The sequence below is a fragment of the Azolla caroliniana genome, unplaced genomic scaffold (genome assembly GCF_043228905.1).
Source record: "Azolla caroliniana isolate FFs.n. ecotype wild unplaced genomic scaffold, voAzoCaro1.0.p SCAF_1, whole genome shotgun sequence".
In the NCBI taxonomy this organism is placed as follows: Eukaryota; Viridiplantae; Streptophyta; class Polypodiopsida; order Salviniales; family Salviniaceae; genus Azolla; species Azolla caroliniana.
The window spans coordinates 32,809,185-32,880,620 of record NW_028230436.1 but is presented as its reverse complement, the minus strand read 5'-3'; the positions used below and the strand labels follow the sequence as shown (position 1 = coordinate 32,880,620).

General features: G+C 41.2%; 7 protein-coding genes across 16 annotated transcripts in view; 2 read left to right on the top strand and 5 right to left on the bottom strand.

Moving 5' to 3' along the window:
* LOC147869865 (transcription initiation factor TFIID subunit 9-like) overlaps positions 1-10,955 on the bottom strand; it is a 12,310-nt gene extending 1,355 nt beyond the window's left edge. The window contains exons 1-2 of the mRNA XM_087334118.1: positions 10,903-10,955; positions 63-368 (exon numbers count right to left, since the gene is read on the bottom strand). Of these exons, the coding sequence (XP_087190244.1) occupies positions 63-359 (297 nt within the window). The 5' untranslated portion in view covers positions 360-368; positions 10,903-10,955. The remainder of the gene's footprint in view (positions 1-62; positions 369-10,902) is intronic.
* Positions 2,099-6,510, bottom strand: LOC147869866 (pentatricopeptide repeat-containing protein At3g09040, mitochondrial-like). The gene has a single exon (XM_087334104.1). The coding sequence runs from the start codon at positions 5,240-5,242 to the stop codon at positions 2,336-2,338; it is 2,907 nt and encodes a 968-aa protein (XP_087190230.1). The 5' UTR covers positions 5,243-6,510; the 3' UTR covers positions 2,099-2,335.
* A 160-nt stretch (positions 10,956-11,115) lies between the features above and the next one.
* On the top strand, positions 11,116-13,368 carry LOC147869864 (uncharacterized). Its single transcript, XM_087334130.1, has 2 exons — positions 11,116-12,174; positions 12,774-13,368. Exons 1-2 carry the CDS (start codon positions 11,795-11,797, stop codon positions 12,841-12,843), a joined length of 450 nt encoding a protein of 149 aa, XP_087190256.1. The 5' UTR covers positions 11,116-11,794; the 3' UTR covers positions 12,844-13,368.
* A 5,591-nt stretch (positions 13,369-18,959) lies between these two features.
* LOC147869863 (casein kinase 1-like protein HD16) lies at positions 18,960-29,339 on the bottom strand. Its single transcript, XM_087334093.1, has 17 exons — positions 29,054-29,339; positions 28,402-28,914; positions 27,672-27,797; positions 26,922-26,995; positions 26,756-26,825; positions 26,603-26,658; positions 26,441-26,512; positions 26,273-26,367; positions 26,118-26,184; positions 25,879-26,008; positions 25,562-25,780; positions 25,354-25,484; positions 20,443-20,617; positions 20,258-20,348; positions 19,807-19,964; positions 19,526-19,714; positions 18,960-19,416 (listed from the first exon to the last, which is right to left on the bottom strand). Exons 2-17 carry the CDS (start codon positions 28,501-28,503, stop codon positions 19,357-19,359), a joined length of 1,815 nt encoding a protein of 604 aa, XP_087190219.1. The 5' UTR covers positions 28,504-28,914; positions 29,054-29,339; the 3' UTR covers positions 18,960-19,356.
* A 14,678-nt stretch (positions 29,340-44,017) lies between these two features.
* LOC147869862 (uncharacterized) lies at positions 44,018-50,091 on the bottom strand. 4 transcript variants are annotated; one of them, XM_087334074.1, is made up of 3 exons: positions 49,220-50,091; positions 44,611-45,129; positions 44,194-44,254 (listed from the first exon to the last, which is right to left on the bottom strand). In XM_087334074.1, exons 1-3 carry the CDS (start codon positions 49,836-49,838, stop codon positions 44,244-44,246), a joined length of 1,149 nt encoding a protein of 382 aa, XP_087190200.1. In that variant the 5' UTR covers positions 49,839-50,091; the 3' UTR covers positions 44,194-44,243. The 4 variants fall into 4 exon arrangements, with proteins under 4 accessions (XP_087190183.1, XP_087190193.1, XP_087190200.1 ...); XM_087334083.1 differs by having other exon boundaries at positions 44,197-44,254; positions 44,938-45,129; XM_087334057.1 differs by having other exon boundaries at positions 44,018-45,129.
* Positions 50,092-59,077: 8,986 nt separating this feature from the next.
* LOC147869861 (uncharacterized) lies at positions 59,078-65,151 on the bottom strand. 4 transcript variants are annotated; one of them, XM_087334040.1, is made up of 3 exons: positions 64,280-65,151; positions 59,671-60,189; positions 59,254-59,314 (listed from the first exon to the last, which is right to left on the bottom strand). In XM_087334040.1, exons 1-3 carry the CDS (start codon positions 64,896-64,898, stop codon positions 59,304-59,306), a joined length of 1,149 nt encoding a protein of 382 aa, XP_087190166.1. In that variant the 5' UTR covers positions 64,899-65,151; the 3' UTR covers positions 59,254-59,303. The 4 variants fall into 4 exon arrangements, with proteins under 4 accessions (XP_087190150.1, XP_087190158.1, XP_087190166.1 ...); XM_087334047.1 differs by having other exon boundaries at positions 59,257-59,314; positions 59,998-60,189; XM_087334024.1 differs by having other exon boundaries at positions 59,078-60,189.
* Positions 65,152-67,662: 2,511 nt separating this feature from the next.
* The window catches only part of LOC147869860 (serine/threonine protein phosphatase 2A 55 kDa regulatory subunit B beta isoform-like), an 11,535-nt gene continuing 7,761 nt past the window's right edge, over positions 67,663-71,436 (top strand). For 2 of the 4 annotated variants that reach the window (XM_087334005.1, XM_087333988.1), the window contains exons 1-4: positions 67,663-67,779; positions 68,409-68,892; positions 70,414-70,517; positions 70,628-70,723. In XM_087334005.1, coding sequence (XP_087190131.1) covers positions 68,781-68,892; positions 70,414-70,517; positions 70,628-70,723 — 312 coding nt within the window. In that variant the 5' untranslated portion in view covers positions 67,663-67,779; positions 68,409-68,780. Of the gene's footprint in view, positions 67,780-68,408; positions 68,893-70,413; positions 70,518-70,627; positions 70,724-70,786; positions 71,070-71,436 lie in introns of those variants that run through there. The other 2 variants (XM_087333996.1, XM_087334014.1) reach the window with 2 other exon arrangements.

Genomic DNA, 71,436 nt, shown 5'->3' with positions numbered 1-71,436 from the left:
CTATCTATCTCTCCGTCGAAACAAAAACAGGGAAAGGGGAACAGCGATGAAGTGTAAAATACCTCTCTGGGCGGTGGCTGGGAGAAGGAGGAGCCACCAGAGGTCCGAGCTTGAATGGCGAGCTTCAGATCGTCAGAATCAATGGACGGCTTACCGGCGTGCTCCGAGTAGAGCTGGGCATCCCCTAGGACCTCCACGACATAGCGATACCAGAAGTCGAGGAATTGATGAACGACACGAGGCTCATGTTGCTTCACGCCCATCGACCTCAGAATGCTCTTCACAAGCTTCGCATCCTTTGGAAGATCCGTCTCCACCTCTTCTTCGTCCCCGTCTTCACCTTCCTCGGAACCCCCCATGGCCTCCTCCTCCTCTCTGTCTCCTCTCTCAACTCTGTTTCTTCTTCTTCCTCCTCCTCTTCTTCTTCTTCTTCTTCCAGTTGGGGAGGCTCTGTTCTGTTCCAAAGGTTCAGGAGTTGTGGGTTCAAATCCTGATTATGCACTCAGCAGCTGCTATATCTATGTACTATTATTTACTACTAGACATACAATACACTACTACATAAGAATAACTTCATCATCTACATACTCTACCAATGTAATATGAATGTTGTATATATATATGTTTATATATCCTTCTCTATCTAGGCTTCCCTCGGAAGCACTTTTGGCCTCTTTTTGTTGTTCACAGTGCACACACTTGACTCTTTGTCCGGATGTTGCTCCGTGTTGTTACCTCTTCATCGCCGATTTGATTGTAAAGGACCATCTGACTTCTTCATATCAATGCCATACGTCCGCACCGACACTTGCGGTGTGTGAAACCATTGGTGGTCGTGTGGATATGAGGAAAGGCAAAGGACTTCTTCACCTTCCTTAATTGATTCACCACAGCCATCAAATATTTTATAGACCGTGTCCAAGTCCTCGCATTGGATATATAAGAACTCCCGTCTCGTCTAGGTTTTATTCAATCCTTGCATGAATTTCTTTCACGGTCATAGTGTGCGCTCTTGATTTGCAACATTCATTAGTAGAGTTCTTGATCATCCAAGCTACTCACTTTCACATGCATTATGTGAATTTTTGTCTCATAGGTCATATTTAACCTTGAACGCGATAATCAAATTCTCTCTCTCTCTCTCTCTCTCTCTCTCTCTCTCTCTCAATGTTTTTGCACCATGATGCATTTGGATTTGCGTCCACATGCTCAATCTTAAGTACACCTAGGGATAGTGGGGCAAATGATTTCGTTCATGAAGGTTTGGTTTACACGAATATCTATTTTGTGTTAACAAATTCTTGTTCTCTCTACTTATGTCTTGGAGTTCAGTAGCCTAAAAATACATCATGATTGATATCCCCCCCAATTGATGAAATACAAAACCCATATCGTAGCAATGTTTTTCCTTTCTTTGGTCATCTTCATATTGGAGAGACCTGACTCAACAAAAGTTTGTGTTGATGCTCATCGAGTTAGTAAGAGGTTAACATTGTGGATTCAACCATTCATTGTTTAGTTTGAGATTGAGACACACAAAAATATTGTTCCAAAAAAAAGATCTCACAACATTGACATTGATTTTTTTTTACAATAAAAATAATAGCATTTTTTGGGGTCACAAACCATGATTCGGGAGCCCCAAGCAAGGTTTTTGGGTCCCAATATGTGGTTCGGGGCCTCAAGCAACTCACAAACCATGATTTAATTATGAAACATGATTTAGAGACCCCCAACGGGGTTTTTGGGTCACAAAACGTGATTCAAGAACCCCAAGCAAGGCGTTTGTTACAGAACATGATTAGGGAACCCAAGCAGGGTGTTTGGGTCACAAAATGGGATTCACAGACCCCAAGTAGAGTTTTCAGGTCATATAACGTGATTCAGGGACTCCAACTGGGGTTTTTGGATCACTAACCGTGATTCGGTCACTGTTTGTGAACCCTAAACCGGTTGTCTTAGGTGAGCCATGGTTTGAGCTTATGGAGATAAAATACAATTAGAATAGTAGCATCGTCAAAGGGATGCAAGAATATTCCTTACAATACGACATGATGTAAATTGGGGTAGTGTTGCTCCAGATTTAGGTAGGCCAATCTGACGTAAATGGGGCTAGAGCTTCTTTCCTTAAACCAAAGACCAGGCTCACATAAACCATATTTTCACCATCAATTATATCCAATCCAAGACCGAAGAACATGCAGCTTCCTTTAGAAACATGTCTCACATGCCTTGTAAATTCTTCTTGCTCCTGGAGAACAACAAACTGATCATCAAAATGTTAAATATGTGTGAAATCAATCATCATTACTAAGTAAATCATCAATAGTTGGCCTTACGATTGAAACTCTTGCAATTCAACGCCAGAACAGATATGAGACATAAAGACATAGGCTATAGCATCCCTTTCATCCAAACCTACAGCTTCATCAAAGGCCTCTTTCCCACGCTTGAAATTTCCACACTTTTGACAGGCAGTTAATATTGTTTGCCAAATTACAACATTCGGAAGACCCGGCATCTTCCTTATCATTTCTATTGCCTTATCGACTTGGCCAATACGACCAAGGAGGTCAACCATACAAGCACGGTGCTGAAGCATTGGAGGTACACCATATTCTTTGCTCATTGATTCAAAGAACCTTTCACTTTCATGTGACAGACCAACACGACTACATGCAGCTAGAATAACAATAAAAGTAACTGAATCTGGCTTTATACCCTCCTCTAGCATTGTATCAAATATAGACACTACTTTTTCACATTCACCAATCTGGGCATATCCCACCATAAGAATGGTTCTTGACACTACGTTCCGCAACGGAAGTTTGTCAAATACTTTTTGTGCTAAGTCAAGCCAGCCACATTTGGAGTATAAACTAACCAATGAGTTGCCAAGAATAAGATCCCTTTCTAGCAATCCTTGTCTTTCAATTTCAGTATGTATTTCACCAGCTTTGTCCAGAGCTCCAACTTTTCCACAAGCATTTAACCCACAAACAAGTGTGGCGGGACTCAAGGAAACACCCTCAATTTGCATTTGTTCAAGACATGAGAGAGCTTCCTCGGCGTATTCATGTTCAGCATATCCAGCAATTAATGCATTCCATGAGACTACATCTCGAACTTGAAGCTCCTCAAAAATATTAAGTGCTTTATCGAGCTGACCACATTTTGCATACATGTTCACTAGAGTGTTGCCAATTACAATGTCCTTTTCTAACCATCCCTGTTTTTCTATTTCAGCATATATTTCTTCACCTTTGCTGAGATTTTGAATGGAGCTACATGCATTCAAACAAGAGATGAAAGTAACAATATCTGGCTGAGCATTTTCAACCCTCATTTTCTGAAAATACTCAAGTGCTTTCTCATTGTGCCCACATTCAATATACCCTGAAATTAATGCATTCCATGAAATTGTGTTCCTAACAGGAAGCATATGAAACAGATGTTGTGCTTCAAAATGTGACCCAAATGTGGCATACATCGAGACTAATGTATTACCGACAGCAATGTCTGTTTCAACTAGGCCTCGCATTTCAATTTCTGCATGTATTTCTTGCCCTTTCCCTAATCCTATTCTACTACAACAAGCTCTTAAACTGCAGAGAAATGAGACAGAATCTGGAGACACACCTTCAATTTCCATGTGTTCATAACAGCTGATTGCTTCTTCACTGAACTCGTGTTCCATGTATCCTGATATGAGTACATTCCATGAGACCACATCTCGAATAGGAAGTGCCTCAAGCAATTCATGCGCAGCCGTAAGAAAACAACATTTAGCATACATATTAATCAAAGCATTACCAACGATAAGCTCTCTTTCCAATAATCCATTTCTTTCAACCTCAGCATGAATTTCTTGGCCCCTTTCTATAGCTTGAATGTTGCCACACGCTTTCAACGTGCAAATGTAAGTGACTGCTTCAGCAGGAACACCCTGACATTGCATTTGCTCAAAGCACTGGAGCGCTTCTTCATCTTGACCATGTTCAGTATATCCTGTAATTAATGCATTCCATGCAGCCACATTTTGGACTGGTAGTCCATCAAACACTTCTTGTGCTTTTATAAGCAAACCAAATTTGACATACATATCCACCAAAACGCTGCCAAGTATAACATTTTTTCTGAGCAGTCCCTGTCTTTCAATCTTATCATGTATTTCTTGGCCTTTCATTGTGGCTCCAATAGTGCTACAAAGTTTCAACATACAAACAAAGGTGTGAGCATCTGGAATGACACCATCACTTTGCATCTTTTCAAAATATCTAAGAGCTTGCTGAGTATCCCCATTTTCAGCATGGCCTGAGATAAGAGATGTCCACGAGACTGCATCTTGAGCTGAAAGCATGTCAAATACTGTTTTTGCAACACCAATATATCCACATTTAGCATACATATCTATCAATGCATTGCCAACAACAACATCATTGATTGATAACCCTTGGCTTATGATTTCAACATGTATCTTCTGCCCATTCACAATATCTCTCATGCTAGTACAAGCTTTCAAGCTGCAAATATATGTAACAGTATTAGGAAAAACACCCTCAAGCTTCATTTGTTCTAGACATGTAAGTGCTTCCTCACAATCCCCATGTTCAACATATCCTGTAACTAATGAAGTCCAAGCAACAACATGTTGCACTGGAAGACAATAAAATACTTCTTTTGCCATTGCCAGTGAGCCACATTTCGAATATAAGGCAACCACCGCACTGCCAACAAAGATATTGCTAGCGAAAAAACCTCTTCTGGCAACTTCTATGTGTATTTGCAAACCTAATTGAAGATCCTTCAGCTTTGTACAAGCCTTCAACAATCCCACAAATACATGTGCAGAAGGATGTACAGAATCTATTTGCATCTGTTGATACAGTGCCAGAGCAAGTTCTGGATTTCCAGAATTGATGTAGCCTCTCATAAGAGAATTCCAGGACCATTCACTTCTATGACTGAGTCCATCAAATACCTTTTGAGCCTCATCCATGATTCCGAAATCTGCCAACAAAGAAACCATATAATTTCCCAACAATTTATCGGATTGAAGTCCATTTTTTTTCATGTAAGAATGCATCCGTAAGGCACCATCTCGGTTCCTTAAATTGCTGCATTTATGCAAAAGGCAGGATAAGTCTTGAATGGATGGCTTAGGCAACAAGTTTCCTTCCAATGAAACCAGGGCCTCGTTTAAGCTAATGATCTTCCAGTTACCAAAAGCACCCTTCTTCATTTCTTTTCTTTCTTAGGAAAAAGAAAGATAATTTCTCATTCCCATCCATTTCTAGGAATGATTTCTTCTTTCCACTGACTCTGGATATGTCCAGCAGCAGAACTCAAATCGATGATCAGGAACTGTTAGGATCTTCCAGTTCATTTCTTTACTTCCTTGGGATGGAAAAACTAAATAAATGCAGAGTTGCATCCCTTTCTAGTCCGTTTTGTTGAATCTGTATCCTTCAGTGCATTTACATTCAAATTCTACACAAAGGAAAGATCTCGCTTTCTTAGGATGAAAATACAAAAAAGTGTTAATTCCCATCCTTTTCTATGGTAAAGAAAACTGTAAAGCTCTTTCGGGCACCAAAGGTAATCGTATCCTTCATTTCCTTTCTTGGGATGAAAAGAGAAATAATTTCTCAATTTCCGTCCTTTCTAGAGTAATGACGCTTTTTTCTTAGATGTGCATAAACAATCAAATGCAACAAAAAGGAAAGGACTTGGCATGAAAAAGAAATGGAGGGATCTTCAATTTATCAGCAGTGCCATTCTTCGTTTTGTTTTACTTTCTTATTATGGATAGAAAATTAATTTCTCATTCTCATTCTCGTCGATTTCTTAATAAACAAGTATTTTTCACTGAAACCCTCCAAAAATAAAATTCGCTAAAAATGCCGGGTCTTACAGGAAAAGATGCAAACAGCAAATATCAGTACAGTTCCACAAAAAAGAAAATATCCTAGCCGAAATTTTTCATCTTTTCTCCTCTATAAAAGATGATTATCATCCTTGTCTTATAAATAAATTCTTCTTTTCAATGTGACTATATCCTTCAAAAATCAAATTAAAACAGGAAAAGGATAAAAGGAACGATCTTACCTTAAATTTGAGCTTAGATGATGTCTGAAAGAGAAAAAAGAAATACCATTGTGCCTTGGATAAGAGAATAGGTGTTTATGGATAAATCTCTATGTCTTACATGACCCATTCGCTGCATATTTTTCTGCATCATGAGCATTTCATAAAAGTTCCTAACAGAGAAAAGGAGAGAGAGAGAAGGAAAATAGCAAGATAAGCTAAACGAAGAGGAAAGGCCAAACCCTAAAACAACATACAGAGGTGTATAATGTTGAGAAGGTCTTTTTACGTTTCTTTTTTATTGAGATGAAGAGGATTGACATCGTCGTGGATGGCTCTGTGTGTCATCAGAGACTGAAGAAAAGCCAGAAGCTTATTTTCTTGCGTTCCATGGAACGCTAAGATTGCACCGCACCACCACTGACCGACGACTGCCTGAGTCCTGACTAGTCGACTGCTCCGCAAAGCTCCTCACAATGTCGAGAATTCTACCCCTCCTGGTTTTACGAAATTCGCAGGGTACCCCCCCCAAATCTTTCGAAGCTCCCAAATTACATGCAACATACATACATACATACATACCAATTATGTGTAGCATACATATATTATTATATATATATATACATGCCAATCAAATGCATACCATATACCCCTTTCTTTGCAACCAACACACACACACATACATACATACATGCATGCAATGTTACTGCATCACGAACGAATATGCATTATGTAGATCGTACACTTCACACAATCGACTAGGCAAATGTAATCAACTTTTACAAGAAAACAAATGAATGACCGCACCCACACAATACATTGGAAGAGTTTTAAATTGTGATTTTACGCTGGAACGAGATTCCGTAATCCTCTCATGGCCAACATTTTGATGTGTTTACCATTTGCACTTTGCAATAACCTTTTAAACTTATGTAAGTTCTTGTGAGCCATTCAAAACACATAAAAAAGGTAGTTGTAGTAGCAACAACATAAGTAATAGTGGTAGATATATAACAAGAGCGAAAAACAAATACTAGCTTTTGGTACATGATTGTCATAGGCCATGTATGTTTGAGGAGACTGTTATCTTTATATGTAGATACAAATAGATGAATATTAAGACAAGTGTCATTTGGCACCATGACTTTAAGTGCGGGAAGACTGATGAGACTGTCTTGACGTTGAGATGCACCTTTCACATAAAGCAAATGAAAAAGGTTATTGTCACACTCTTTGACATGTTAAAAAGGCTATCGATCAATTAATTTGATTAAAGATGAGCCAATGATAATTAGATATGTTATTGTTTACTTGCACAAGTAAACCGTTTGGCCTATCTTTAATCAATTAATGATTAAAACAAATCATCATCAATAACATGGATGCTAATTCGTGTGCTATTCTTCAAATTTACAAATTGAATTTAAATGCAAACATTAAGTTTTGTGTGTTTTAAGACAAACATAAAAGTTTGGATGTGATGAGTTTTTGTTGCGAGATATGCATGGTGCATGCTGAAGATAATTAATCACAAGTAAAAATGGAAATCTTATGCCTAACAAAATGTGTTGTAGGGTTGGGGCCCATTTTGTAGCTCTAGAATAAACATATGGATGAGGTTCAAAACTTGGCATATCAGGACTAGAGACCTATACCCTCGAGCTATAACTAAGATGGTTCTTTTGTTGTGAGTGGCATGTTATTATATATCGGCATTCACGATACAGGACAAACTAGTACTTAGACAAATGGCCAAGCGTGGTACTGAGACAAACGACTAAGCGAAGATAATTAATCATAAGTAAGAATGAGATTCTTATGCCTAAACATTTCATCATCATATAAAACATTAACGAAATGTGTTGTAGGGCCCATTTTGTAGCTCTAGAATAAACATATGGATGAGGTTCAAAAATTGGCACGTCAAGACCAGAGACTTATAGCCCTCGAGATATAATTAAGATGGTTCTTTTGTTGTAAGTGGCACATTATTATATATCGGCACTCGCGATACAAGACAAACTAGTACTTAGACAAATGACCAAGCGTGGTGCATAGTTCCAAAAATATACGTGTAATCATGTAATTGCTCAACTCTTTATTTTATTAATTTTGGACTTCTATCTACCTATCATTTTCATGTACACTACTTGTTGTGTGTGAATGAGGTTGAATGTCCATTCTATAAAGAGCATAATGAATCATGTATATGACAAAAAGAGCTCAATTTTCGATGAAAGCCTATATATAAAGTTTATTAGAACTTTGGGATTCTATATCAATACGAGTAGATTTTTAACCCAATTTAAAGTAAAGTAACTCGAAGATGTGTGTATTTAAGAGAGACGAAAACATGCATGGTTAAAGATTCTCGTGAATGACAACTATGTGAGAAGATACGTCCAAAGAAGAGAGGAAATAGTACCCATTGAAATCATGATGGGTTGTTAGTATTAGGAAAGGAATGAGCATCACTACACTACATATAAGCCTAATGGGACCATGTGCCATGGATGATGATGATGGTACATACGAGTCCAAGTATGCACAACAAAACAAAGACGTACTTGTATAAGAATCATGATCCGAACTTTGACGGGACATGAGATGATAGAGCAACAGATGAATGACCCATATGAATTTACGAGGGCTCTAGAGTCTATAGACATGGTATGCCCATGTAACCATATCCATGAATTAAATGCATGCATGAAGTTTACAATTGTTTCTTTCTAGACCACCATCGATGTATCATTGCTGCAAGGGCATACAAATTAAAAATAAGTGTTAAGAATTGATATGAGGTCTTACATATGACATGGGTGTCCATTCATTTTCTTTTCGTAACCATTGGTTATGAAGATGATGACATTTTATCCTAAATTGGTACGCATGCCTAAATAAGTAAAGTAATTTATATGCATATAGAGGCCCAAAAATATTGATACATGTTGACAAAACGCGCCCCAACTTGAGGTAGACATCAATGATGAAATCAAATAGGAAAAATCAAGGTGAGGTTGGATACACACGTACATATGGGACATGTGTGCCAATTAATATTTTTGCACATGAGCTCATAGAGGAAGACATAAAAAATAGCTTTTTCACGATCATAACCGGATATTAAAAGATGCTTGGATTTTTTTATTTTTGAACCAAGTATTAATTAAGGTGAACAAATTGTACAGATATTGAATATTGTGTGCATGTTAGATCTGTGGGTTACATACATAATGCAAGCGTTTATATCTTACTTAGCCCACGCTTCACGATTGTTTATTGTTAGGCTCAATGCAATGAGCAATTGCATTAACCATTGGAGTATATGTACATACAAGAATGGGGTTATGATGTGATTGGACCCATCATACCCTTGGTGTGTTGATTGTGCATGTGAACTCATCATTTTTAGCACTTTGCTTTGCATCACACACACACAAAAAAGCTCTTAAGTGGGTATATAAAGCTTTGAGTGTTGGCTATGAGGGTGAGTTTTCGTATAAACAGAAAGAGAGACGAGCTAAACTTCATTAGACTCAAATAACTAGTACTTCCTTTCATTTTTGAATATGTGTGTGCACACACTAGTGTGGGTGCATGTTTGCTTATTGATAGAGTAGATGGCCATCATGTCTAAGTGATCACTTTGGGTATAGCTTGTAAATATACAAATACAATGAACTTAGTCAACTTGATGATAGAAAAAGTTCTAGACTAAAAAAATCCCTTGGTTACAACTAGATGAGGTCCAAATGGAAGAAGACCAACCACTATAATCATTGAACTTCATACACAAGCTAGTTAGAGGGTCATCATCTCCCCCCTCTTTTTAATTTGGGAGGGTTGGGATCACCTATTTTAAGCATGTATCATGCAAATACATCGAACCTAGTCAACAACCCTTGATAAACTAAGGTCCCAAGGTTACAACCAAATGAAGGTTTATGATATAAAACCCATCACCCATCAACGTTTCCAATTGACAATCTCACATTGGCACTCCGTGCCTCTTTCCCGCTCCCGCTCCCTCGCATCAATCCAACAAACTGGGAAATGAGAACTAAAAAATTCGCACGAAACAGGGAAAACAATGACACTCATGTGTTTATTCGTGACTGTGTAAAAAAGCACGGTGTGATTAGTGCACGCGTTAGAATTGAAAACTAATTGAAAGCGTTCATGTTAGTTTGTTCTAAGAGTGGGGGATCGGGGTGGGGAAGGGTAGGTTCGAGTAAACACAACAATGCATACATATCAAACCAACCCCTACACCCACAATTTATTATCGACAACATATGCAAAATATTTGATAATATTTGCGATCCGAGTAAAGGTAGAAGTAACGAGATCCAAATGGAAGTGGAGACGGGCACAACAAGACCACATGGCTCATATATAGATAGATAGATAGATACATACACATACATATACATACATATACATATACATACATACATACATATATACACATACATACATACATACATACATACATACATACATACATACATACATACATACATACATACACATACATACACATACACACACACATACATACATACACATACACACATACATACATACATACATACATACATACATTCTTACACATTGCGTGTATAAGAAAGAAAGAAAAATGCATGGTTGTAACAATAACAGGACATGCATGCATGCATGGTCTTTGCATCCATACATGGATCTATCCGTCCATTAAGGATTTACCTTCTTCACGTATGGTATGCCTCCTCCGTCTGAAGAGACGGACGTCTGGAACTTGACGGCATATAACTTAACCATGGTTAAGGTGACCTGGTCTTCCGCTTCTCTCTTCTTCTTCTTCTTCTTCTTCTTCTTCTTCTTCTTCTTCTGTGCATATTTAAATCTGAGAGAGGGGCCATGTCTCTCGTAGCTAGCTGCCTACCCTACCTTCTTCATCTCTTCCTTTTCTTTTCTTCATACCATTCCGCCATAGCCAAGCATTCTTACCTCACGCAAGGTCCCCCCACGCCTTTCAAAACCTCCCATCCCTTTCTTTCTCTCTGTCTCAGCAACATTTTGCCATTCCGACCCTCTAATCCGGATCACCTTCTGACCTTTCCTGATCTGCTACACGCACCATCACCATCACCATAGCCATCGCCTAAATCTGAGATCTGCATTCTCTCACTCCCTCGCATTCTCGACAATTCATCAATATACTCACATATTTATTACTCAGCCTAAATTTGCCCTATTTCTTCAACCTCCTTCATCTCTGGAGTCTGTTATATTTTCTCACACAGATCCTAGCTGCTTCTCCGTCTTCTTTTCTCTCACTTTTGTTTCTGATCAGATCTTCACCACGGCTTCCGTTATACTCTCTCGTCATCTCCATAGCTCTTCTCAACTCCTGCACAGAACAAGCAGCCAAACTCAGCTGAACATACCGGTCTTCAGCTATGGGAATCAAAGAGACACCGCCAAAGGAAAAGGAGAAGAAGAAAAAGGTGAAAAAGAAGTATTTGGCGAAGACGAAGACAGAGCTTGCATTGAAGTTCCTTCTTTTCCACTCCCTCCTCCATCACATCCTGTAGTCTTCGGCTTCGAACTCCACAATCATGTTATCAACAGCAACAGCAGTAATAGCAGTTACACAGAAAAGAAGAACACTAGAATACCTAATTCTCCATGCGAGAGCCCTAGGTCTGTGCTAGACACGACGATGGATCATCCTGCACCGAAGTATTACTCTTCGGTGAGGCCGTCTACTAGTCCGTGTTCTCTTTTAACTAAACTGCTGATCAGTTCTTCTGAAGAATTAGAGGTATCGACTGAAGGTCATTCAGAACTCGAAGCAGCTGAAGAAGATGTAGTAGCTGGAGAAGAAGAAAGAAACGAAGACAATGGTGATAACGGTAGTGAAGAAGAAGAGTGCGAGGATGACGACGACGACGACGACGCTGTTGTGGAGAACTCTATATTTTCTGCTTCTTTTTCATTTTCTTCTGTTTCCAGCTATGGCGGATTGAAGAAGAATTTTCTGAGTTCCTGCTGTTTTTGCAATGGGCCTATTTCCCAAGGAAGAGATATCTACATGTACAGGTAAAACATAAAAAAAAACAGGAGAAATAAATAAAACTAGCAGAATGACCGTACTGTCTAGTTGCGATCACATAGATTTCTGCACACATTTTGTGTCGCCATGGCATGTCATAATGCGTTGCATTATTCTCCTTTCTCAAACTGATAAATTGGTGCTGCTCTCTAGCATGTAAACACAAATCTCCCACTCCCACGCCTACTATTACTCCTACCACAAACTATCACAATGCGCCTCCTGTCTAGCAGCGATTGCATAGATTCCTGCACACACTTTCGATCGTCATTACATAGATTGTCATAATGCATCGCATTATTCTCCTTTTAAACTGATACAATGGTGCTGTTTTGTAGTATATAAATACAAATTCTACCACTTCTACAACTACTACCACTAGAACTCCTACTACAATCTTCTTCTTCTTCTACTACTCCTACTACTACTACTACTACTACTACTACTACTACTACTACTACTCTTCTTCCTCCTACTAAGACTACTGCTAGTACTGCTGGCTGATTTGATACTATTCAACGATTGATCTGTCTGTATACTTTCCATCCTAATCCACTTGTTTTCTAATTGTTTTGTCTCATGACAGAGGTGACCAGGCCTTTTGTTCCGCGGAGTGCAGACACCAACGCATCACACTCGATGGCGATCGGATTTGAAGGAAAAGAAACAAAAAGGCATACAAACAAATAAACAAACATACAAACAAACAACCAAACAAACAGCATTGCAATCTCTGGCTTAACCGCGGAACTACTAGCATTCAGTCAAGTTGGTCATGGTCATGGTTGTGGTCATGGCCCCATTGGGGTCCCAGTGGGCAACCTGAGGTGTGGACATAATGTTTCAGCCCAAAGTTTTTTGTACATACTTATCTTTATGATCGCAACCACGGGAAATACTAAAATAAAGGTTGCGGGAGTGTGCACTAGGTGCAATTGTCTCTCGGGTCTAACGTTATATATATAGATTTAGATGCGGGGGTGCCCAACGACATGGCTACTCTTGTTATGTTCTAGAGAGGCATGTCTTTGCCAAGTTGGTTTTTGAATATAGATAGATATAGCCTATGTCCAACATTGATGTAAAAATAATAAGATCCTACCTACATCTATTTGTATGACCCTCTTTTGTAGAGCTAAGTGGACAAGAGATCACTTGTAAGTGCTCTAGCCCATTTGTTATGCCACTTCCTGTTGATGGAAAGAAAAAGGGGCAACATACATACATGCATATATGTATATGTTTAAAAGGAGTGTAGGTTCAGTTATTTCAAATGATTTGAGCTCATTTTATTCCTTTTATTATACATTGCAAATGGTGCTAAAGCCTATTCATTAACTAGGACATTGTGCCAATCAGACGTATTAATACAAGGATTAGAATTCAGTGGCAAATGTGGGGTTACATTACTTGCCCTTTTCCTCCAATTGTTTCTTTATACATTATACAGCTTCCCTCAATACAATGTTTTCAACTATCAATATATTTATGATCATTGAAAGTAAATTTATCTTGGCTCATCACCTTTTGTGATTAACAGATCTCTAATTTGTGTAAATAAGAACATGTCAAAATTTTTGAGGTAGTGCTTTATTTTGGCATTAAAAGCATATCTATTTAGAAAACACGATTGCTTTTACAAAGGAAGATGTGTGGCTGCAACATGTTTTGCCCGATCTTGACGTTACATCATAAGAAGGAAAACCAAATGATTCTACCATTGGATATTGCATGTTTTGTTGCAAGGTTGTCATATACTACAATCTTGCATAGAAGTATCGCCAACATATGATAGAGGCAAGTTTGGAGACAACAAAGACACAAGGATGGTTGCCAAGAAAACAAATTAATTTTATATATGGCTACTTAAGATGGCGGGAGAAGGAAATTATTGAGAAATCCTTCGATTGGTTAGAAAATTGTATCAAACAAGTTTCTTGAGTCCCATTTCACTCACACTAGTGCTACTAGGAGAAGAATAAAAGACGTGTAGGAAAATGAATGAATATAAATGGCTTTACTTCCACTCTCCTATTTCATTTCTCACCAGGTGGTCCTCCCCCCAAGATGTTTGGTTAAAATATTGTAAAGCATATAGATGTCATGTTTCTGTGTGTAGTATAGATATGTGTCTAACATATACACGCAAAACCTTATCAAATAGAAATATGGTATATGATCTAGCTTCAAACTCAAGTTAACTCTCTAGATAGTAGAGTGTTCACAATAGAAGTTTGAAAAGCAAAAGTTAAAAATTCTTGGAAATCTAGTCACCTTAAGATAACTTGGTGACAAACTACACGTGCTTTCTTAGCACTTCCTCTCTAAAATGGTTGCTAATTCTTTTGGGAATCCTAGTTTGAAAGTTTGTGTGAGGTGTCAACTCAAGTTGAAGAAATAGCTATATTGTTTTTCTAAAATTCCTTGTTCTCGAGGCAATCTATTGTTTTTGAAGCATAGTTTGAATTTGTATGTTTAAAGCAGTATAATATCTGTGGAAAACTAAGCCCTTCTTCATACTTTGATTTGTTACATGTCACCTTTCAATCAGTTTCTAAGGCTTAATCCATTCATGTCAATGTGTGTGAATAAGAGCCAATGTACCACATTGGTTTTTGCATCTTTTGTGATGAGAATTGGACGTTTTTATTGGGTTTGTTTTGCTTGTAAGAAACAAATATACCAATCTATTCAATATTCTTATGTAGTCAGCCCCATGTGAAGATTCATCATTATGTCATATATTCCCCTCACTCTTTGCTCCAAATCATCACATTAGATTAAAAAACACATGGCAATACGTCATCTTGTACTATGTATGTAACATCTCATTATCAAGAGAAATGAAGTTACAAATATGTTGTGAATTACGAGATGCACAAAATCTATGGCGGTTCTAGTTCATTCTATCATAGAGCTAACGATTTAGAAGATTAATAACTCAATCTTGTGATTGAGTAAAAAGAACATGTATTTCAAAGTTTTGACAGCTTACATTCTTCTTGAAGTAGGATAACGTTATTGTGGATGGCAACATATTTGTATTACTTGAACCAAATAGAAAATTTGCATTTAGGAATGAGTTCATCCAGACTTTGTAAGTTATCAATATATTATGTTCACACAAGAGTAAGTTCTAGAGATGGAAAAACAACCAAATGCATAAAACCAAAGGCGTAGGTGCAAAAAAAAGCTACATTGTGCCCAATGTTCCACACTACAAGCGGCCTTTGAGGCCATCAAAAGTTTGATAATTTGATCATCTTATATAACAAACTTTCTAAATATGTGAGTTTGTCTACATTTGGATACTTCTTGCTTAATATGTAAACAAATGATCATATATGTAGTCAATTGAGTTGAGGAATCAGGATGGAAAACAATCAACTATAAACACTAATCTAAAACGTAATAACAACCACTAATAATACCCTTAACATTGACTCTTGAAGTTGATTTCTTTGCTTATCCTCAACATGTGGATCTTTTAATGGTTGAAAGGTTTTGGTTGTCATACAAACTTACAAGGAAGGTTTGATCTTGGCATGATCCCTCACATGTAGGTGAGCTTCTTGCTCCTCCCTTAGACCAAAGCAAAAATGAATAGCACATATAGAAGGTAAAGTGACAATAGGAAACAATTTGATAAAAACCCATCTTGTCTAGGATTTGTCATACTCCAATGATGGAAAGCAACCATGACAAACAAAAATCTTATGCAATATGATTATCCTTGTATGGACGTTCTTTTGTGTGATTAATGTATAAGGATATTAGGACAACCGAGTTTTTTCGTCACCACCATGGCTTGACACTACCATGTATGTGTGTATTTTCTCTAAGAGTGCATGAAGGATAGTACTCTGTAATGCAAAGACGCATTCGGGGAACATGATGTAATATGTATACAATATTGACGTGTTGAAACCTCTCTCTCTACATATATGCATATATAAGTTGTAGTATGTACTATGTAGTAAATAGCATTGAGGTTGATGAAGCAAAAGATGGACAATTTAATGCACTTCATTCTATAGTCATATAGTACTAACAAAAGTTCAATAGAAAAAAACAAAGGCTCATCACATATAGGATAAGAAAAGCAGTATGATAAATAAATAGATAGGACATAAGGAGAGAGAGAGAGGAAAGGAATTGTTTTAATGGAAATAAAGAATTGATGGGCGAGGATGACATCACGTGCGGGTGGCATGGGACCCACACCATAAATCTCTACTCTCCTACAAGTCTCCTAAAAGAATGTCCAACCCATTTGTCCACATTCAAGAGTCCTTTTCAATCTCTATGTTTTCGCGCAATCAATAACGCTAGACGATGAACACTTGCAATTGTAGACATCTTGTCTATTGCCACACTATGTCATATCCACAATGCCACGAATCACACGCGCACACACCTTTTGTTTTTTCCCCCACAAAGCGCATTATTACTAGTGGGGAAACTTGCGAAAACCGAATCCCATAAAGAGTATTTACAACATGGTAGGTAAGAAACATTAAACAAAACAAGGTCGAAATAGTTACGAGAGCCATAACAAACATCAAGGGGTCATTGGGAAGGACATTCAACAAAATAAGGCCTACAAAATAGAGCCAAAACAAATGTTAAGTAGTCTTCAGTGGGAAATTTAAAGTAAACCCAAACCCACAAAGAATATTTACACCATGTGAGATGAGAAACATTTCACATAATAAGGTATACAATATGGTCGTCCCATGTTATGAGAGCCATAACAAACATTATGGGGTTATTCATGGGACATTCAACAAAGTAAGGCATAAAAAATAGTCATCATAATAAACATTAAAGGATTTTCATTGGTGGGAAATTTATAAAATAAGCAAATGATATGAATAAAAAGTTTGGGAAAGAATTTGTATGTTAGTATAAAATCCATGTAAAAATGATGGCAATGAGTTGATGTCCGCGGGTTGAACACCAAAGATATAAATGACTTTTTAGAGAATGGGTGACGAGGAACAATAGCAAGCCAACAAGTCTACATACAATGATAAATACAAGTGTCCAAACAAAATCAGCTTGATTGTAATTTGTAACAATACACCATACGCAAAATTTGTAAGATAACTAGATGTTCCTTCATAGGCATGTGACACCATTTTGACTCGCTTTGGTCTCTTCAAATCGATGATGTTATACAAATCCTTCCACACCTTTTTTATTTGCCTTGATCTATTGATACTCGAGACATGTAGCATATGAGACTAATACTATAACAAAATATGCCAATCCAAATAAATAACCTCTTTGTACCACATAGAGGAATACCATGAATTCATTCAATCAATGTATAAAACATATTAAGTGTAAACCCATTAAATGATATCACATGGAAGTAATCTCATTTGGAAAGCTTTGAGGTAAAACCTAACTATACATGTTCAAGCTCTAGCTTGACAAAAAACCTTTTAGTGTACAAGACAAGCAAAATAACCAAGAACATCATATACCCAATTAACCCTTTGATATGATTTTTAGTGTGAAGCCAAAACATGTTGTCAAGTAAGCAATTTCCTTTTGAAAGAAATTGCCTTTTTTATCTCCACCTCAACAAACAACCAAGAATGATAGACCAACTCATTATTTGAAAAATTAGCCTTCCAATAATATGTACTTAGTGTGGTGAGGGAGTGGCCAAAGCAAATTCATATCACTTTTCAATCCAATAATATTTAACGTACAGAAGAGAAAAGATAGGACAAAAGAGTCACTTTACGAAATAAGCACAAAGAAGCACATAGATGCACGGAGAGCAAAGAAACACAAATATAAAATAACAAAACAGGTGTAGTGAAAACTCTTTGCTAGAGGACAAGATTTCCATGTCCAATGCCAACGTTCAAACGTTACACATTAATCCTTTGACCTATAGCAACATAAAATAATGTAATAACCAACCATATTTTCCTTATCCAGGGTTGTGTACATTGGGGATCAGGATTTCTAATGAAACATGCTTTCATCATTTGCCAATATGGGAAATCAATGAAGTGATACATGAATCCGTAGGGGGTTAAAAGTGTTACATGAAACTTTAAAAACATTGTAGCCATTCTCGAACTCGATGAGTTTATTTTCAATTCATGGAGGGATCATTTGCATGGTATAAAGTTATATCACCGCACTCTAGCTAAAGTCTTTTTCTTTTTCATTGAGTTTGAGACCACAAGGAGCAAACAAAATACTTCAAATGATTATTTCCCAAGAATTGGCTTGACCTTGAGCAAATACCAACCAAGGGTACCACCAAAGAGCAATGCTCCATGTTGCCATCATAGCACTAACACCACTAATATGTCTATTGAAGAGTTCAACCTCCGATCTAAGCTTCTTTAGCTCATCCTATATTCTATTTGATTGTCATTTTTTAATCATAACATAACTAAATCAACACTATGCTAGCAACGATTAACATAACATGCAAAAGGATTTTCTCAATAATGCATTTTGAGACATCCAACCTTATACGAGTTATGGCTTACATTAATATTGTGCTTGATTAGGATGACATTCTTGCTCTATATTATATCTTTCCCAAAGGCAAGGAAACCAAACTGCATCATAACTGTGTGCACATAAATCTTCACCACTTGAAGGTTCTATATGTATTCTAGTAAGCGTCTGAGAAGGTTGATTGTGCACACACCTCAATAATAATATCTTGACCTCACTTGTGATAATCTCTCAATAGAATCTGAAAGTTCCATTTACTCAGGGTACAAAAGATCACTTTCAAGAACAAATCAGTTCTTTACCAGCTCATATATTTAATATACTTCCATTTGGACAAAAAAAGTGGATCTGTAAGGTTCAACTCATGCTTAAACCCTTGTGATCTCATCACATTCAGGGAGTATCGTCATGTAAAGTGCTCCTCCCAGCCACTTACCCTCCACGGGGAGTCTCATTTTTACACTTTTGGGCACCCTGTATAATGGAGGTTGTAAGGGCAGGTGGCAAAATTAACAAGAAGCCCTCTCATATCATCACAATGCTTCCTGCATAAATCTGAAATGTAGGTCAAAAGGCACGAACGAAGCTCAGTCTATATAGAGCTATAGAAGCCAAATGGCATAATTGGAAAACATTGCACTTTTTTTATAGACTTGTGGGGTTCCCATGTAACCCTATGATACAGTCCGTCCATAGCAGACAGATGCTATGTATAAATTTCTTGACCATTTCTCCTATCAAACAACAAAAAAACAACTACATCAGTATTGTGACTTATCTTTTGATGGCAAGATTAAAATGCATATAAAACATAATACAAACAACATTGTTAACAGACCAGACCTTCACATGTGTACTAGGAAAGGCCGACGTACGCAAAGTCTCTTGTGTCTCATCAGTCAATTTCTTTTTCGGTACACTCAATACAAAAGCTGCTTGATCTGTTGTAGCAGCGGTGGCTGTGATTCGGTAGCCAGTATCCCACCGACGATGTATACCCTCACTTGGATACAAAAAATCAAGCTCCACAACCTACAATATATCAGAATGAAAAATGTAATAACGTTGAAAGAACACATGCTAACCACGATAGTGGCAGTATAATTAATAGGAATCATGCTAACCTGATCTGTAAAACCAGCATTGCGGGACATTACTATCCCCCAGCGGCTTCCAGCTGTAGCCATAGAAGTGACGTGGAATCCTTCTCTCCACTTCTTGCTAATCCATTTGAAAGGAAATGATTCACTAACTTTGTAGGATTGTTGAGTGAATGGTGTACCTATTAGCAAACGACAAAAATGAAAGAGGATACATAAAATATTCCCCTGCTTGAAAAATGGCAGAAAGAAAAGCAGGCAGGCCTTGGATGCACACACTCTAGCAATATGATTAAATGCATTGGAAAAACATTTGTTTTCATCTCAATATACAACCCGGGATTTTCCAATTACTGTGATCATCAGGACTGCCAGTCAAAACCTTCATAGATTGCAGCAACACCTTATTTGAATTTTGTCATTGCTATGTTTGTGCCTTACGGAACTCCAAATAATAAATTTAGAACAATGGTACCTTTTGACATGACCACCAAAGCACTGCCATTGTCGGAACCAGCAACAGCACTGATATAATACTTCTGTTCCCATTGTTCCATAATCCACTCCTGTGATGTAATTAGTAATTAATAAACAATGGCCTTGGAGAAGATCCCTGTCTTCAATGATAATAGAGACTTATACCATGACCTAAGAAACAACCTTATGGAAAAACAACTGGGATAACTCATACACTTGTCCTGAAAATCCTGTTCCAGCATCCATGATAAGAGCCCAAAGATTTGCACTAGAAGCCACACTGCTGATATACAGGCCATCTTCGTAACCCTTGTGAACATACTGATCTATGCGTTCATCTATAACGTTGAAGTGGTATCTGCTTGACAAGTAGAACATTAAAGAATGTTAAGTCACACCTGAGCCCTCACTGAATCACAGTTATACTTGAGTAGAATCCCAGCAGCATATTGTTGCTGATATATATGGGAATGTTTCATGAGACTTACTTCTATGAAATGCAAGATGAACTAAGTGGCTAATGAAAATACCCTTGCAATGTCTACTTTGAATTCGGCAAGTTAAAAAGATCACAGATTTCTTTCTTATGAAGATGCAAACCAGGAAAGAGACTATGAAAATTGTGCAAATAAGATGTGTGATGCATTTCGTATGCATCTGCATGAATACTATCACATAATGTAGGGAGTCATCAAATTGATCTACAATGCTATATAGACTATAGACTATAGACTATAGTCTTTTTGAGCATTACTGTTCCATTGGACTTTTTCACAACACAAACAGAGAAGTGTTTATAGAGAGAATAACTTTCTCTAAAAGTTGGCATTACAAATCAAGAAGATGACAGAGTAATAACCCATTGTCCAACTCTTATCACTGCACTTTTGAGGAAAATTAGATCTGGGACAGCTTAGTAATGGCGGGCAATAAAGTCCACTTTGAGCACGTGACCTAGTGCCATCATCCAGATATGTCAAAAGTATGATAGACATACAAATTTTAGTAACATCATCTCTACTAGAGACCCCCAGTTGAGAAGAAACTCTCTCTCAACTGGCTTAGTGGTAGGCCTATTGACTCTTAACTAGGAGGTGCAAGGTTCGAATCCTCACTTGCCCTCCTTGTATATATATGTGACATTTATGAAGACGTTAATACATCTTTCTTTCTTTCTCAGGTCATATTGCTCAATGGACATTGGTGACAACTAACAGCTGGACTGATGTTCAGAATTGCACCAGCAGCAACTGCAGAGACAACAGTGGTGGCATGAAATGATGAGTACAAGGCTATGTATGAGCAGATTGGGAAAGCCTTGCAAGTGGGCTGTTAGGAACAGGCTAAAATAAGGATATAAATTAGAAAGCCTAGATGGCTATAATGTGGCTATAATATGGATGTCAACGTCTTTTAAGAGGCCAAAATGGCCTATGAGACTGCAGAAGAGAATACATTTTAAGATAAACCGAAATAAATATAACCAAATTGATAAACCTGTCTAAGGTACTGGATAATCTCATTTGCTACCCATACATTCTGAGCTTAGACGCACTGGCACTTATGACTTAGCATAATCTCCAGCATGGGCTAATCCAAGATAGAGAGATGAAGCATCTTCGGTGCCCAGTGTTAATGACCTTTATTTGTTGATAAGCAAGGGTAAGCAAGAAAGCACTTTTGCTTGGGGTATGCAACAAAGCACTTTTGCTTGGTATATTGCAACTTCTTCTTATGTTGTGGTCAAGGCCCTACTTGTGTAGCCCTAGATTGACTTGCAGCATGAGGAATAGAGCTAAAGAAAGTTGGGATGCTTCTTTGTTGATGAGTTGCTGTTGCTGTAATGTTGTTGCTCAGAACGAACCCAAGCATTCCATTACCCTTGAACAGGCAGTAGTTCTCCCTCTTATTTCATTTCATAGAAAACAGTCCAATGAAAAATCTAATGTTCCCCCAATTCTACATCCCCATGACACAAATTGCAGATCCATTCTTCTATATATGTGTGTGCACATCTGCCTACATCGATCTCAAACTTATATGAAGAGGTATCAGCCTGACCTCAGTCCATGTTATAATGGAACAGAGTAGTACATTTGTATTTATGCCATATGTTCCTATGATTCTACAGAACTGCTATGCTTTAATTACAAAACTGCTGATCTTGAGTACCTATGACACTACAGATTGCGTGAGATAGATGTTTATCCATATGAGCAAACCTGACGATATATTCATCCAGTGGCAGGTGTAAAATTATACCTATTAGTGTGTCATCTTTCTACCAAGAGGTGTTGTGGGAATAGTCTACGCCTTTTTACTATCCAATTTAATGCTATCAGTTGGGATCGACCTCTTCCTTTCCACTTTGGTCATGTCCAAATGCAGATAATCTAACCTATAATGAAATGGAATGGTGCATTTATGTGATTGGAACCATTTCTGCATTTCAGCACACAAATGATGATCATCTCCAGCTCCACCAGCTGTTTTAATTACAGGAGTGCCAATATTAACTACCTTTGCTACGGGAGCTCCTAAATGGCACTTTTTTAGAGAGAACATTGAATTGCATAATGTGCAACCTCCTAGAGGATTTTTTAGCCAACTCTAAATTGAAATTACTCTCCGTTAGTCACTCGTTTTATTAGAGCTCAATTGTACATCTCCCATGAGTGTAACCTACCAGCAATCAACACTCAATATTCTGAGGAGTCTATATTAAATGAAAAGCAATGATTGATGTTGGGTATTGGTAGAGAACACGTCTTAACATGTAAAGAAATATGGTTGCTAAGTGATATTGTAGCACAGCAGAGCCAAGTAGGATCAATATAATAATATATCCTCATCATGAGGAGATTTGAAGACAACTTCTCCCATGGCCAGGTGAGTTTTGGGAGATAAACTTCCCAAGGGATCACCCACCCAGCATTATCTCTGGTTCGCAATTTGGTACAGCCAACTAGACCTATAACCTCACAACTTGGCACCAACTTACAGTGGATATGATACATTGTGCTGACCTCTCATGAAAAGAACTCATTATTTACAATAAGGTTCACAGGCAATGAGCTTTCTATCACTAATTAGCCCCAAAACCTTAAGGTGTTAAGGGCCTATAACCCGGCCAACTTGAACCAACCTCACAACTTGGTACCAACTTACAGTGATACTATGCATTGTGCTCACCTATAATGAAAAGAGCTCATTAATACAAAAAGGTCCACAGGCAATGAGCTTTTTATCACTAATTAGCCCCAAAAGCTTAAGGTGTTAAGGGCCTATAACCTTGCCAACTTGAACAAATCTCACAACTTGGCACCAACTTACAGTGCATCCTATGCATTGTGCTGATCTCTAATGAAACGAACTCATTAATTACAGTAAGGTCCACGGGCAATGAGATTTCTATCACTAATTAACCCTATATACTAAAAATTCCGTGTACATATTGCACACTGAAGTATTAATTCCTGGTGAAGGATATGACTAAATTGTTAATTGCTGGTGCAAATCTCTTTGAGAAAGAGAAACTCCATAATTCATTTCAATCTGAACACAATTGTTGGATTTGTTACTGGTTCATCTGAAGTGCTATCTCTATCTTAAGCAGATTTCTCCTCAAATAAAAAGAGAAAAGATGACACAAAGGACTCATTATGTAATGCTTAGCAAATGCAAGGAAGGAAAAAAGGTAATGAAGCAATTCAAATTTTGCTTTATAATGAAGATATTCAAGCTTTCAAGGTGGGACGCTCATGTTTTTATGATATGTTTAGCACAGTTTAATTATGTTGATCACCTTCAGACTATCGAAGTATCAGTTGCAAAAAATGCTGAAAGGTATGTTCAAGTGTTATGTTTGGAAACTTTTAGAGTGACATTAAAACAATAGTGAGCATCTGCAACCTAACCTCACAACTCTTCCCTTTAATAAAAAGAGAAGGCTCTACAATGAGCTTAATTTATGACCCAACAAAGCATATGGCAAAAGAAATTGTAAGTGTGGGATCCTGAAACACTGGAGATTTAATGAAATCAAATATGCCATCCTAGAAAGATGGTACATTATGCATTCTCTATTACATGCAAAAGCATTTCTTCTAAATCCATTTTGGGAGAACAAAAAATAAAGAAAATCACAGTCAAGTGAATAATGAACTGATGATGACTACAGGTATGGTAATTTACGAAAATTGTATCAATTCTTCTGCATATGAATCTTAAGGGAAATGATCTTTCTCATCTTCCATTAGCAAATGAAGAAAAAGATGGAAATATATTATATCACAGTGGCAATCAGTTTGAAACATGCATTCTTCCATTCAAAAAGCTCATTATTGAGAAGGTTTCTCTACTTGTTTCTGCTTCTTTCTGGTGAGAGCATATTTTCTTTTATCCATACAAAGAGAAGGAATAAGTCGACTCCTCACAGAAGTTGGCATATTGACAATGTACATACTATCATTGCCTCATTAATCAAGAAGAGAAACTCTAGCATCATGAAAGAATCAATTAACAAAAGAATAATAGAAAATCTCTTGATAAAAGAACGGAATTTGCGATAGGCCATAAACTCATTATGTGCTCTTCTAATTCCACTAGCATTGATTCTCATTGACTTCACAAAGGATACTCCGTTAAAAATGTAATCCCAACCATTCATACATGCTGCATTGAATCCATCCGTCTAATCTGATATTAGGATATATCACTTTTCCTGATCATGAATTATTTGGATTTAGCATTCATGATCAAGAAAAAAGATACTCCTAAAATATATGAGACTGGAGAGTCCATGCAGTCCACAGATCTACTAGTACAGTTGATCACATACACATCCATTCATTATCATCAAGGAGATTAGATCAGTATTTCTAAAGGGAAAAAAGGGAAAAAAGTTACAGAGGTTTCTCTAATGGCGACAATGGCATTGCCCATTAAAAACCCAATTGATGACATGGTGGACGCAGAATTAGATGCGTGTGTTATTGATGGGATACTTGTGATCAAACATGTTGGATTCATGTGGCTTACTAAGTAATAAAATATGAACAATCAAAATTATTAAGCAAAATGGAAAATAGTTACCGTTGCTTCATGGTTTTCCGAAAATTGTAGATAGTAATCCACTGTGTTGCTGGCATCCCTAATCGTGTTTTCTTTCTTGGTTGCTCGTCATCAACTGCCTCCATAGACAACCTTGAGCGTTTTTGCCCAGCCTAGGAATGATATCTACAGGTCAAAACCAAGTACAGATTCAAAAAATAAAAAGTCAAAAACATCTAGCCATACCCACCTTCACTGCCCCTTCTGTAAGTATTGGTCTGATAGCAGGATTTGGACTAAGAATTGCATCAAAAATGCTGATCAGTCTTGCATAATCAGGTTCTTCATCAAACTTCATGCTAACCACGCTATCAAGAAACTGCTTGAAGGGAGCAGGGCATAAACAGCAAAGAGCATCAGCCGATGTGCCCATCTTTTTCTTACAGACCTGAAACCCCTTGTTCTCACCCTAAACAAGAAATTAACTCTTAGCAACATCAAAAGGGATGCGCTTCTTACAAACAAGAACAATAAAATCAGCAGTAGTTCAGGGAAAATCTATTAGACCTGAAATCCCTGCCATGGTAGACGTCCACGAAGTAGAAATACCAAAGTATATGCTAGAGATTCGAGATCGTCTCTCCTACTGCCAGTTCGACCAAGATGTGCGTGAACACTTGCATATCTTACAGTTCCCCTACCACAATAATGAACTACGGTATAAAGATTGTCTCCAAATCAAAATTACCAAGATCATGTCTAATTTTTCTACAATGCATCAACGAAGTAAAGACATGCAGTGTTACCTAAAAACATCTGGCCTCTGATCATATTCGATGTGTCTCCCTGTAGCAGAATCCCTCCATTTGGATGCTGAACAATCAACGCAGAAATTCACAAGAATGAGTAAGAATTTGAAATAAAGAGGGTGAAAGTCTGTAACTGAGTATGTTTAAATTACCAAGACCAAGGTCTACAAGAAACAGCTTCTTTTCATCAGCTGAACCAGGGTGTCCAAGAAGAAAATTTTCAGGTTTCACATCTCCGTGCACATAACTGTAACGAAATATATCAGAGCTATTGACATACTCATAATTGATCAAAGTTATAATAAAAATGGTAATATTACCCTTTTGCATGCATCTTCTCCAAAATGGAAAGAGACTCAACAGCAATGCACGCAACCATCTCCGTAGACATGCTGGTGAACACATGATCTTAGTCTTTCTTTCTTATCTAAATATTAAAACAAATGTCTTTTTGGTTCTCAAACAAAGGCCTAAAAACTTACGACTGGTTTGAGGTGTTCCATACATCCCACAAACTGGGTCCTAGCATGTCCATAACCTACAAGAGAATACACAATTTATTATTTTTAGCAATGAGAGAAACATAACACACAATGTGTATCCTTCCACAAGCGTAAGACAAGTCTCATAATTACCATAATGTAGAATTCGCCTTGGCGTCCTTTATAATGTACATGAGGGACTCCATAGCATCCATTCAGAGCACTGTAATTAACACATTTGAGTGGAACTATGCTAGACATGCAATAGAGAAGTTGGTAACATAGAACGATATGAGAAAGTTCAAAGGTTAGTGAGTACTTGTAGACTTGCCACTCGTATGGAGGGCCACTGTTACAGCCTTTGTTATTGCGGTGCTCAAATTTAAGAGCCACCTGTAAATGTTAAGCATTGACAAGTCTATTTCAGCATAAATGTGAGTTCTCTTTTCTACCCTGAGATGCTCTATACAACATAGAAACATGGGCTGTATCTTCCAAATGTAATAACAAATGCATGTGTAATTAATACTTGAATGTACCCAACAGAAATGCAAGTGCCAAAAGTATCTATCAGCAAAAGAAAACAATAGTTAAGTGTTCTCATCTCAACCCTGAGATGGTCCGTGGAACATAAAAGAGAGTTCTCATCTCAACCCTGTCATATCTGTAGAACATAAAAGCTAGTTCTCATCTCAACCTTGCGATATCCGTAGAACATAAAGTCTAATTCTCATCTGAAACCTGAGGTGATATATGAAACAGAGCAGAAAATGGTATGCATATCTGCAACACATTAACAAATGCGTATCTAAAAATTATTTGAATGGTTTACCATAATGCATATGCAAAGGCACTTAACAGCATAAAAAACAATGGTCACATGTTCTCGTCGTAACCCAGAGATGATCGGTGGAACATAAACGCAATTCTAGTGCAAATCAGCGATGATCCATGAAATAGGATGCATCTTTGCAACACATTAACAAATACATGCATAAATAATGTCTGAATATATTCAGCAGAAATGCAATCAGCAGATGAAAAACATGGTCAAAGTGTTGTGAATGACCTCTGCAGCATGAGGGCCAGATCGTTCCGACACATTCCGTATTCGACGACCTACATAAACCTGACCAAACCCCCCTTTTCCGAGCTTGCGATCTATCTTATATACAGGAGAATTACCTACTTGCACCTGAAAAAATAGAAGGAAATAAAAAATCGACCATCATAAAAATGTGAAGAGGATAAACTTGAACAATGAAATTTTTACTCTGATCACATATAAAGATCATGTAGAAACAGAACGTACGTAAATACACATAAATGCAAAGAATATACATCGAAGCAAAGAAATCTTACACCATACACATAAAGATTATTTCAAAAGGAGCACCAAAGCCTGAGTGGTACATTTATAGAAATGCAAAGAAGATATAATGAAGGAAAGAATGCTAAATCAAATACATAAAAAGGATTTTCCAAAATGGCAAATAGACACATTAACAGAAATGCGAAGAGAAATTTTAACCAAAGACGAAATAGTATAAAACCAGATCAGAAGATGTTGACGCAAAGAAATATTATCATAAAACCTGAAAGGACCGTGTTAGAAAAGGCATGAGCCTAAACGCATACGTGTGTATAAAGAAATGTCAAGAGGAAATGTTTAAACAAAGAAAGCTAAACCTAAACACATATAGGATCATTAGAGAAGAGAACAAAAATATATGTAACACATATACTAGAAATGCGAAGACGAAAAAAAAACATGTTTTAAGCAAATAAAGGAAATTTACTCTATCGGGGATGGGAGCAGAAGTTCCTTCTTCTTCAACCGCAGGGGCCACAGGCTTTCGATCAGCATTATTGTTTCCGGCACTCTCTTCCTCCATATTCATGTGAAACAATTATAAGTGTCGGTGATGGCGATGGTTGGAAAGAAATGTGCAACTATAAATGATGGTGGCAATGATGATCGATGGAAGAAATAATCCTCTCCTATAACCTCGTTTTTCCAATACTGACTATAAACGATGGTGTTGATGACGATGATAGTATTATCGATGGAAGAGATTCCCCTTCTTCTTTAACCTCATTTCTTCAACACTACGGTACAGAAGAAAAAGTTTTTGCATACAGATATGTCTATGCCGGATGCAGAAGAAGAAGTGGAAGATCTTCCAGGCTGATCACAATAAGAATAGTAAAAATGCCTCTTTCTTTCTTGCTTGTTTTATATGTCGTTTAAATGAAGTTCTGACGCAATGTGAACGCAAACAGAGAGCAGCTATGGAGAGGCGAAGCTTAATCTGATCAAAAGGCAGAGATGGATAAGGTTCGGGATATGGAAATCGGCTGATCTCAAGAGGAAAACAGAGAAAACTATGCGATCCGAATAAATCGATAGAAGGAAAGAAAAAGAGTGATCTTCGCATGGAAGGTAAGTACCTGATGATGTGGATGATCAGACAGGAGAGAATAAAATCTGTTGATGACGACGATGCTGATGCTGATGGTGGAGAAGGAGATGGAGAAGGAGAAGGCGAGGATAATCTGATGCAGGAGGTCGAGCAAAACACCATGGCCAAGCCTGAATCCAACGACGCTTTGATAAGAAGAAATGGTGAAGAGGATGATGAATCAATGGAGATGGAGAGAATCAATCAGACAGACAGATTACTCCATCTTCCAAAGCAAAGCAGATGGAAGGGATGAAGATGTAGAAGAACAGTATGTATACATACATATATGTATGTATGTACGTATACATATACGTATGTGTATAATGCAGGTATGTGTATATGTATTTATGCATATACGTACGTATGTATGTATATGTATGTATGTGATCAAACCCGCATTGTTTTTCCTCTCCTTTTGTTTTTCTTCTTCTTTTCTTCCCTGTTATTTTGTTATTTCTTTTATTTATTTATTTTGCTTATTTATGTTGAAGCACCTGTGTGTGTGTGTGGGTGTGTGTATGTGTCTACATATTCTGTTCTGTTCTTTTCTTTTCTTTTTCTTTTTTTAATGTGTTGTGCAAAAACAACACACACTCGGCTCTTCTTTTCCTCCACAAGGAAATGGCTCCAACTCAAGATGAGTTTAGCCGCAGAATATCTGCTCCCTCGACCATCACTCATTCATTCGCCACACTTTCATCCTTCCCCTCCGCCCATGCACCTTCCTCGTGAGTGCTCACAATGGGCATGCATGTATGTAACTCGGCATTTTCTACTATGAAAGGAGCATTGCTCACGGTCTCGATATAGTATTGCCCTTCAAAGATATATCTTGTTCCCCCTCTCCTCACCTAAACACCCAACTCCCCGAATTCCATGTCTCTAGTTTTTGTTGACCCATCGTGGGTGTTATGAGCATACACTCAAGTAATTGTGCCTTTGGAATGTGATAATAAGGTGTTGTTGTAGATTGTATGTGGTCATCCGAGAACCAAGCTCATCCATTTCATGTTTGCACTTTGCATTCATTGTTCGGGCCTTTAATCCATGAGATACCTTTACAAGTGTACAAATACATGAGTGACTAATTATACATTTAACATGTGGTAGCATTGAGGTTGAAGAAATTAATGACCTTATCTTATTGTCATTGTATATAGCGTCATGGCTTGTGCTTTTACTCTCTATTATTCATGTCTTTAGTCCATCCCACATCTTACGAATATTTTCAGCAAACATTAACTAAGGGCTTACTTGATATGTGATACAGTTTGGGTTTCATTAACAATGTCATACTCTATGGGACATAAACCTTTTGTAATTATCCAAGTATTTGACCCTATTGTTCATACATGTCTTTGATTTAGGTTTTTGGATTACAATGCATTTTCACTCGCATGATTGCATGACTACAAATCTATGATTTGTCAAACTAGATGGAATGTCCAACTTTCTCTATTCGTTATCGTGAAGAATTTTGGCCAGAGGCGGAAACCGGGAAACATTGGCTACATCGGTGGGGTGCAGCGTGTGTACGCACCCATGTACATTTAGTGTGAATAACGAGGGCGCCTTTATGGCGCCGAAGAGTAGTCAAGTCAGGACAGACGATCCCATGTAAGTTGGGATTTGTCCCACATTGTAACGCATCCCTTTCCTTGTTCTATAAAAGGAGGGGAACGCCCTTTGTGAAAGGGTTGCCCATTTTGCATTAGAGGGTATACCGTTAGGTTTAGAGTGAGTTCTTCTTCTTCTCCTTCGTGTTTGCTTAGGGTTTGCTTCAGCTCATCTCCTGCGCAAGACCCCGCTCGGCGCGACGAGCCCGTGAGCTCCCCGACGGCGGCTTGGCAGCTGACGACTACTGTAACCTGCCTTGGAACGGCTTGAAGTCGGGAATGTATTCTTCTTTTATATACATATATACGTTTGCGTCTGTCTGTGTATATTCACGTCTTCGTTGGTGTCGGGTGCTTCCCCTTTCTTGCACTTCCTGTACTTAAGGGTGTGAGTCGGGTTGGCCTGTGTGTGTGTGTGTGTTTGAGTGAGTGTGCGTGAGTCGGTGTTAAGCGCTCTCTCTCTCTCTCTCTCTCTCTCTCTCTATCTCCCTTCGGTTGCTTCCGGTGTGCTTCTGGGATGCCCCGGAAACGGTGAAGCACGATTTCCTACGCTCCATCACTCCCTAGTCCAAGACCCCCGTGGTCCAGCCTTTCTCCACGCACGCGCGTAACAACGCGACATATTTGGTGAACCCGACGTGAAAGGCGGCAAGGGAGGATGGAGTCGGAAGACGACGACCTTGCGGAGATGGTGGCCGAAGTGGTGTTGGAGTCGGCACGAGTGGTGATGAGGCGAGAAGCAGCGCAACAGGCGGTTGAGCGAGTGGTCGAAAGAGTCGGCCGTTTCAACGGGGACAAAGTCCCATCTTACTTGGAAGCCTACAACGCGGAAATGGAGGGGCATGGCGTAGACGAGGCGTTGAGGCTGGAGTTCTTCTGTCGGGTCGTGGTTGTCCGGATGCATGCGGAAATAAAGGAGCTCTGTGAGGCTCATAGTTCGTGGGAGGCCTTCGAAGAGGCGCTCCTGAAGGCATACGGAGGACGGCGGAAGAGCCGGGGACGACACGACTTTGACCAGTGGGTAGCATCGACAAAGACCCATCGAGGCGCGACCAAGGCGTTTCGAGAGTTCGAGCGACGGCTTGCTCGGCTCCCGGAGCGGGAACAAGGTTTGGTGGGGGCAGACAAGGTCCTATTGTTCGTCAGGTCGATCGACCGAACGGAATGGGAGGCCATCGGGATTGAGCTCGAAGACGATGATGGAGCGAATGGGCTTACGGAGGACTGGTCGAAGGTCGGAAGGGTGTGCCAACGGCTAGACAACGAGTGAGCCGAGAAGGCTAAGAGGAAGGTACGTGATGACGTGCCATCACAACGGGAAGAGGCCGAACGGCAAAGAGAGTCGGCAAGGGTCAGCGTTGGGGCCAGGATTGCGGAGTCGTACGCAGCTCTCGAGGCGATGCTCGAGGAAGAGGAAAGACGGAGGCCGCAAGCCGAGACTGAGAAGACGGACTTGCGCCACGCGACGGCGGAAGATCGGTACCACGGGAGAGGGTGCGGAACAAAACGCCCTCTCGACTTGCGGAGATAGAACGACCAAGGACGGGGCCGAGATCCCGGTCATAGGAGAAGCAAGCCCAGACAGGGCTTGCGCGATCGGTAAGAAGATGACCGCCGACCACGAAGAGTCGGTGGCTACGAACAAGGGCGTAAAACGGACAGGCGATTCCTTGTGTCTTCCCACACTTGCTCTTGAGACGATGGCTATCGGGCCCGAGTGCCCACGTGAGTCCCAAGCGGAGGAAGGCGGCGGCGATAGACCAAGAATCACCGGCGAGACGATACGGGGAAGGAACGGACGAAAGCCCACGGACCCGATTCCGGAGATCTCGGCATTCGGGCCCGTATGCCCATGTAAGACCGAGGAGATGGATGGCGGTACCGAGGAGTCCTGGCACGATGCCAGCGAATTCGGATGGGAAACGACCTGCGAGGAGGCTAAGGACGAACGCAGCACGAGGAGATCGGCATTCTGATACGGTTGGAGCGTAATCTGGTCGTGGATCGTTCGATCGGGGCCGGATTCGGCATGAAAGTGCCGATACGGAAGGGGGTGTGGGACGAGCCGCCCTCTTTTACATGGGGAGAAAGACCGACCGGACGAAGGTCGAGATTTGGAAAGAGAATGAAAGCCGGTCCTATGGGATTCCTTACGCCGATCCGGCTGCAGGCCCGAGTGCCGGCGTGAGTCCTATAAGAGAGATCGGTGGCGACAGGAGAACGGGACTTGGCAATCCGGAGAAGGACGAACGGACCTGGACGAGAACCGGGCGGATCGGACTCCCGGATGACCATTCCGAGAGGGAGGAAGAGAGCAGGCCTACGAAGAGGCCGAGGACACGGTACGTCGGTACCACGGGAGAAGGTGCGGAACAAACGCCCTCTCGGCATGCGGAAAAGGACGACCCGGACAGGGTCAGGGAGACAAAATGACGGTCTACCGAGGATCCTTCACACCGGTTCTAGAGACTCCGGCAGTCGGCAACGCGGTCGACGTAAGACCAAGATACTGACGGTGGCGGTGTCGTGCCTTTCGGCTCCGGATCGTTGCGTGAGTCGGGTGGGAACCACAGAGGTCTTGGACTAGGAGAAAGGAGTTCGTGAGATAGAGATTAATTATGAGTAAATAGCAAAGAGAAAGATAAGAAACTCGTGAATCACACGAGTATACTATATTAATTGGTACTTAGGGTGTTAAGAGAGAAGTAGATGTATAAATCGTGAATCCCACGAATAATTTTTGTATTGATTAATTCTTAATCCAAAAAAAAATCAACAACCCTTTACATATTTCTCTCCTCCTTATATAAGGAAAAAAGAGCTAAGCATGGCTTCATGCTTTTTTTTTTACAAAAAGTGTTCATGTCCCCTAAAAATGTGCATGTGATGCTTTTTTATTTCCTAAGTATAGGGCTCATGCACGCTAGATGTGCATGAGTTATTTTTAGTGTCTCGTGTTTTTTCTTTTTCATATATTAAAGAAATACACGATTTACCTTTTAATAAAGGTATGCATAAATAAAGGTCTTATACATATTAAATCTATATTTAAAACACTTAAGATAAGTTAATGTAATGGTAAGGTTGAGGTTTGTCAACTTGGAGGTGTAGATTTCGAATCACGCCCTGCGCAGTAGTGAGTATTTCCTTCTTTTTTACATTTATGTCTCTTTATCCGGCTCTTCCTTGCCGGTATGCCGTTTTCTTCCTTGCCGGTATGCCGTTTTCCTCCTTGCCGGTATGCCGTTTTTCCTCCTTGCCGGTATGCCGTTTTCCTCCTTGCCGGTATTCCGTTTTCCTCCTTGCCGGTATGCCGTTTTTCCTCCTTGCCGGTATGCCGTTTTCCTCCTTGCCGGTATTCCGTTTTCCTCCTTGTCGGTATGCCGTTTTCTTCCGGTTCTCACCGAGCACTCCATTCTCTATCCGGAGGGACAAAAATATAATTTCCACATAGTGTGCAACCTACACTACGACACTCGCCCCCTCCAAACCCGCACATCCTCCGGTATGTGCCGAAGATCTTGATTCTTCGTATCCGTCTTCATCCGAAGCTTCCCCCGATTCTCCCCTTATGTCGACTATGAGTTGTAATCCACTTTCTTCGCTTCCCGCATCATTGTGGTCTTCGTCCGATTGCTCCTCGTTGTCGGCCTCGACTTGGATCACATAAGGTTTGTCGTCGGTCCGCTTCTTGAAAATCTTCACCCGCTTCCCGGCTATAGGCACTCGTAGTATTGTTCCATCCAACTCGGACAGTCGGTATGTCCCGTTGTCGAAGACCTTCCGAACCTCGTACGGCCCGAACCACCTTTTCGCGAATTTCCGCATCGTTGTATGTTGATGGTCCAAGCTACTATCATAGACGATCACCCAATCTCCTTCTTCAATCCTCCTCGGTCGTAGTCGGTGCTTTGTGTCGAACCGGCTTTTGTTCCGAAACCGTGCTTCTTGTTGTCGGCGTGACGCTTCCGCTACATCTTTCGGTCTTCCCTCCAGTTGTCGTATCCGGACCGCTAGTAGTTCTTCCCGGCTCATCTCTTCCTTCCACGGTAGTATTGTCCATGTCGCAATTGCGGTTTCCGTTGGCATTACCGGTGCTTGTCCGGTCATGAGTTCTGCCGGCATGTAACCGGTCACGGAGCTATGCGTCGTCCGATCCGCCCATAGTGCATACGGAAGCATTTGTGGCCAATCCTTCACCCTTCCGTCGCATGCCTTCGCAAGTGCTTTCACGATCGGACTATGTCCTCGTTCGATCTTCCCGTTGGCCTCCGGATTGTAGGCCGTTGTCAACGTTAACCGAACTCCATGTTTGGCGAAGAATCCCCTAGCTTTGTCCGAGTCGAGTTCTCCCCGGTCTGCAATCACTTGTCCTACGCAGCCGTACCTACAAAACACTTCTTCCAAAAGAAATTGGCACACCGCGGCACACGTTTTCCTCCGAAGCGCTCGACCTTCAACTTGGTTTGTGAGATCTTCTCGAGCTAACACCAAGTATTTCTTTTGTCCAACCCCGGTCGGCATAGCTACAATGTCGACCATCCACTTGAAGTTGATTGTCGGTGAGAATGTCGGATGCAGCTCATCTCGGTGTCGGACCCCGGAGTAGACTTGACATTTCTCGCAGCTTTCTGTGAACTCTGCGACATCTTTATACATGTTCTTCCACCAATATCTTTGCTTGATTTTCACAAAAGTTGCCCATGTTCCTCGATGTCCAGCCCAATCGGATTCGTGGAACTCGGACATTATCCGGTTTCGTTGCTCTTTCGTCCCGACTACTCAAAGTGGTATCCCATCCGGTCTTTTCGGCGTCCTCCATATTAAACCGTTTTCCAAGAAGAACTTTTGGACTTGCCTCTTCTTCCTTCGGATCTCGGCTCTCCTTTCTTTATCATTGGTTGAATCCTCGACCTCTTGTAGCATCTTCCCGATCATCAAGGTTTCCCCTTCGTATTCTTCTTCCCGGAATTCTCGGATCATGTTCACTCGGCATATGTGTTCTGACATGAAGTAGTCTTCGGAAACTTCTTCATTATCTGATTCGGTTATGTCGTCTTCAAACCGCGCCCTCGATAACATGTCCGCTACCGCGTTGTCCTTCCCCGAGATGTGTCGAACCTCCGGATTAAGTGACTTGACATATGCAATCCACCTTAGCATAGCCACATCCGGTATCGTACAACACCGCATCATCCCGAGTATCGGAAGACAATCCGTCTCGATCACCACTTCAGCTCCGATCAAATAATCCCGATCCGATTTTATCGCCGACACGACTCCCCACAATTCTCTTTTGACTTGTGCATATCCGCGTTGCCTTTCGTTGAGGACCTTTGCTCCAAATCGGATCGGATACCGCGAACCATCCGAGTCGGCTTGATTGATGACCCACCCGATACCGGTTGGACTTGTATCAACCGTTACTATGATTGGCCGCTCGTAGCTTGGCTTCTTAAGTGATTCCGCCCTCCATAGTGTCTTCTTGAGCTTCCTCATGGCTTTAGTGTGTTCCGGTTTCCACTCGAATTTCTTACCTTTCCGCAACAAGTGATAGAGCGGGTCCGCTATATGTGCATAGTGCGGAATCCATATGTGATAGAATGCACACGCACCCAGAAACCTTCGGACTTCTGATGTTGACTCACATACTTCCTTCATAGCTTGAATCGCATCGACCTTTGTTGGTGACGGTCTTCGGCCGTAGGGTCCACATAGATGTCCGACCACCAATATTTCTTCTTGCCCGAATGCCGATTTCTCCCCGGAAAGTGTTAGGTGCACATCTTCTAGCTTTCGCAACACTTTCTCGCAATCATGAATATGGTCGACCACGAACTTTCGGCATCCCCGATCATCCATAGTCTCATCTTTTTCTTCCACCGCGCATCCTTTCATCGGAATGTCATCTAGAAACGGCATCGTTATCTCCGGGATGCAATCTCGAAGCACCTTGTTCATCGCGTTCATCATATGTGCAACCGAGTTTGTCGCTCCTTGTGGTAGTGTGCACATTCGAACTAGTCCTATCGGTGTCCGCATGGTAGTGATGTCTCGGCTCTCCACGGCTAGTTGGAATTGGTCATACCCCGAGTATAGGTCCCCGATGGAGTATATCGCACGTCCGGCAAAAGCTTCCGCGAATTCATCCACTATCGGACCGACTCCCGAGTTCCGGATCGTGACCTTGTTCACCGGTTGCAAGTCTTGGATGAATCGGAGTGACCCATTCTTCTTCGGAATCGTAAACCATCGATTTGAGTACGGAGCACTTGATGGCTCTAGAATCCCCATCGCCACCTTCTCCTTGAGCAAGTCGATGACTTTCGGAATATGCGCCCGTGGCACCGGAATCGGCTTCAGGTTCCACGGTACATGATCAATCGTGAAAATCACCATCGGCTCCACTATCTTTGGATCAATGCATCCGATCTCCCTCGATGTGAACGCGAATGCTTTGCCGTGTTGCTCCAACATCTCTCGAAACCGTTTTTCTTCTTCTTGTAAGAGGAACCCACCTCCACCGATCCGAAGTTTCTTCCGGGTCTCATCTGTGAAGGCATGTCCGATATCCACGGACTCCCGAAGTGTCGGATCTCCCGAGACTTCTTTCTTCTTTTGTTCGCTATCGGCGGGTAGTGGTCCCGCGGCCGGTTTCACCTTCTTCTCCACGGTCTTGTATTTCGTACTTACCATTGCTTCTTCTTTGCGGAGCGCATCCGGCCCCATTTTCGCAACGATCTCGTACATCTCGACCGATTCCACTGGGACTACCCGGTTCCCTTGGCTTTTATCTTCCGCAAGCTCTTCAAGCCGTTGTAGTGTATTCCCATAGAACACTTCCTTGATCACTCCCACGATTTCTTCGTCTTCTTTTATTATTGATGCCGACCGTAACTTATCCTCCACTTGTCGGTATTGTTTCTTCATTCCTCCGGTTACGGCCGTGTACGTAGATGCCCCATCCGGGCCGATTCGTACTTGTTTTGCTCCGAGAGTTTTCTTCCTGTGTGGGGTATCAGGGCTTCTCGGACTATCACTTCCCCACTCCGCAACAGTCCGCTTTAAAAATCCATTCTCACTTGGGACAAGAGTTCCCTCTTGTTCCTTTCGTGATTTGCCGGCACCGTTAGGAATTGGACGGATTTCCCTCCGTTTTGGCTCCGAATTCGCGCAAAAGCCGCACCACTATCGAGCACCTTCGTCTCCATCCGTGAAGCCGTGATAAAGGGTTGGCCGAGGATGACAGAATGTGAAACCTCATCCTGCACAAAGAAATTTTGGTCAATTTCGACATCCCCGATCTTTACCGTCACATCCGGACAAGCCGCAAATAGGTCTTCTGTCGTTTTCGTGGCTGCCCGAATCTTCCATCCATGGTTGGTGTTTATAGGCCACTTCCCCTTTCGGTAGAACTCCTTGGACATCAAGTTGATCTCCGAACCGTGATCAATCAATGCTAGCACGGGTTCTTTGATGTTGCCGATTCGGACCGGAGTCTCCGTAGTTGCACGTGCCCAGTGTGGCCTTGTATAGTGGGAGTTCGGAATTTCGCCTTCCACTTCGATGTCGTTCATTGAAACGGTATTTGCATTCACCCTTGGAGCATTTTCCTCCGTACTTTGTCTCTTCCTTTTCACGAGATCCACGAGAAGATCGTGAAACTCCTTCTTCGCTATTCCGAGTAGTTCCCGCAGCGAAAAATCTACCCGACTATCCAAGATTCTTTCCTCGAACACTCTTTTCAAGTCGGTTTGTTGTTCTATGTCCGAGGCGAGCTTGAATGCCGGAGTCGCCTTTTCTTTTCCCTTACCTCCGGAGTTCCAGCTTTCCGGTATCTTCGATGGTCCGGCCGCATCCTCCGTGCGCCGTCGTTTCTCGTCCACATACACCTCATGTAATTGACACAGGGCGTATATGCTATTCTTGTCGACAGGGCACTCCCATCCCATAGCTTCCCGGACGCCTTCCGCGGTGTTTCGGATATCGTTGGAGTCGGTTTTCTCGGTGTTTCCTAGCACCTCCGGCCAGAAAGACGCCTTCGCTCCCGATGACTCCCCGACACATATTCCCGCGGTTGTCGCATAGTTGCTTCTTGCCGCTAACTCCTCCTCGAGCACCTTCTTCATGCCGCCTTTTCGGAAGTTCGGTCGGAGTGGCTTCCGAGAGTCCATCGAATGAATCCGGTTTCCCTCGTAGTAGATGAGATCCCGTCGTAGTGCCTCCTTATGGTCGTCGCAATCCCTCCGATCGTGTTCGGCGCTATCGCACCATATGCACCGTCGATCCGTATATTTGGAGCTTGTGGGGCGGTCATCCGACTTCTTCACCATCGCGATCTTTAGATTCTCCATCTCCTTCAGCAGCTGCTCCACCGTAGACGCGTCGACTCCCTTCTCGGCCGTAATCTCCCGAGCCCTCGGTTGATGGTCTTCCAGTCCCGTTCTCGGTTTCGGAATCGGTTCCGAAACCCTCTTTTCTTCGTTGGCAAGCCATTGCCCCCTCTTCGTGTACCGCGCGACGATATCCCGCACGCTTTCCCATGTTTCGGTGAGGCCGCTTTCGGTGGTCGTGTCCTCAAGAAGCACTCCGAGATCTTTCCGGTCCCGGACGTCCACAACTCGCAAAAACATGATGACTTTGTCCGGTGCAAGAATAGTTTGATCTCTCGCGGACAACCTCCCGAACCGACTTTCGAATGTCGAAAACACTTCGAGGACCTTCAGCCCCTTACCTGACGTTTCCACCCAATCCTCGAATCCCCTCCGCGTTGCCTTGGAGGAGTCCTCGATGGCAAACGTGGTCTTTAACGCCTCTTCGAATGCTTCCCACGTCGGATTTTGTTGTTGCAACCCGTGGATACTCCCTTGAAGCCCGTCGGTCGCCACCCGGTTAAAGGATGTCACTTGCAGTCCTTCCGAAGCCCGGCACCGGAGCATCTCCGCCTTGTAGTCCTGCAAATATCGCGACACATCCTTACCATTAAATTGCCCGTTGCGTTGCACGAGCCGCTCTACTAATGCCGAAATCTCCGACATCGTGCGTTGTTCTTGAAGCATCCGTTCGAACATCGCCATCATATTGTTAGCTTGTTGAGCCTCCATCTCCTTGCCACCCGTCTTCACGTCGGGTTCACCAACTGTGTCGTGCCTTTCGGCTCCGGATCGTTGCGTGAGTCGGGTGGGAACCACAGAGGTCTTGGACTAGGAGAAAGGAGTTCGTGAGATAGAGATTAATTATGAGTAAATAGCAAAGAGAAAGATAAGAAACTCGTGAATCACACGAGTATACTATATTAATTGGTACTTAGGGTGTTAAGAGAGAAGTAGATGTATAAATCGTGAATCCCACGAATAATTTTTGTATTGATTAATTCTTAATCCAAAAAAAAATCAACAACCCTTTACATATTTCTCTCCTCCTTATATAAGGAAAAAAGAGCTAAGCATGGCTTCATGCGTTTTTTTTTACAAAAAGTGTTCATGTCCCCTAAAAATGTGCATGTGATGCTTTTTTATTTCCTAAGTATAGGGCTCATGCACGCTAGATGTGCATGAGTTATTTTTAGTGTCTCGTGTTTTTTCTTTTTCATATATTAAAGAAATACACGATTTACCTTTTAATAAAGGTATGCATAAATAAAGGTCTTATACATATTAAATCTATATTTAAAACACTTAAGATAAGTTAATGTAATGGTAAGGTTGAGGTTTGTCAACTTGGAGGTGTAGATTTCGAATCACGCCCTGCGCAGTAGTGAGTATTTCCTTCTTTTTTACATTTATGTCTCTTTATCCGGCTCTTCCTTGCCGGTATGCCGTTTTCCTCCTTGCCGGTATGCCATTTTCCTCCTTGCCGGTATTCCGTTTTCCTCCTTGCCGGTATGCCGTTTTCTTCCGGTTCTCACCGAGCACTCCATTCTCTATCCGGAGGGACAAAAATATAATTTCCACATAGTGTGCAACCTACACTACGACAGCGGCGAGGTGACGAAGGCAAAGGGGCTACAGATGGGGGGTCTACGGAGAATCCTTCACACCAGTTCTAGAGACTTCGGCGGTCGGCAACGCGGTCGACGTAAGACCAAGATACTGACGGTGGCGGCGAGGTGACGAAGGCAAGGGCGGAACGGAGTCCGGTCCTACGGGATCCCCACACTTAACCAGAGACTCCGGCAGTTCGGCCAACGTGGCAACATGGGACTGAGAGAGAAGGTTGGTGGCGGCGGGAAACGGGACCCGACTACGCGGAAGACACGAGGAGAGTCTGGGAGGGACTCAAACAAAAGACACCCGAATTATGGCAGACATAGAAACGGAGTCCGGTCCTATGGGACCCTCACACCGATCCGGAGACCTCGGCTGATCAGCCGACACGGCGATGTAAGACCGATGGAGAAGGACGGTGACGGCAGGGAACGAGACCCGACGACACGAGGTTTCGGAAGGAGCCGGTAGGGGCAAACACGGGGAGGTGTGTCAGGCCGAAAAGGCACACCTGGGACAGAACGAGGGTCTTGCAAGTGGCCATCGCGGGCCGGATCGAAGCGTGACTACGGGACGGTGTTCGGCGCGGGCGGTGCCGAACAAAGGAAGCGGGAAAAGGCACAAGGGAGGTGCCGGGAACGAGGTTACAAGTGCCTAGTGGACTGCACAGGGTCGGAGTCAGGGGATGGCAAGAGAGGCAGGAGGAGGATCCTCCACACTCGCCTCGTAGATCTCGGGAGCTCCGTCGAAGTAGCGAAGACTGACACGACAAGCCCGGGGTGACAAGCTGGTGGGGGCGAGGGGACGACGGCAAGCGGAAGACTCGGGACCTATTGCAACGGCACGAAGACGGGAAGGGCCAAGCAGGCTACTACGAGGTGCTCCTCGGATGCAAAGGACACCAGTATGCAGGTGAGCAGCGATGCACGATCTGGCCGAAAAGGGGGCCGACAAAGTGTGCAATGAACCGGAGTGCGACACAGGCAGTGCCAAACAACAGACGAGGGTATGTGGCACACGGAGGTGCCGGAGCGGAAAGGCGAGCGCGGAGATAGGTAGCGCGGAGAAGGCCGGAAAGGGATCCTCCACACCGTTCCGGAGACCATGGCGGTTCGAGCCGACGCGACGATGTAAGACCATGGAGAAGGAAGGTGGCGGCAAAAGGACGAAGCCAACGCGAAACGACCATGGACATCACGATTGGACAACGGAGGCCAAGTGGGCCACTATGGGCATGCCTCAAGCGGAGGACATCCAGCATACGGCGGGAAGCGGGGCGTTCATACGGCCGAACAAGGGCCAACGGAAGTACGCATACTACGGAGATCGCGGCAGAGGACCCATCGACGGGTCGAACGAGCCTACGGGGAGGCGAGCGCGAAGGAAGACTCAAAGCCGACGGATCAAACCGGCAGCGAGCCGAGATGCGGATCACGGGAGACCGGTTTCTCACCGGCCGAAATCTCTCACCCTTCAACCGGACTTGGCACATACTGGTGGATGTGTGGTTAGGTGGGGGCGGATGTCGTGAAGAATTTCGGCCAGAGGCGGAAACCGGGAAACATTGGCTACATCGGCGGGGTGCAGCGTGTGTACGCACCCATGTACATTTAGTGTGAATAACGAGGGCGCCTTTATGGCGCCGAAGAGTAGTCAAGTCGGGACAGACGATCCCATGTAAGTCGGCATTTGTCCCACATTGTAACGGATGCCCCGGAAACGGTGAAGCACGACTTCCTACGCTCCATCACTCCCTAGTCCAAGACGCTCGTGGTCCCGCCTTTCTCCACGCACGCGCGTAACAACGCGACATCGTGCAAATAACAACCTAATATTTTGCAAATATCAACCTTTAATTTGTGAACTCTATTCCATGCTAATCGTGGCTTTGTTTTGTAAAACACCGTCACAAACATGGTTAGAGTTACACGAATTATACAATGCGAGGAGCCTTGAGAAGGCTAGATGTGGGTCAATCAATACTAGAGTGACAAAGATACATGATCATAGTTTGATTGAAACATTCTTTGTGCATGTTTCACAACGTTTAGAGTCACAACAAGTGTCAACTACCAACCATCATAGAGGGTCGAGGCACTTTTTGTTTTTGTATGAAGCAAAGAAAAATGTTAGAGCTCAATCCCAATGCATGCATATGACAAGGAAATAATAGATAGATGGATAATAAAAGAGAGAGAAAGAAGGGTGTTGATCCACCCGACCACCCTCGAATGAAGGGATTGAGATAGTCTCAAACCTCGATCAGTGTCCCACACCACCTTTGTGGCATCGAGTTGTACCTGGTACTAGCACGCTCACTACAAGAATCTCTTCACCATACTATCAGAGTCTCGACGTAGTCCAATTATGTGTCTAATGTGGATAGGTAGGCCTCATATTTATAATTAGGCCTAAGCCCCCCATGCAAGTTCACACTTGGCATCTTATGGGTTGTCTCAATTCCTAGGATTAAACGTAATGATCCCTTCTTTACACTCTCATTTAACCCTCACACTTTATCCACGTGTATAGAATACTATGGTACAAACTTCACGGGATGATTGATGGTCATTGCCCGTAACAAAAAATCTGTACTTATGAATGAGAAATTTGTATCTCTTTATCGTGTAATCTAGAGCTTCGTGAATTCATGAATTTGTTGCTTAATCTAAAAAATATCCTTGACTAATAATGCCTCTATTTCATCATTGTCAAAACCTTCTATGATGTTGGTTCCTCAAAGCCTTATTAGAAGTTTATCTTACCATTTTTCTGTTGATTATTTGTGACTCATGCCATGGATAACCAATCCAATTTGTGTGATCATTGGGTGAAACCACGCATATGATTGTTCACATTTGATCGAAATTGATGTGGTTGCCATCTTAATATGAAAGAGGACAATCCAATATGATGCATGTGACTTCACTAGTTACATTTCTTTGAAACCTCAACACTGCCAATTGTGATGACAAAGTGAGTATTTTAATGCAAAAGATAATTACATGACACGAGGTTCTATTTCACAATCGTAACATTGGAATGCATGCAAGTGCCAAGTGTCTCTCACATTATTCATCATTTTGAAAATGTTTTGAAACGATCCAAAAAATTACACACATGCAACAATCGGTGTGATCTCATATCCATTGTTGTGGCGTGAGTTTGACCACTTAATGTTGAGACCTATATTCAGAGGTGCCTTGTTTTTGTTGAATAATCAATTATTGGGCCAAAAGTAAGGACGCATTATGTCAACAAATGTCTGAGAATTATCCTCCAACCTTTTTTTATTTATTTTAAAAAAGATACACCTTAGTAAATTACTTGAGCAATGTACATATAGAAAACAGAGGGAGACATTTCATCTCACCTCTATTGTAATACAAAACCTAATACCAACATCTGATGATACAGATGATATCACAATAGGAACAAATGGAACACCATCTACAAGCTATGCAATAAAAAAGGAGGAATGGAATAATTCCACTTCATACCAGGAGACGTATCTGAAAACAAGTGAAGCCCTCGCCACCGTTTCTTAAAGTCCACTTGACGTTGCCTTTGAGCATCAGTTGTACCCTGCAAATCATCATATTGTCCACGTATGGTGTGGACAAATAACCACCAGAATTCAATAAGCATATTATTGAGATGTATGTGAGCATTGTTAAAAACAACATCGCATCTCGTTTTCCATATTGTCCACAGCGCTAGTGACGTAACAGTACGCCAAATAACCAGATTTTCAGTTCTAAACCGAGGAATAACAGATGGAAATGAAGTGAGATAGATGTACCCATTGGAAAAGTAAAAAACATGAGAAGCATGCATACGTTCGTAATTCATAACATCTCCATGAAGGACACCCCATAATACTGCACCCCACGAGAAAGTAGAACGAGCATAGTGGTTTCTTAGTAATAAAAACAACTTACTCCAGAATTGCTTGATTTTGGGACACATCCAAAACAAATGCAAAATAGATTCCGTAGATTCACCACAATGCATTCCACAAGCATATTGCTGATTTTGCCTCAACCAATCACCAACAGGAAGAGCATAATGTATCAACAACCACCGAAAACAAATAACTTTTTTCGGCAACTGCATACTCCACAACCATTTCCAAAATTTTGTAAGTTGTAGTTCATTCACATTATTTGCAATCCAATGCTTCATGGCAGCCGGGCATTTATACTTTGATTGCAATAATAAATTTCTACCTAACTTAACTGAATACTGAAAGAACTCTAAGTGTTTACCATTTCCATTAGCATTCGGTTTTTTCCATTGATAATCAGCTGGATCCCAATCCAAATTATAAAGCGGCTTTTTTTGAAAAACCCACAACGAACAACACCGTAAGCATTCTTGAAATGGTGGATCCAAGAGCCATTTTTTTCCCGATCTTGCAACTACTCGAATCGCTGAAACATTGGCGGATATCCACACATCTGATTCAGAAAATACATGCCACAACCTACCATCATCATCCACATTAAAGTATATTACATCACCCATAGTGTTAGTTACTTTAGCTCCTAAAATCACTTTTAGAGGAGAGAAATAACCAAACCAAATCTGATTGCTAGAGGGGGACCATGAAGCCATAAATTGTCCCAACGCCACTTGCATATTATCGCACATAATAGCACTTCCTCGAACTGAAGGCCTCGACAAAGGTTGTAACTGTTGATTCATAACATAGCATCCCCATGCTATTGATGCATCCATAGAAGCCCAATTCAACCGAGGACGGCTACCAAGCAGAAAACCCCTTGAATCTGAAAAGAGAAAGTTCCAGATCAAGGGTTGTCTCAACAAGTCATCCGTTGTCGAAGGTACCTTCCGAATTAGAAACTTTTTGACAGCTGACCAACTTGTGAGAATTCCATTAAAAACCCTATCTTCTAATAAGGTTGTTTTAAACAAATGAAAATTCTGAATAAAACCCCATCTTAAAGATGGTTGCCACTTTCCTCCTATTGATGGGCACATAGTAGACAACCTATGCATCATCAAACGACTCCAAACACCTTGCATTGGCAACATAGCTCTGCACACAAATTTAGAAAGCAAAGCCTTACACTGTGCATCTGGATCTACCAGCCCCATCCCACCATTTTGTCGTGGAGCAATCAATACTGCCCAAGCTACTTTAGGCCTTTTACCTTGACCTGTTTTCCCTCCCCAAATGTAGTTACGAATGAGGCGTTGCACCTGTAAAATACATGATCTAGCAAACAATGTAGTTGAAGCAACATACCAAATAGTCGCTAACAACACTTGGTTAGCTACAAGTATACGACCTGCAAGTGACAGGTTAACCGAATCCCAAAGCAACAATTTTCTTCTTAATTTTACAAGTAGAGGAGCAACTAACATATCTGCAGTAACATGAAGTCCCACTTGACAGCCTAAGTAACGAGTAGTGGTTCCATTAGGAACCCACTTGAATTCCTGCGAAGGCATCCAATTAGGCAAGGAATTTTGTGACACCCAAAAGCCAAGAGATTTATGCCAATTTATCTTTGCTCCAGAGGCCAAACAAAATTCCTCCACTACTTCTTGCAATTTACTTAATTTTTCATCATTACCTTGAACATAAATTGCAGTATCATCTGCAAATTCTGCATCCAACATTTGTTGTTGCGTGGCAGGCAAAGGCAAACCCTTCAAAGCAACTTGAGAGGAGTTTAAATACATTGAGAATGTTTCCATAACTAGCAAAAACAGGAATGGGGCCAATGGACAACCTTGACGAACCGAACGCGAGATAGAAAATTTTCTAGTTTGCCCACCGGCGACCAACACTGAACTAAAGGCCTCACGATACAAGGAAGCTACAGCCCTAATCCACTGCGCAGGAAAACCTAATCTCAATAATGAACCTTCCATGAAGTCCCAATCAACTCTATCATATGCCTTCTCAAAATCTAATAAAAGTACCGCTAGATCTTCTTTAGTTTTCATTGCCATCCCTGTTAATTCCCAAAACAAAAAAATATTGTCAAAAATACTACGTTCTTGCATAAATCCCGTCTGTGAGTCATGCACAATCTCTGAAAGAAAAGGTTGTAATCTCAAAGCCAATAACTTAGCATAGATTTTGTAAATTGTATTCAATAAAGTAATGGGCCACCAACCCTTCACCTCATCCGTAACAACCTCACCTTTCGGAATGAGGCATATTAATCCCTCTTTCCACTTTTGTGGCATAATACCTGTATTGAACATTTCTTGAAATGCTGCCAATAGATCTTCGGCAATCAAGTCCCAATATGTAATGAAAAAATCTCTTCCCATTCCATCTACTCCCGGGGACACATCTGGCCCAACACCTTTAATAGCTTGTAATATTTCAAAGGATGAAAATGGACGAAGAAGCTGAAGAGATATCCGAGATGTTACCTTAACCACAGTAACAACCCATACTTTTTGGCGCATTTGTTGAGTTTCAACACTTGGAGTATCTGCTGATAACAACGACTCATAATAAGTGGCAACAATGTTACTCATTTCATCTTTATCCATAGTAACTGTACCATCAGATCTTTTCAATTGTACAATCTGAATTTTATTTCTTTTAGGCGTAACATGTTGGAAAAAGAATTTTGACATGGTGTCTCCTTTTGTACACCATCTTGCTGCAGATGCATGAAGAAAAAATTGAGCACGTTTTTGCTGCAGAAAAGAAATAAGCATCATAACATTCTGTAATTCACAATGAATATATTGAGAATGAGGCTGTTTTTCTTGCAAAATTTGAAGAGAAGCCAAACCTCTCTTAGCATTCAACAATTTTCTAGTGTAGCTACTTTGTTTTAACTTAACTTGTTGTATAAAGAAGTTGGAAACTGCGAGAAGAGCATTCTGTAATTTTTGACAATTAGAATCCCCTACAGCCATTCTCCAAATTGACAAAACTGTATTCTGCAAACTCATATCATCAACAATAAACCTTGGCACATACAATCGAGAAATAGAAGTATGGCTGTTCATACAGAATTTGAGCATAATCGGGGCATGATCTGAGAACGAAGTGCCTGATATAATACCCACATATCCTCCACGATCCCAAAAAAAAGAATCTGCATAAAACCTATCTATTCTCGACAGATTAAGAGCAATACTTCTTCGATTGGAACGTGAGTATAACAAGGAATCGGGCATGCGAGAGAAGGTTGGAATATGCCACAAATCAGTAACTTCATATTTGAAAATTAACTTTTCCCACTCACGCAATTCTAAACCCGATATAGTAGTAGAAGATCCACCTAATCTATCACTAGGGCTTTCAATCATGTTCCAATCACCACACATGCACCAATGTTGTGCCACAGGAAGATCTTGCAATAACTTATTCCACAAACGAATTCTTCCAGTAACAGAATTCGGAGCATATACATTCAAAAAACCAATCAATTTTCCGGAGATAAGAATAAGCATATATTGAACTCTACCACCAAACAATACTCCTTTAGCTTGTACATTAGACTGCCATTGCATTTTAAGTGCGATACAAAGGCCACCTTGAGTACCAGATGGTCCAAAAGCCGGAACCCATTCATAAATCCAATTACCACGTAGTAAATTTCTATTCGATGCTATCCTTTGTGAATTAAGATGGTGTTCTTGAAAGCATAGCATATCAAGTTGACCTATTGAAGGTAAAGATAATTCTTGATTCAAGTAACATCTTACTCTATTACAACGACTCGTACCTAACCCTTGAAGGTTCCAAGATAAAATATTAAAATAATACATATCAAGATTGAGATGGAGAAGACCTCTTATCAGTCAAAACCACTTGTCTCTCCTTTTGAGATGAAGTTACTGCTCTTGTTATTCTTTTTTCCACACGGAAATCCTTGACTAACACACGATGGTCTTTATATACCCTATTTTTGCTATTCCCAAGCGCTTCTATAGTATCCTTTGCAGATGCAAAAACATACGGTGATTGCCCCACCCCTGTCTGCAAAACATCTGAATATGATCGAGCATTTACCTTTGCATCATTATGTTGAAACGATGTTATCATTTTCTGAACTGACGCCTTAACTTTCGTCGGATCTTGTTCTAGCATTGAGTCAATGACTGGAACAATTTCCAAAGAGGAAATGGAAACCGGCATAACTACATCTTTTTGCAAAGCGTCCATACTACATTCAGGCAACACTAAGGGAGGAGGAATGGCTGGAATGATCTCCAAAGATGGAGCAGAAATCGACATTCCTAAATCTTGCCTCAACGTGTCCATACTACCTTCCGATAGTGCAAATTGAGGGACATTGGAACAACTCATATCAACACCTTTTCCCTTACCCACTTTATCTAACAATATATCAAAACCCTTTACTTGTTGAGTTTCATGAGGCACCAGTGAAGTGACCACATTATTATTTTGCTTATGCATAGCTACAATAGGCTTCCCATGGACAATCAAACAATCTTTTGCTAAATGACCAATTTTTTTACAAGAAAAACATTGGTTGGGCAACCCAAAGTAAAGCACTTTCTGAATTTTTTGAAACATATTACCTTGCAGTTTTGGAAGGCGAATCCAATTAGGTAACACTACATCTTTCTTGCAAAGTAACTTGACCGACGGAGCTCCTCCTTTTTCTACAATATCCTTGAATGTAGATGAGTTAACATGTAAAACTCTACCTATTGCTGCCCCAATTTTGTGAAGAACCTCCCTCCACTCCTTGTCTAAACCTGGAAAAACAGCAGTACACGTAAAGTATCCCGTTGCCTCCACCTGTAGGGCTGCCGTATCAAAACCATGGGTCCATGGGAAAAAAAGAACCCATGCACCTGAGATTTCTACCGAGTGGATGGAAAGGATATTGCAAACGGAAGAATGATCTTCAAACTCCAATTGATAGCAACCTCGGCCCATCAATTGAATATCAGTTATCTTATCCAATTTTTCCTTTAAGGCTGCCTGGAGAAGATGACGAAGATCCCCTCTACTCGGTCGTTTTCCCAGGACTTGGGCAACAACAGAGCACCGCTCCAATCGTTTAACTTCATTGAGAACAGTGAGCTCATCTTCCGGTGCCAATTGGACATCTATAGTACCGTCAATCGTAGGAGAAGCAGGGGCCGATTCGCTGGATCGCTCCTTGGGCATTGACGAAGACGGTGTATACATCGACTCTCTTCTAGTCCTGAGTTTGTAAGACTCCCTACTTCCTAATTAATCGTTCTCTCTTCTCTTCCAAATATTTCTCCTTACTTTTCCCCAATCACCACCACCACTAATTTCATCTGCTTCGATGGATACAAAGTTAATATAGGCAGAAATCAAACCTGTTGGTAGAGATGTTGTAGCGCAGCAGAACGAATTTGTAGCCCAGTGGTTGCTTCCCTTCCTCTGTTGTGGCGGCCGTGAAGCTCAGACATAGGGGAGGGTCACCGAATATGGTCGCTGGGTCTGATGCAGAGGGATATTGCTTTCCTTCCTCAAGAACCTATTAGAGAACAACTTCCACATTTAGTGTTTATCCTCCAACCTTTTTGTGACCAATCAAGTTTTTACCAAACTCATGATGCTTATGGCAAGAAAGAATTATTGTTGTAAGTCATCCCCTACAAGGCAATGACAACCCTCTCATAGACTGGGAAAGTTTGTCTAGGCATACAATGGAGATTTGGTCAAATCTTTTCATTCGTTCTACATCAAGATAGATGAACTCTTTGCCCTGTCGAAGGGGAAGAAATTCCAATATTGGAATAGGATCCACGCATTGGTTCTATTAAATATCAAACAGTATCGAAACACCACCATTTATCGAGGCTTCCATTCGCAACTCTTAACACTTTTCCTTTTTACCTCCTAGCATCGGGGTAAGTGTCAAACTCTATACGTCATCTTACCACTTAGCAAAAGCCTATGCTTTTAATAAACAGTCGCAACACCCCGATATATGCAACATTCCTAATCCTTCAATTTGAGAGCACCCCTTCTCCTGAAGTTACAAGTTCATTTTGCCAACTTCCTTTGATCTTTTAATGAAAGTCCAATCTCATATAAAAAAACCTTAGATATTCTTCATTTAGGAGAGGTTTCTTAGAATGCAAGAGTATGTAAAGGTCGAATTAGTAAGTAGAAGATGCATCTCTTCTTTTTAGTGATGGAACAACATTATGTTATAAAATGATTGAAGAGTTTAGATCACTCCCCATGTAAGCCGTCTTGTTATACAAATGGAGTACGAAGAATAATTAAATGTCAATTGATTTGTTATGTGGTGGGTGTGGCAAGCAACCCATCCCACAAGGAAGTTATGGTAGTATCAAGTATTTTACGCATTTGTTGAGTGTCTATGCTAGCCTTTAGGTTATTGTACCATGGATAATTTTTTGCATATATTAGATATCGCGTCAAGTATCGTTCACATGTTTTCATGTAGTTAATATTCTCTTATAGGTTCATGAAAACCATGATACTTTCACGTTGTGGACAAACACATTATTACCTTACTATTGACACATTGTCATGACATATTTATGGTTTCATTAGAGGCATTGATAATGTACATATTAGGTTGTTTTATTTTAAAAATCAAGTAGTCTCCATAGAGTTCATCCATGCATATTAAGGAGCCAACTTGTCTCCATAGAGTCTATCCACCTTCGAAGAGTCAATCAAAAGCATTTTCGTGTTAACAGGTTGACTAAATGGATTAAAACAAAGAGGGAATTTCAATTGACAATTGAATAGATTCAACGAGGTTAGAGAGAGAGAGAGGGAGGGAAATTAACATCTTCTAAGACCAAAATTGGCCCATGAGACAAAAGATTACAAAAAAAACGAGACGTGCAACCAATCATCGTAAATAAAATAAAATAAAACATAAAGAAGGTTTCACCTACCGATGTGTTGGTTGAAGGTGTCTCATGGTATGTGCCATTTTCCTCTTTGTTATATTAAGGACATGACATCATTCATGAGAGTGTTGACGTCAACATGACTTCACAATTGACTAACTTTGGTCCACCCTATTAAAGTTCATGTCAGCCCATGGTTGCAATGCATCAAGGAGTGTTATCAAATGACTACTTGCTTGACCACTTCACTGATCTCTCCTTGATATTCACTAAGTATATTATATAACATTTAGCAATCGTTTCCATACCAATCCAATGCATGATTTTTCCTTCTTACTAATCTAAACCGAGTCTTAACACTCTCCACAATTGATCATTGCCAATTTCATCTATGAGATTGTAGCAATGTTGGTTAACGACCACAACTAGAGGAGTAATGAAAATGGTCATATAACATTTAATAAAGAGCAATTGAGAGATTGACAAGGAAGCACTCATGGTCCTTATCCAAATTATGAATTTTTTATTTTATTTTATTAGCTCATAAGGATTGTGGCATATTAGAGGCTACATAAAACCGATCAAAATGATTTCATGTTTTGATGCCATATCCGTTGAAGAGATCATTCGTCATCACAAGTGATGGTTTGTATATGCAATGGCCATTCACCGTATGTGGCTTGGCTTGGCTGAGTTGTGATGAGATGAAGGAGTATATTAAGTCTACTGTAGCATACAAAGTCAATGCATTACGTGTATACTTGTCGGGGGTAAAATCGTGGTCATTAAGAGGATTCGAACCCGGGACAAGAGAGTTTTAAAGGAGAATTTCTTGTACTATGGCCATAGCATAGACACTAGTAAGCTCATGAAAACCCAATGAAATTTGATTCTTGTATGTACATACTATGGCCACCAATGCATAACCATAGATAGCAGTAGTAGCTCTCATGAAAACCCAGCCCAAACTCAACCTCAACCACATCATCATCTCCTCATTCTCTCATAAGAGGAGAGAAAAAAGTATCATTACCCAAAAGCCTCAGAGAACCAGAACAGAACCCGAACCCGAACCCGAACCAGGACCAGAACATGCAGAGAAAGCAGCAGATGAAGCAGGGAGACAGAAGCGAACGATCAAATTTGACAGAAGAAAGAAGACAAAGAAGAAGGTAACCAGAGAAAGGAACGTCTTTTTTGAGGTATGGGCTCCTTCTTTTCTCTGCAACTCCCCCCCCCCCCCCCCCCCCCCCTTTCTTCCTCTCTCTTTATTGCCGTGTGCCTTTTTTCCTTTGATTTTGCCTTCGGATTTTTCCTTTCGTAAAATATTCTTCTGCTTCTTCATTCTCATCATCTTGTAATCTCTGCGCTTTCCGATATTGCCTTTTTTTGTTTTTTTTCGCTCCTCCACCCTGGTTTACGAAGTCGACTCTACAGGTTTGCAACAAAGAGTAAAAACTGTAGAACTCCCACACAGCTTCCTTTTTTTCCAGCTCCTGTTTCTTTATAATTGAAAACTCATTTTTTCAATTATTTGCAGCTACTTCATTTTTGTTTCTTTATATTTCTTATTTAACCAGGTTTCCTTTCGCAATCCTGCAACCTGAATCCTGAAAAGTCTCAATAATGCTAGATAAAAATTGCAACACGAGTCTTGAATGCTGCTCCACCGTGATCAATCAATGCTAGCACGGGTTCTTTGATGTTGCCGATTCGGACCGGAGTCTCCGTAGTTGCACGTGCCCAGTGTGGCCTTGTATAGTGGGAGTTCGGAATTTCGCCTTCCACTTCGATGTCGTTCATTGAAACGGTATTTGCATTCACCCTTGGAGCATTTTCCTCCGTACTTTGTCTCTTCCTTTTCACGAGATCCACGAGAAGATCGTGAAACTCCTTCTTCGCTATTCCGAGTAGTTCCCGCAGCGAAAAATCTACCCGACTATCCAAGATTCTTTCCTCGAACACTCTTTTCAAGTCGGTTTGTTGTTCTATGTCCGAGGCGAGCTTGAATGCCGGAGTCGCCTTTTCTTTTCCCTTACCTCCGGAGTTCCAGCTTTCCGGTATCTTCGATGGTCCGGCCGCATCCTCCGTGCGCCGTCGTTTCTCGTCCACATACACCTCATGTAATTGACACAGGGCGTATATGCTATTCTTGTCGACAGGGCACTCCCATCCCATAGCTTCCCGGACGCCTTCCGCGGTGTTTCGGATATCGTTGGAGTCGGTTTTCTCGGTGTTTCCTAGCACCTCCGGCCAGAAAGACGCCTTCGCTCCCGATGACTCCCCGACACATATTCCCGCGGTTGTCGCATAGTTGCTTCTTGCCGCTAACTCCTCCTCGAGCACCTTCTTCATGCCGCCTTTTCGGAAGTTCGGTCGGAGTGGCTTCCGAGAGTCCATCGAATGAATCCGGTTTCCCTCGTAGTAGATGAGATCCCGTCGTAGTGCCTCCTTATGGTCGTCGCAATCCCTCCGATCGTGTTCGGCGCTATCGCACCATATGCACCGTCGATCCGTATATTTGGAGCTTGTGGGGCGGTCATCCGACTTCTTCACCATCGCGATCTTTAGATTCTCCATCTCCTTCAGCAGCTGCTCCACCGTAGACGCGTCGACTCCCTTCTCGGCCGTAATCTCCCGAGCCCTCGGTTGATGGTCTTCCAGTCCCGTTCTCGGTTTCGGAATCGGTTCCGAAACCCTCTTTTCTTCGTTGGCAAGCCATTGCCCCCTCTTCGTGTACCGCGCGACGATATCCCGCACGCTTTCCCATGTTTCGGTGAGGCCGCTTTCGGTGGTCGTGTCCTCAAGAAGCACTCCGAGATCTTTCCGGTCCCGGACGTCCACAACTCGCAAAAACATGATGACTTTGTCCGGTGCAAGAATAGTTTGATCTCTCGCGGACAACCTCCCGAACCGACTTTCGAATGTCGAAAACACTTCGAGGACCTTCAGCCCCTTACCTGACGTTTCCACCCAATCCTCGAATCCCCTCCGCGTTGCCTTGGAGGAGTCCTCGATGGCAAACGTGGTCTTTAACGCCTCTTCGAATGCTTCCCACGTCGGATTTTGTTGTTGCAACCCGTGGATACTCCCTTGAAGCCCGTCGGTCGCCACCCGGTTAAAGGATGTCACTTGCAGTCCTTCCGAAGCCCGGCACCGGAGCATCTCCGCCTTGTAGTCCTGCAAATATCGCGACACATCCTTACCATTAAATTGCCCGTTGCGTTGCACGAGCCGCTCTACTAATGCCGAAATCTCCGACATCGTGCGTTGTTCTTGAAGCATCCGTTCGAACATCGCCATCATATTGTTAGCTTGTTGAGCCTCCATCTCCTTGCCACCCGTCTTCACGTCGGGTTCACCAACTGTGTCGTGCCTTTCGGCTCCGGATCGTTGCGTGAGTCGGGTGGGAACCACAGAGGTCTTGGACTAGGAGAAAGGAGTTCGTGAGATAGAGATTAATTATGAGTAAATAGCAAAGAGAAAGATAAGAAACTCGTGAATCACACGAGTATACTATATTAATTGGTACTTAGGGTGTTAAGAGAGAAGTAGATGTATAAATCGTGAATCCCACGAATAATTTTTGTATTGATTAATTCTTAATCCAAAAAAAAATCAACAACCCTTTACATATTTCTCTCCTCCTTATATAAGGAAAAAAGAGCTAAGCATGGCTTCATGCGTTTTTTTTTACAAAAAGTGTTCATGTCCCCTAAAAATGTGCATGTGATGCTTTTTTATTTCCTAAGTATAGGGCTCATGCACGCTAGATGTGCATGAGTTATTTTTAGTGTCTCGTGTTTTTTCTTTTTCATATATTAAAGAAATACACGATTTACCTTTTAATAAAGGTATGCATAAATAAAGGTCTTATACATATTAAATCTATATTTAAAACACTTAAGATAAGTTAATGTAATGGTAAGGTTGAGGTTTGTCAACTTGGAGGTGTAGATTTCGAATCACGCCCTGCGCAGTAGTGAGTATTTCCTTCTTTTTTACATTTATGTCTCTTTATCCGGCTCTTCCTTGCCGGTATGCCGTTTTCCTCCTTGCCGGTATGCCATTTTCCTCCTTGCCGGTATTCCGTTTTCCTCCTTGCCGGTATGCCGTTTTCTTCCGGTTCTCACCGAGCACTCCATTCTCTATCCGGAGGGACAAAAATATAATTTCCACATAGTGTGCAACCTACACTACGACAGCGGCGAGGTGACGAAGGCAAAGGGGCTACAGATGGGGGGTCTACGGAGAATCCTTCACACCAGTTCTAGAGACTTCGGCGGTCGGCAACGCGGTCGACGTAAGACCAAGATACTGACGGTGGCGGCGAGGTGACGAAGGCAAGGGCGGAACGGAGTCCGGTCCTACGGGATCCCCACACTTAACCAGAGACTCCGGCAGTTCGGCCAACGTGGCAACATGGGACTGAGAGAGAAGGTTGGTGGCGGCGGGAAACGGGACCCGACTACGCGGAAGACACGAGGAGAGTCTGGGAGGGACTCAAACAAAAGACACCCGAATTATGGCAGACATAGAAACGGAGTCCGGTCCTATGGGACCCTCACACCGATCCGGAGACCTCGGCTGATCAGCCGACACGGCGATGTAAGACCGATGGAGAAGGACGGTGACGGCAGGGAACGAGACCCGACGACACGAGGTTTCGGAAGGAGCCGGTAGGGGCAAACACGGGGAGGTGTGTCAGGCCGAAAAGGCACACCTGGGACAGAACGAGGGTCTTGCAAGTGGCCATCGCGGGCCGGATCGAAGCGTGACTACGGGACGGTGTTCGGCGCGGGCGGTGCCGAACAAAGGAAGCGGGAAAAGGCACAAGGGAGGTGCCGGGAACGAGGTTACAAGTGCCTAGTGGACTGCACAGGGTCGGAGTCAGGGGATGGCAAGAGAGGCAGGAGGAGGATCCTCCACACTCGCCTCGTAGATCTCGGGAGCTCCGTCGAAGTAGCGAAGACTGACACGACAAGCCCGGGGTGACAAGCTGGTGGGGGCGAGGGGACGACGGCAAGCGGAAGACTCGGGACCTATTGCAACGGCACGAAGACGGGAAGGGCCAAGCAGGCTACTACGAGGTGCTCCTCGGATGCAAAGGACACCAGTATGCAGGTGAGCAGCGATGCACGATCTGGCCGAAAAGGGGGCCGACAAAGTGTGCAATGAACCGGAGTGCGACACAGGCAGTGCCAAACAACAGACGAGGGTATGTGGCACACGGAGGTGCCGGAGCGGAAAGGCGAGCGCGGAGATAGGTAGCGCGGAGAAGGCCGGAAAGGGATCCTCCACACCGTTCCGGAGACCATGGCGGTTCGAGCCGACGCGACGATGTAAGACCATGGAGAAGGAAGGTGGCGGCAAAAGGACGAAGCCAACGCGAAACGACCATGGACATCACGATTGGACAACGGAGGCCAAGTGGGCCACTATGGGCATGCCTCAAGCGGAGGACATCCAGCATACGGCGGGAAGCGGGGCGTTCATACGGCCGAACAAGGGCCAACGGAAGTACGCATACTACGGAGATCGCGGCAGAGGACCCATCGACGGGTCGAACGAGCCTACGGGGAGGCGAGCGCGAAGGAAGACTCAAAGCCGACGGATCAAACCGGCAGCGAGCCGAGATGCGGATCACGGGAGACCGGTTTCTCACCGGCCGAAATCTCTCACCCTTCAACCGGACTTGGCACATACTGGTGGATGTGTGGTTAGGTGGGGGCGGATGTCGTGAAGAATTTCGGCCAGAGGCGGAAACCGGGAAACATTGGCTACATCGGCGGGGTGCAGCGTGTGTACGCACCCATGTACATTTAGTGTGAATAACGAGGGCGCCTTTATGGCGCCGAAGAGTAGTCAAGTCGGGACAGACGATCCCATGTAAGTCGGCATTTGTCCCACATTGTAACGGATGCCCCGGAAACGGTGAAGCACGACTTCCTACGCTCCATCACTCCCTAGTCCAAGACGCTCGTGGTCCCGCCTTTCTCCACGCACGCGCGTAACAACGCGACATCGTGCAAATAACAACCTAATATTTTGCAAATATCAACCTTTAATTTGTGAACTCTATTCCATGCTAATCGTGGCTTTGTTTTGTAAAACACCGTCACAAACATGGTTAGAGTTACACGAATTATACAATGCGAGGAGCCTTGAGAAGGCTAGATGTGGGTCAATCAATACTAGAGTGACAAAGATACATGATCATAGTTTGATTGAAACATTCTTTGTGCATGTTTCACAACGTTTAGAGTCACAACAAGTGTCAACTACCAACCATCATAGAGGGTCGAGGCACTTTTTGTTTTTGTATGAAGCAAAGAAAAATGTTAGAGCTCAATCCCAATGCATGCATATGACAAGGAAATAATAGATAGATGGATAATAAAAGAGAGAGAAAGAAGGGTGTTGATCCACCCGACCACCCTCGAATGAAGGGATTGAGATAGTCTCAAACCTCGATCAGTGTCCCACACCACCTTTGTGGCATCGAGTTGTACCTGGTACTAGCACGCTCACTACAAGAATCTCTTCACCATACTATCAGAGTCTCGACGTAGTCCAATTATGTGTCTAATGTGGATAGGTAGGCCTCATATTTATAATTAGGCCTAAGCCCCCCATGCAAGTTCACACTTGGCATCTTATGGGTTGTCTCAATTCCTAGGATTAAACGTAATGATCCCTTCTTTACACTCTCATTTAACCCTCACACTTTATCCACGTGTATAGAATACTATGGTACAAACTTCACGGGATGATTGATGGTCATTGCCCGTAACAAAAAATCTGTACTTATGAATGAGAAATTTGTATCTCTTTATCGTGTAATCTAGAGCTTCGTGAATTCATGAATTTGTTGCTTAATCTAAAAAATATCCTTGACTAATAATGCCTCTATTTCATCATTGTCAAAACCTTCTATGATGTTGGTTCCTCAAAGCCTTATTAGAAGTTTATCTTACCATTTTTCTGTTGATTATTTGTGACTCATGCCATGGATAACCAATCCAATTTGTGTGATCATTGGGTGAAACCACGCATATGATTGTTCACATTTGATCGAAATTGATGTGGTTGCCATCTTAATATGAAAGAGGACAATCCAATATGATGCATGTGACTTCACTAGTTACATTTCTTTGAAACCTCAACACTGCCAATTGTGATGACAAAGTGAGTATTTTAATGCAAAAGATAATTACATGACACGAGGTTCTATTTCACAATCGTAACATTGGAATGCATGCAAGTGCCAAGTGTCTCTCACATTATTCATCATTTTGAAAATGTTTTGAAACGATCCAAAAAATTACACACATGCAACAATCGGTGTGATCTCATATCCATTGTTGTGGCGTGAGTTTGACCACTTAATGTTGAGACCTATATTCAGAGGTGCCTTGTTTTTGTTGAATAATCAATTATTGGGCCAAAAGTAAGGACGCATTATGTCAACAAATGTCTGAGAATTATCCTCCAACCTTTTTTTATTTATTTTAAAAAAGATACACCTTAGTAAATTACTTGAGCAATGTACATATAGAAAACAGAGGGAGACATTTCATCTCACCTCTATTGTAATACAAAACCTAATACCAACATCTGATGATACAGATGATATCACAATAGGAACAAATGGAACACCATCTACAAGCTATGCAATAAAAAAGGAGGAATGGAATAATTCCACTTCATACCAGGAGACGTATCTGAAAACAAGTGAAGCCCTCGCCACCGTTTCTTAAAGTCCACTTGACGTTGCCTTTGAGCATCAGTTGTACCCTGCAAATCATCATATTGTCCACGTATGGTGTGGACAAATAACCACCAGAATTCAATAAGCATATTATTGAGATGTATGTGAGCATTGTTAAAAACAACATCGCATCTCGTTTTCCATATTGTCCACAGCGCTAGTGACGTAACAGTACGCCAAATAACCAGATTTTCAGTTCTAAACCGAGGAATAACAGATGGAAATGAAGTGAGATAGATGTACCCATTGGAAAAGTAAAAAACATGAGAAGCATGCATACGTTCGTAATTCATAACATCTCCATGAAGGACACCCCATAATACTGCACCCCACGAGAAAGTAGAACGAGCATAGTGGTTTCTTAGTAATAAAAACAACTTACTCCAGAATTGCTTGATTTTGGGACACATCCAAAACAAATGCAAAATAGATTCCGTAGATTCACCACAATGCATTCCACAAGCATATTGCTGATTTTGCCTCAACCAATCACCAACAGGAAGAGCATAATGTATCAACAACCACCGAAAACAAATAACTTTTTTCGGCAACTGCATACTCCACAACCATTTCCAAAATTTTGTAAGTTGTAGTTCATTCACATTATTTGCAATCCAATGCTTCATGGCAGCCGGGCATTTATACTTTGATTGCAATAATAAATTTCTACCTAACTTAACTGAATACTGAAAGAACTCTAAGTGTTTACCATTTCCATTAGCATTCGGTTTTTTCCATTGATAATCAGCTGGATCCCAATCCAAATTATAAAGCGGCTTTTTTTGAAAAACCCACAACGAACAACACCGTAAGCATTCTTGAAATGGTGGATCCAAGAGCCATTTTTTTCCCGATCTTGCAACTACTCGAATCGCTGAAACATTGGCGGATATCCACACATCTGATTCAGAAAATACATGCCACAACCTACCATCATCATCCACATTAAAGTATATTACATCACCCATAGTGTTAGTTACTTTAGCTCCTAAAATCACTTTTAGAGGAGAGAAATAACCAAACCAAATCTGATTGCTAGAGGGGGACCATGAAGCCATAAATTGTCCCAACGCCACTTGCATATTATCGCACATAATAGCACTTCCTCGAACTGAAGGCCTCGACAAAGGTTGTAACTGTTGATTCATAACATAGCATCCCCATGCTATTGATGCATCCATAGAAGCCCAATTCAACCGAGGACGGCTACCAAGCAGAAAACCCCTTGAATCTGAAAAGAGAAAGTTCCAGATCAAGGGTTGTCTCAACAAGTCATCCGTTGTCGAAGGTACCTTCCGAATTAGAAACTTTTTGACAGCTGACCAACTTGTGAGAATTCCATTAAAAACCCTATCTTCTAATAAGGTTGTTTTAAACAAATGAAAATTCTGAATAAAACCCCATCTTAAAGATGGTTGCCACTTTCCTCCTATTGATGGGCACATAGTAGACAACCTATGCATCATCAAACGACTCCAAACACCTTGCATTGGCAACATAGCTCTGCACACAAATTTAGAAAGCAAAGCCTTACACTGTGCATCTGGATCTACCAGCCCCATCCCACCATTTTGTCGTGGAGCAATCAATACTGCCCAAGCTACTTTAGGCCTTTTACCTTGACCTGTTTTCCCTCCCCAAATGTAGTTACGAATGAGGCGTTGCACCTGTAAAATACATGATCTAGCAAACAATGTAGTTGAAGCAACATACCAAATAGTCGCTAACAACACTTGGTTAGCTACAAGTATACGACCTGCAAGTGACAGGTTAACCGAATCCCAAAGCAACAATTTTCTTCTTAATTTTACAAGTAGAGGAGCAACTAACATATCTGCAGTAACATGAAGTCCCACTTGACAGCCTAAGTAACGAGTAGTGGTTCCATTAGGAACCCACTTGAATTCCTGCGAAGGCATCCAATTAGGCAAGGAATTTTGTGACACCCAAAAGCCAAGAGATTTATGCCAATTTATCTTTGCTCCAGAGGCCAAACAAAATTCCTCCACTACTTCTTGCAATTTACTTAATTTTTCATCATTACCTTGAACATAAATTGCAGTATCATCTGCAAATTCTGCATCCAACATTTGTTGTTGCGTGGCAGGCAAAGGCAAACCCTTCAAAGCAACTTGAGAGGAGTTTAAATACATTGAGAATGTTTCCATAACTAGCAAAAACAGGAATGGGGCCAATGGACAACCTTGACGAACCGAACGCGAGATAGAAAATTTTCTAGTTTGCCCACCGGCGACCAACACTGAACTAAAGGCCTCACGATACAAGGAAGCTACAGCCCTAATCCACTGCGCAGGAAAACCTAATCTCAATAATGAACCTTCCATGAAGTCCCAATCAACTCTATCATATGCCTTCTCAAAATCTAATAAAAGTACCGCTAGATCTTCTTTAGTTTTCATTGCCATCCCTGTTAATTCCCAAAACAAAAAAATATTGTCAAAAATACTACGTTCTTGCATAAATCCCGTCTGTGAGTCATGCACAATCTCTGAAAGAAAAGGTTGTAATCTCAAAGCCAATAACTTAGCATAGATTTTGTAAATTGTATTCAATAAAGTAATGGGCCACCAACCCTTCACCTCATCCGTAACAACCTCACCTTTCGGAATGAGGCATATTAATCCCTCTTTCCACTTTTGTGGCATAATACCTGTATTGAACATTTCTTGAAATGCTGCCAATAGATCTTCGGCAATCAAGTCCCAATATGTAATGAAAAAATCTCTTCCCATTCCATCTACTCCCGGGGACACATCTGGCCCAACACCTTTAATAGCTTGTAATATTTCAAAGGATGAAAATGGACGAAGAAGCTGAAGAGATATCCGAGATGTTACCTTAACCACAGTAACAACCCATACTTTTTGGCGCATTTGTTGAGTTTCAACACTTGGAGTATCTGCTGATAACAACGACTCATAATAAGTGGCAACAATGTTACTCATTTCATCTTTATCCATAGTAACTGTACCATCAGATCTTTTCAATTGTACAATCTGAATTTTATTTCTTTTAGGCGTAACATGTTGGAAAAAGAATTTTGACATGGTGTCTCCTTTTGTACACCATCTTGCTGCAGATGCATGAAGAAAAAATTGAGCACGTTTTTGCTGCAGAAAAGAAATAAGCATCATAACATTCTGTAATTCACAATGAATATATTGAGAATGAGGCTGTTTTTCTTGCAAAATTTGAAGAGAAGCCAAACCTCTCTTAGCATTCAACAATTTTCTAGTGTAGCTACTTTGTTTTAACTTAACTTGTTGTATAAAGAAGTTGGAAACTGCGAGAAGAGCATTCTGTAATTTTTGACAATTAGAATCCCCTACAGCCATTCTCCAAATTGACAAAACTGTATTCTGCAAACTCATATCATCAACAATAAACCTTGGCACATACAATCGAGAAATAGAAGTATGGCTGTTCATACAGAATTTGAGCATAATCGGGGCATGATCTGAGAACGAAGTGCCTGATATAATACCCACATATCCTCCACGATCCCAAAAAAAAGAATCTGCATAAAACCTATCTATTCTCGACAGATTAAGAGCAATACTTCTTCGATTGGAACGTGAGTATAACAAGGAATCGGGCATGCGAGAGAAGGTTGGAATATGCCACAAATCAGTAACTTCATATTTGAAAATTAACTTTTCCCACTCACGCAATTCTAAACCCGATATAGTAGTAGAAGATCCACCTAATCTATCACTAGGGCTTTCAATCATGTTCCAATCACCACACATGCACCAATGTTGTGCCACAGGAAGATCTTGCAATAACTTATTCCACAAACGAATTCTTCCAGTAACAGAATTCGGAGCATATACATTCAAAAAACCAATCAATTTTCCGGAGATAAGAATAAGCATATATTGAACTCTACCACCAAACAATACTCCTTTAGCTTGTACATTAGACTGCCATTGCATTTTAAGTGCGATACAAAGGCCACCTTGAGTACCAGATGGTCCAAAAGCCGGAACCCATTCATAAATCCAATTACCACGTAGTAAATTTCTATTCGATGCTATCCTTTGTGAATTAAGATGGTGTTCTTGAAAGCATAGCATATCAAGTTGACCTATTGAAGGTAAAGATAATTCTTGATTCAAGTAACATCTTACTCTATTACAACGACTCGTACCTAACCCTTGAAGGTTCCAAGATAAAATATTAAAATAATACATATCAAGATTGAGATGGAGAAGACCTCTTATCAGTCAAAACCACTTGTCTCTCCTTTTGAGATGAAGTTACTGCTCTTGTTATTCTTTTTTCCACACGGAAATCCTTGACTAACACACGATGGTCTTTATATACCCTATTTTTGCTATTCCCAAGCGCTTCTATAGTATCCTTTGCAGATGCAAAAACATACGGTGATTGCCCCACCCCTGTCTGCAAAACATCTGAATATGATCGAGCATTTACCTTTGCATCATTATGTTGAAACGATGTTATCATTTTCTGAACTGACGCCTTAACTTTCGTCGGATCTTGTTCTAGCATTGAGTCAATGACTGGAACAATTTCCAAAGAGGAAATGGAAACCGGCATAACTACATCTTTTTGCAAAGCGTCCATACTACATTCAGGCAACACTAAGGGAGGAGGAATGGCTGGAATGATCTCCAAAGATGGAGCAGAAATCGACATTCCTAAATCTTGCCTCAACGTGTCCATACTACCTTCCGATAGTGCAAATTGAGGGACATTGGAACAACTCATATCAACACCTTTTCCCTTACCCACTTTATCTAACAATATATCAAAACCCTTTACTTGTTGAGTTTCATGAGGCACCAGTGAAGTGACCACATTATTATTTTGCTTATGCATAGCTACAATAGGCTTCCCATGGACAATCAAACAATCTTTTGCTAAATGACCAATTTTTTTACAAGAAAAACATTGGTTGGGCAACCCAAAGTAAAGCACTTTCTGAATTTTTTGAAACATATTACCTTGCAGTTTTGGAAGGCGAATCCAATTAGGTAACACTACATCTTTCTTGCAAAGTAACTTGACCGACGGAGCTCCTCCTTTTTCTACAATATCCTTGAATGTAGATGAGTTAACATGTAAAACTCTACCTATTGCTGCCCCAATTTTGTGAAGAACCTCCCTCCACTCCTTGTCTAAACCTGGAAAAACAGCAGTACACGTAAAGTATCCCGTTGCCTCCACCTGTAGGGCTGCCGTATCAAAACCATGGGTCCATGGGAAAAAAAGAACCCATGCACCTGAGATTTCTACCGAGTGGATGGAAAGGATATTGCAAACGGAAGAATGATCTTCAAACTCCAATTGATAGCAACCTCGGCCCATCAATTGAATATCAGTTATCTTATCCAATTTTTCCTTTAAGGCTGCCTGGAGAAGATGACGAAGATCCCCTCTACTCGGTCGTTTTCCCAGGACTTGGGCAACAACAGAGCACCGCTCCAATCGTTTAACTTCATTGAGAACAGTGAGCTCATCTTCCGGTGCCAATTGGACATCTATAGTACCGTCAATCGTAGGAGAAGCAGGGGCCGATTCGCTGGATCGCTCCTTGGGCATTGACGAAGACGGTGTATACATCGACTCTCTTCTAGTCCTGAGTTTGTAAGACTCCCTACTTCCTAATTAATCGTTCTCTCTTCTCTTCCAAATATTTCTCCTTACTTTTCCCCAATCACCACCACCACTAATTTCATCTGCTTCGATGGATACAAAGTTAATATAGGCAGAAATCAAACCTGTTGGTAGAGATGTTGTAGCGCAGCAGAACGAATTTGTAGCCCAGTGGTTGCTTCCCTTCCTCTGTTGTGGCGGCCGTGAAGCTCAGACATAGGGGAGGGTCACCGAATATGGTCGCTGGGTCTGATGCAGAGGGATATTGCTTTCCTTCCTCAAGAACCTATTAGAGAACAACTTCCACATTTAGTGTTTATCCTCCAACCTTTTTGTGACCAATCAAGTTTTTACCAAACTCATGATGCTTATGGCAAGAAAGAATTATTGTTGTAAGTCATCCCCTACAAGGCAATGACAACCCTCTCATAGACTGGGAAAGTTTGTCTAGGCATACAATGGAGATTTGGTCAAATCTTTTCATTCGTTCTACATCAAGATAGATGAACTCTTTGCCCTGTCGAAGGGGAAGAAATTCCAATATTGGAATAGGATCCACGCATTGGTTCTATTAAATATCAAACAGTATCGAAACACCACCATTTATCGAGGCTTCCATTCGCAACTCTTAACACTTTTCCTTTTTACCTCCTAGCATCGGGGTAAGTGTCAAACTCTATACGTCATCTTACCACTTAGCAAAAGCCTATGCTTTTAATAAACAGTCGCAACACCCCGATATATGCAACATTCCTAATCCTTCAATTTGAGAGCACCCCTTCTCCTGAAGTTACAAGTTCATTTTGCCAACTTCCTTTGATCTTTTAATGAAAGTCCAATCTCATATAAAAAAACCTTAGATATTCTTCATTTAGGAGAGGTTTCTTAGAATGCAAGAGTATGTAAAGGTCGAATTAGTAAGTAGAAGATGCATCTCTTCTTTTTAGTGATGGAACAACATTATGTTATAAAATGATTGAAGAGTTTAGATCACTCCCCATGTAAGCCGTCTTGTTATACAAATGGAGTACGAAGAATAATTAAATGTCAATTGATTTGTTATGTGGTGGGTGTGGCAAGCAACCCATCCCACAAGGAAGTTATGGTAGTATCAAGTATTTTACGCATTTGTTGAGTGTCTATGCTAGCCTTTAGGTTATTGTACCATGGATAATTTTTTGCATATATTAGATATCGCGTCAAGTATCGTTCACATGTTTTCATGTAGTTAATATTCTCTTATAGGTTCATGAAAACCATGATACTTTCACGTTGTGGACAAACACATTATTACCTTACTATTGACACATTGTCATGACATATTTATGGTTTCATTAGAGGCATTGATAATGTACATATTAGGTTGTTTTATTTTAAAAATCAAGTAGTCTCCATAGAGTTCATCCATGCATATTAAGGAGCCAACTTGTCTCCATAGAGTCTATCCACCTTCGAAGAGTCAATCAAAAGCATTTTCGTGTTAACAGGTTGACTAAATGGATTAAAACAAAGAGGGAATTTCAATTGACAATTGAATAGATTCAACGAGGTTAGAGAGAGAGAGAGGGAGGGAAATTAACATCTTCTAAGACCAAAATTGGCCCATGAGACAAAAGATTACAAAAAAAACGAGACGTGCAACCAATCATCGTAAATAAAATAAAATAAAACATAAAGAAGGTTTCACCTACCGATGTGTTGGTTGAAGGTGTCTCATGGTATGTGCCATTTTCCTCTTTGTTATATTAAGGACATGACATCATTCATGAGAGTGTTGACGTCAACATGACTTCACAATTGACTAACTTTGGTCCACCCTATTAAAGTTCATGTCAGCCCATGGTTGCAATGCATCAAGGAGTGTTATCAAATGACTACTTGCTTGACCACTTCACTGATCTCTCCTTGATATTCACTAAGTATATTATATAACATTTAGCAATCGTTTCCATACCAATCCAATGCATGATTTTTCCTTCTTACTAATCTAAACCGAGTCTTAACACTCTCCACAATTGATCATTGCCAATTTCATCTATGAGATTGTAGCAATGTTGGTTAACGACCACAACTAGAGGAGTAATGAAAATGGTCATATAACATTTAATAAAGAGCAATTGAGAGATTGACAAGGAAGCACTCATGGTCCTTATCCAAATTATGAATTTTTTATTTTATTTTATTAGCTCATAAGGATTGTGGCATATTAGAGGCTACATAAAACCGATCAAAATGATTTCATGTTTTGATGCCATATCCGTTGAAGAGATCATTCGTCATCACAAGTGATGGTTTGTATATGCAATGGCCATTCACCGTATGTGGCTTGGCTTGGCTGAGTTGTGATGAGATGAAGGAGTATATTAAGTCTACTGTAGCATACAAAGTCAATGCATTACGTGTATACTTGTCGGGGGTAAAATCGTGGTCATTAAGAGGATTCGAACCCGGGACAAGAGAGTTTTAAAGGAGAATTTCTTGTACTATGGCCATAGCATAGACACTAGTAAGCTCATGAAAACCCAATGAAATTTGATTCTTGTATGTACATACTATGGCCACCAATGCATAACCATAGATAGCAGTAGTAGCTCTCATGAAAACCCAGCCCAAACTCAACCTCAACCACATCATCATCTCCTCATTCTCTCATAAGAGGAGAGAAAAAAGTATCATTACCCAAAAGCCTCAGAGAACCAGAACAGAACCCGAACCCGAACCCGAACCAGGACCAGAACATGCAGAGAAAGCAGCAGATGAAGCAGGGAGACAGAAGCGAACGATCAAATTTGACAGAAGAAAGAAGACAAAGAAGAAGGTAACCAGAGAAAGGAACGTCTTTTTTGAGGTATGGGCTCCTTCTTTTCTCTGCAACTCCCCCCCCCCCCCCCCCCCCCCCTTTCTTCCTCTCTCTTTATTGCCGTGTGCCTTTTTTCCTTTGATTTTGCCTTCGGATTTTTCCTTTCGTAAAATATTCTTCTGCTTCTTCATTCTCATCATCTTGTAATCTCTGCGCTTTCCGATATTGCCTTTTTTTGTTTTTTTTCGCTCCTCCACCCTGGTTTACGAAGTCGACTCTACAGGTTTGCAACAAAGAGTAAAAACTGTAGAACTCCCACACAGCTTCCTTTTTTTCCAGCTCCTGTTTCTTTATAATTGAAAACTCATTTTTTCAATTATTTGCAGCTACTTCATTTTTGTTTCTTTATATTTCTTATTTAACCAGGTTTCCTTTCGCAATCCTGCAACCTGAATCCTGAAAAGTCTCAATAATGCTAGATAAAAATTGCAACACGAGTCTTGAATGCTGCTCCATCGTACCCAATCATTCTTTTGTATTTTTTACAACTTATATCCTATTCTTTTTTTTTATTATCGTGGGCTCCAAGTCTTATTTATATCAGCACTGTTTTTCTTCTTCTTATGCATTATTTGGCTTTAGATCTCATTCATATAGTCTTTATTCTGTTTTTGCAGCTCACACATTTGGCTTTGTGGATATATAGTGTCAAGTTCCATCACTTGTTGGACTACTCAGACTAGTCTAGATAATAAGTTTTTTCATTCAGTTGATGCAGTGTACTCGTAGCTGCCTATGGCAGCCCAATTATGTCACAGAGAAGCTTTAATTGCAAACTTACAGAAGACATCTGGTGCTGCACATCACCAGATTTAGAAAGAATCAGTCTGGCTATGTTTATTGCAAACTTATAGAAGAAAATCTGGTTATGGAATATGGAATACCCAGATAAAGAATCTACATTTAGTAGGTTAAGAAGCAAGTGTTATTCTCCAAAACAGAGGAAGTATCTCTTTTAATATAAAGAGTTTTCTATAAAGAAGGGAGTAATGATTTCTGGAGGAGGTGGAGTGCCTTCAGCAGGAACCATTCCAAAAGCTGCAGAATGGAAATTCTCACAAGTTTTTGGTGAAAGAATGGCAGGAGAGGAAGTTCAAGATGGTAAGAAATGGTGTATGCTTTCTTTCTGTGTGCAGTTGTGACTAAAAAAACATGGAAATAAAAAAGTAAGAGAGATCTAGGCCGTTTGTATTGAAAATCTCATAATAGACAGATGATAATGAAAACGAACAGTAACTTGATTTATGTACTGCATATGGATGAATCTAGAATATGAGTTAAATAGCTAGAATTGACATTACTTTTGGGAAGATTGTTGACTGGTCCACTGCGGTATATGCTGACCATTATATTTACGACAGTGTCTCATCTAAAGTGAAGATTTATTTTTTAATTGAAGAAAAATGCAACATTTATATTTATATATGCTGTTTATACGTCACCATTTGAATCTTATGTTTTCAGAGGTTAATCATGCAACATATGCTTAGCCCTAAACTCTAAAATCGTTATTCAGATGTGTTGATGTCTGAAGGTTAGGCATACATGTGACACTTATACAATACTGAATCTCTCTAAATATGTGAAATAAATTTAACAAACAGAATATAACAAACGGGGTGAGATAATCCTAACATCCATTTTACAAGAATGTATACATATATTGCTTACACATACCACAACATAACAAATGAGATGGTATGTACACATACAGACACAGCATAACAAATGGGATGGATGGTATGTACACATACAGACACAAGATAACAAATGAGATGGACAAACTTTTATCTTACAAGTTTGGAAATCTCTGTGCAATCTAACAGACTTCAGTGGAAGATATTTTCTATAGAACATCTCGTAGGGGCTGCCAATAGCAATTGCGATGTTCCATTGATGGTCTGCATACTCTGTCAGATGGGAGAGTGATTAGCAATCCACAATTGTTATGAAATAAAAATGGAAGTAATTTTAGTTGGAAGATGTTTTGGTTTGTGTTTACAACCTGTGTATGTTTACACTTGTTCTTTGATATTATGGGTGTAAAGTTAGTCACATGGAGTGGCGTTCATCTGTTGATTTCTGCGTGGACCTTGTGTGTAGTTCCTTAATTTGGGTGGGAATTGAGAAGGATATATACTGGGCCTGCAAAAGACAATGAACTAGAGGATAAGGATCCAGATTAATTAAAATGATTGCAAACAAGCGTGAGTGACTGCCTTTGATACAATAATATGTAGTTGTCATGGCTTAATGAAAGGTTTCTGTTAAGGATAACTATAGCATTACAAGAGTGTCAAGTAGTGAGGCTGCAAAATACTGATGTAAAGATGTTGCATCTGTATGAAATGAGGAAGAAAGAAAATATAAATTGTTGATTTTCTGAGTGGTTTCTAGTTTTACAGGAATCCTCAAGCTCTTTTGATGGTGGCCTTTATTTTTTGTTGTTGCTAGCTTCCCTATGCAGGCTGTCTGCCACCACTCTTGTTCTTTCTCAATGATAGAGCCTTTGGTGCCTTCATACTATAAAAAAATAAATTGTTGTTTTTTTGAACTTTCAGCTTTTCTTCTGCATTTTATTTTTATGGTTGTGTGACTCTTTGTGCACATACTTGCTTGCAGTGGATATCATATCTGCCATTGAATTTGACAAGACAGGGGATCATCTGGCAACTGGAGATCGAGGTGGTCGTGTTGTCCTTTTTCAAAGATCAGATGGGAAAGATGTAAATTCCAAATCTTTGGATCAATCTATTGCGATTATGTACAATCACTACTGACTGTGTGCTAATTTCTTCATGATCTAATCATGGCATTTCTCATGTGTGCTATGCAGTTACGGTCTCGGAAAGAACTTGAGCGGGCAGATTTGTCAAACACAAAACATCCAGAGTATCATTATAAAACCGAATTTCAAAGTCATGAACCCGAGGTTGTGTTTAGAACCCCAAGAGTTACATAGATTTTGTATTCATGTGAATGAAAATGAGTGCAACTTTGACAGAACCACTATAACTCTTTTGCTGTTTCTTAAGATTAGCAACGTTTTCCTGCAAAGGTCATGGTTATTTCCCTGCAATACTGTTATGCTTTTGATTTTGTCATTACCTTTAATATTTATGCTTTTATGAGTTGCTTGGGTTTGATCTCGTCTTTCTAATCAAGGAGCCTAACATGGGTCACAAGGGATGGGGAGAGTTGTGCAATATTATTCCATCAATGTTCAGTTACCAAGATGAAATATGAACTGTCATTGGAGACTGTTCTGGTACAACAGGGTATGGGTGATCATGGTGAAATGGTCCATCCCTTTTTGCTGTATTTAACTGTTTTCTGACTTTTTTTTTGCTATACTCTGGCATATCTCTAGATTTTCATCATCACATCAGGCATATAAACCATAGTGAATTGAACTGATGTCCTGGCATGAAGGATAGCCACTGTTTGTCTGTCTCTGTAGATTTTGTGAATGCCTTTCCCAGCCCACTTGTTCCTTATTGGAAGTCGCACCTGTCTCCAATCTCATTCCACTTGATCATGGAGCTAGTAGACACCAAAGCAAAATATGTGCCTGTTAATTGACTGCCTGTGTGTATATCCCCCTGTGCTGTCAAGGAATGCACATGCTACGACAAAGCTCAAACA

Bases quoted from the DNA above. Each gene is read 5' to 3' on its own strand.
- LOC147869866 (XM_087334104.1), bottom strand. From the start codon at position 5,242: ATGAAGAAGGGTGCTTTTGGTAACTGGAAGATCATTAGCTTAAACGAG.
- LOC147869863 (XM_087334093.1), bottom strand. From the start codon at position 28,503: ATGAATATGGAGGAAGAGAGTGCCGGAAACAATAATGCTGATCGAAAG. The intron at 26,368-26,440 runs GTAATATTACCA...ATTTCGTTACAG, and splicing joins GAGAAGATGCATGCAAAAGG to TTATGTGCACGGAGATGTGA. The intron at 20,349-20,442 runs GTTGTTTCTTAG...ATTACATCACAG, and splicing joins CCCAGTTGTTTTTCCATAAG to GAGTGGATTATGGAACAATG.
- LOC147869864 (XM_087334130.1), top strand. From the start codon at position 11,795: ATGGATCATCCTGCACCGAAGTATTACTCTTCGGTGAGGCCGTCTACT. The intron at 12,175-12,773 runs GTAAAACATAAA...GTCTCATGACAG, and splicing joins AGAGATATCTACATGTACAG to AGGTGACCAGGCCTTTTGTT.
- LOC147869861 (XM_087334024.1), bottom strand. From the start codon at position 64,898: ATGTATACACCGTCTTCGTCAATGCCCAAGGAGCGATCCAGCGAATCG. The intron at 60,190-64,279 runs GTAATATGTTTC...TTTCTGAATCAG, and splicing joins TCGCCTTCCAAAACTGCAAG to ATGTGTGGATATCCGCCAAT.
- LOC147869862 (XM_087334057.1), bottom strand. From the start codon at position 49,838: ATGTATACACCGTCTTCGTCAATGCCCAAGGAGCGATCCAGCGAATCG. The intron at 45,130-49,219 runs GTAATATGTTTC...TTTCTGAATCAG, and splicing joins TCGCCTTCCAAAACTGCAAG to ATGTGTGGATATCCGCCAAT.